Consider the following 72,089-nt stretch of genomic DNA (forward strand, 5'->3'; position numbering starts at 1 on the left):
TTACGCTTTCATTCTGACATTTTAAAGTATTTCTAATTTTTAGAGATTAAGCATCTTGCTGGTGGGATTCTCCCATCCACATTCATTGAATTTGTTGCTGTGTTGTGGCATCTGATGACTGAACTGTGTAACTGGGTAAAAAGTAATATTTATGTGTTTCATGATAAGATTTTCACATTTTGCTGCTGTTTACTTTGTGCGCAGTTCCTCACAAACTGACACAATATTTATTTTTGACATTTAAATACGAACAGTCATATTTTTACATGTTTTGACACAAAATTTGCTCTCTTTCTGAATTAGTCTGGAAATCTGAAAACATTCAAAGTCTTCCTTCAGAAACAGGATTGTTTTGATTAATCACATTTCACTCTTTTTTTTTTTTCACCAAAACCACCATCCGCAACCCAAATCCCCAACAAGCATTGTAAATATTCTGCATTTTTTTAGTGAAATCACAACTTTTCCATGAAATCCCAGTTAAATGCAAAGGGATTGTTGTGAACATCATAGGTTTACTTGAAAGAGATTGCCTTGAGTTTGCTAGAGGTAGATGTCTCTAGCAGAGCACTTAAGCAAAAATACTAATGAATAAAAGTAACATAAAATATTAACAAGCAGCAAGAGCTTGGTCTCTGGGACTTAGAAGACAGATTCTACTGTCAGTGTTTGTCACTGGCTCGCTGAGAACTTGGGCAGGTCACGTTGCCTCTGCAGATGAACTCTGATTGCTCTAACTAAAGTGGTTTGAGACATTAATATTCTGCATTGTCTGCCCTACCTGTCTGCAAGAGGTTATGTGCCTCGCGGCAGGGATGGCAGAACAGGACACGTGCCAGCACATTAGCCAGTCATGTTCACAGTATGGCATGCTAGCCCGCATTACCGATCAAGGTGGATTTGCACTGAGACACCGGGCAGTAACATGCAGGCACTGGGATATAAGCTTTGTATAACCATTGTGCACCTGTAAAGGTGAATACGGATTACCTACCACTCTCAGTAGGAAGCTTCTTCCACTCTGCACAGACGTAAATGACTTTACAAGCTGTAAGAATCAAGCCTGAAGGTTTTAGGTTGAAACAAATTTTAAAGCAAAATGAATCCAAAACCTCCATGTGAAGTTCTGAATAAAATCTGTATTTTCTTCTGTTGCAGACAAAAGACAGACCTTGCCCATGTAAATGCTTTTGCAGTTTAAAGGCCAGATGACTGAAAATCTCTGTTGCTTTCAGTGCAGAGGCTCTTCAATGTGAATTGAAACCGGACTGGCTAGTATGCATGGTTTCCCAAAGTGCAAACTTTGGAAGTGGAGTAGGCTGTTGTATGTTTAGTTCTCATTTTGAGTTTCTACATGATGACTGCTGTGTATTTACATTCTGGCTTACTTTGCACAGACTTTCTGTTGTAGACTTCTTACACTGACTGAGATTTGACTGAGACAAAAGAAAGGCTTGCAGTGTTACAACTATGGTGGTACAAGGTTTAATCTCTAGCTGACACTATTTATACAAAATCAATACAAACAGCTTGCCACTGGAACTGGAAAGAGAATTTCCATGATGGGCTCATGCTTTTTTTTAGTATTTCAGTTTATCTTGTGCCATTCTTTTGTATAGGTAATTCTTTCTGTTAGAGGGTCTGCTGAAATTTTCCCAGGCCTGGCTGGAGGATTGGTATTGCTTTAAAACCTGAATAAACAGTTACACGCCTTGGTAGCTTCAGACCCAGTAGCCAGAACAAATGACATTTTGCATTAATGTTTCCAAATGAATGGCTCTGTAACCACTGTAGAATCACGATAGTAGAATACTGTTAAGGCTTTTCTTGAAGAACTCTGAAATGCCCTTCTTTCACTACCCCTGATTTTTTCTAAGTTAATGCAGTTAGCTCAAAGCCCAGTATAATTTCACATACCCCTGTGAGTTATGTTTTGACTTGGGGTTTGGACTTTTTTGTGATTGAATGTTTTTACACAGCTCTTTCTGACCTCATGCTAGGGCAATCACTCTGTTGATTTGAAGGAATGTAGATGGGTCTGCAAAAATGTCAGGGTCTCCCATTAAGATGTTTCTTTCACCTCAGCAGGAGTACTCAGCATTACTGTGATGTTGTTACTGAGATGCCCTGTAGTAAGTAATACAGCACTAGAGCACAATTGCTCTGATGTATTCCAGCAACATGGTGTTAATGTGCCATTGCTTCTCTGTATTTCAGCACCAAGGCATCACTTCTTTGGATTACAATAACACAGGCAAGTGGACTTCTGTTTTAAGAAAACAGGGTAAATCAGTCTATGCTGTGGTGTTCTGCACTAGGACAGTGGGATACAGTCAGCACTTTTCACATTGTGCCTGAATGCAAGACATGCTCTCAAAAGGCTTCCGAGTCTTGCAAAGCCTTCTTCATATGCTTACCTTCACTCAATCCAAGGTTCAGTGGAAGTCAGTGGCACACTGTTTTGTTGCTTCTGGGTAGATTTGGATCAAGCTGGGTTGGTACTCTGTTTGAAAGGGGCCCCTCTTTCACCATGTCTAAATGTGTTTACAGTACCAGAGTACAGTGTACATGGTAACTCATATAATATGTTTTGACTAAATTTTTCTCTTTGTTATGCTGGTATTTGTCTGTACCATCTAATGAGTATTTGCTCTACAAAGGCATTCAGCACCTGAAAGCGCAATTATAGTTTTGAGAAAGCTCTTGTCTTAAGAGATTCTCTTTATGAGTAGGTATTTGTTATGCTGAGGATTGAACTCTTGCAAAGAAAGCAGAGTTTGAGCTTTCTTGATAAAGGAAGACAACACACCTTATTCATAGTTCTCCTGATTCTTTTGTGATTCTTATCATGCTTGGTGTTCTTCCTAAGCCTAGAGTCCCTGAAGCTAGATGATTAGAGAATCTTAGTTTGTGTGAAAATCAAAATAGGAATTTTTGAGCTTTCATTATTGTAGAGAAAAGCTTGGAAATAAATTCATATGGAAAGCAAATACCAGAACGCTAAAAACAGAAACCCAAAGTCATAAGCTAAATTGATGCAATATTGTGGCATAGGGAATAATTTAGTCCCATGTTCTCACTGGGAATTGCTGATTATTAAGCAAAATAAAAATAATTTTCATTTTATTGCCTTAAGGATACTTAATTGAAGATCAAAAGTTTTTGTTTATAAGATTCATTTCGATGTCACAAATATCACATTCTATATGAAAACAGAGTAAGTTTACCTCAGGAGTGAATTTGATACAAAATTAAACATTAGCCTTATTCAGAGGTACCTGTATATCCATGTGGGTGTATGAGTGTGAGTTTGTGTCTGTGTCTTCTTATTTTAGGTCAATATTGGTATTTTCACACCTGATTCATGATTTTTGAATGCCTGAGCTTGGCAGCACTGAACATCTGCCCTGGTTGTGGGTACTAATGTTCTTTGAAATTCTAACTTAAATTTAAAATTTCTGCCATTAAAACAAGAATAATCCTAGACCAGACAAGCCACTTGCCAAATGCTGGGCTATAAATTACAGCCATTTCTTTTTATTACACTGTTATACACTAAAAAAATAAACCCCAAACACTTAAACCCACAAATCTAATTACACCAAATGTGCTCTTCATCCAAAGCCGAGCTGCTGAGCTTAGCCTCAGCTCCAAGTAGACTGCATGGTTTAGCTGCAAACTAAACTTCTGGAAAAACAGAAGCTGAAATAGTAACACAACAGTAAGTCTGTATTAGCCCTTTAGGGAAACATCTAAATAAGCAATAAAATTAATGAAATACTATTTATAGACACTGTGTCATAAATGTATTATGTATAAATAAAAGCAAAGCAGGTTAGCCATGGTAAACTGACACAGCTCTACTCAAAGCTCTGCAAGGTCCTGCACCTGGCTTGGGACAACCCCCGGTATCAATGCGGGGTGGGTATGAAGGGATTGAGAGCAGCCCCGTGGAGAAGAACCTGTGGGTACCAGTGGATGAAAAGCTGGCCGTGAGCTGGCAATGTGCGCTCACAGCCCAACAAGCCAGCCGTGCCCTGGGCTGCATCACCAGCAGCGTGGCCAGCAGGGCAAGGGAGGGGACTGTGCCCCTCTGCTCCGCTCCGGTGAGACCCCACCTGTAGAACTGCGTCCAGCTCTGGGGTCCTCAGCACAGAAGGGACATGGACCTGTCGGAGTGGCTCCAGAGGAGGCCACAAAAATGATCAGAGGCTGGAACACCTCTCCTGTGAGGAAAGGCTGAGAGTTGGGGTTGTTCTGCCTGGAGAAGAGAAGGCTCCGGGGAGACCTTATGGTGGCCTGTCAGTACTGAAAGGGGGCTTATGAGAAAGATGGGGACAATTTTTTAGCAGGGTCTGTTGTGATAGTGCAAGGGGTAATGGTTTTGAACTAAAAGAGGGTAGATTTAGACTAGATATAAGGAATACATTTTTTACAATGAGGGTGCTGTAACACTGGCACAGGTTGCCCAGAGAGGTGGGAGATGCCCCATCCCTGGAAACATTCAAGGTTAGGTTGGACAGGGCTCTGAGCAGCCTGACCTGCTGGAGATGTCCCTGCTCATTGCAGGCGGGTTGGACTGGATGGCCTGTAAAGATCTCTTCCAACGCCAACCATTCTTTGATTCTCTGATTCTACTAATTGCAAAGGTGATTTTCACTAACAATGGATCTGGCCCAGCCTTTTCCAGTATTGCTGTCACTGCTGTGTAGGAAGGAACATGAGGAAAGACATGCCTGCGAAGTATTGCAGGGGTTCTCTCACCTTCAGACATCTGGAACATCCTGTCACCTCTGAGGCCTCAGGTTTTGTGTTGTGGTTTAACCCTGGCCAGCGCTTGCTCACACCCCCCACAGTGGGATGGGGGAGAAGATCAGAAGAGTAGAAGTGAGAAAACTCATGGATTGATTTAAATACAGTTTAATGGGTAAAGCAAAAGCATGCATGCAAGCAAAACAAACCAAGGAATTCATTCACCACCTCCCATCAGCAGGCAGGGGTTCAGCCATCCCCAGGAAAGCCGGGCTCCATCACATGTAACACTGACTTGGGAAGACAAATGCCATAATGCCAAAAGTCCCCCACCTCATTTTTCTTCCCCCAGCTTATATATGCACATCACGACATCATATGGTATGGAATATCCCCCTTGACTAGTTTGGGTCGGCTGTCCTGGCTGTGTCCCTGCCCTATTTCTTGTGCCCCTCCAGCCTTGTCACTGGCAGGGCCTGAGAAGCTGAGAAGTCCTTGGCTTAGTACAAACATTACCTAGCAACAACTGAAAACATCAGTGTGTTATCAACATTGTTCTCACACCAAATCTAAAACACAGCACTGCACCAGCTACTATGAACAAAACTAACTCTGTCCCAGGTGAAACCAGGACACTTGGTCAGCAATACCTGGGTGTGAGCATCATTACACCAAAGCAGAATCAGACTAGCTAATGTTTAGCAAACCCCTTCAAATTCCATATCTTCTCTGGACAACCTTCTGCTTGTTTATCTTTCCAGACAGAAATTCTTCCTAGTCCATAATTTACAATCTCCCATGTTGCAATTTGAGCCTATTACTTCTTATCTGTCATCAATAATCCCTATGGAATGAGAGATAACCATCTGTTCTGTACGTCAGAGCATTGTTGCAGAGTTTTCTCCCAATTTCTTTTGATTTTTTCTTGCTAGTTATGTTTCTAGACTAGCTCCCTTCAGGGACCTCACCCATTCCCAGTAGAACTGCAGATTGACTTCATAGCTAATAAAGACACTCTTCCCATTTATACCTTCTGAAATAGTCTTACACTGCTTGGGTATCATTGGTGCAAATAAGTGACATTGGCCAGGACCAGTGACTTGGATGTACATTTATGAACACAGAAAGGAAACGTCCCTATTCACACCAAGAGCTCCCACAAACCTCAGAGTAGGGTTGTTCTATCAGATCCGTGTCAGATTTTGAATAAAGCTGAACAGGGTTATTTCTACAGAACATTTCCTGATATCAAAACAACTTTTGACATTGTTGCTAATAGAGGCTTCTGAGAAGGCAGCTCATGATGTCAGCTGGTAGGTGGTCTCAGGGATCTTTACAGGTGATCTCCTGTATATGCTTAGCCTGGTTAAAGAGAAAAAACATTGTCAGAGCAGTGATCTGGAGCAGGTTTTCTAAAATGTTGAGTAGTTAGTCTGTGTAAATATTTGATGCCTTCTAAGCAATGTCGACCATTTCTGTTCAGAACCGCACCTGAAAACATGCTTTCACCAGAACACACACATGGGCCCTGCAAAAGCCACGGATCAGCCACAAGACTTATACCTCATGTAAGACAATGAGTTCTTTGCCTTTATCACTGCTTGAAGACAGAGAGAAGAGAATTTCACTTTTGTAGCACAGGAGGGTGAAGCTGTGCATATTCGCATGCATTTTTGCATTTTCCTGTTGTGTCCCTACATTTTGAAAAGCTTAGCCCAGGACGTTACCTAAGAAAATCAATTGCTATTGAATTTGTACTTAACGTGTGAATCCTATTACAGGAGGCTTTTTAGAGATGGTCATTTCAATGCATTTCCTTGTTTTGGTTCATGGCATTAGGCAGAAGTTGTGCCTTGTCTACTGACTATTGACCTGGTGTAGCCACAGGGTTAGTTTGCAAGACAAAAAAAAAGGTGGAGGCATTAATTGTTCATTACAAAGGGCAAAAAATTGTAACTGATTACAGCACAGTGCTGCTGCTAATGCATTTGAAACCTCCCTCTACCTCACCAAACCATATGGGGGTTTAAAATGTAAATACAATTTGTAATTGAGAGCAGCATTTTATTACTTGCTTTTAAGAGGCACAGGACGCCTGTAACCCTCAATATGAAATTTCCGTTGGCTAGAAATAAATTCAGCTCCATGTTTTGTTTTTATTCCCGCTGCGACACCCGCACAAGAAAGGTAATGGCTAGTCTGCAAGCTTTCACTCTCTCACTCAACACTGAGGGGAGAAGTGGCTGGGAGCTGTGGTTTTCAGTCACACTACTGGCTTCCTCACATTGCACACTGGAGGCAAAAGCAAACATGCTGTAGAATAAATCCTCAGAGATGCTGCGAGCTGCTGAGCTACCACAGCCTGGGCAGGAGTCAATGAGAACTGCAGGCTCTCAGCCCTTTCCTGAATTTTGCTCTCATTTTCAGTAGTATGCTGCCTAAAAGCAGCTTTTACTGTTGATTGTAGTTATTTATTTATCAGCCTTGCAATAGCACTTGGAAGGTGTGGTTGTGGGCTCAGATTCTGTTCTATTAGGTGCTGTACAACTACAGAAAAAGTAGCAGTTGCTGCCACAGCAAGCTGCAAATGTATGTGTAGGACAAGTGACAAGAAAAATATCCAGAAAAAGGAGTGTGGGACATTTTTGCTGCTTCTGTGATAAGGGAGATGTAGCAAGGATATATGATTTATAGTTTGATCCTTTAGGGAACCAAATACTCGGGCTGTATTTGACTTAAAGAGTAACTCCTGAATGTAACCGTAACAGGGTTCCACTTAAAACTTTCAAGATTCTAGCTGGTATGGGAATGCAAAGTTCCTATATGGAAATGGAGGCCTTAAGAGTGCCACCACCAAAGAAGTGACTCATGGGTACCTCTGTCAGCATGAAAATAATAACCCCACCCTTCCTGTCTTCTTTCTCTTCCTTTTCTGTCAGCTCTTGACGTGGGAAGCAGCGTTAGAAGAGATCCTCATAAACAGCACAATAATCCTGCCTTGCAGTCCTTGCAGGACATCAGTAGGGAAAGAAGGAAGTAACTCACATTTTGGCTGGAAGGACTAGTGATCTCCACCTGTGCCGAATAGAAAATGACAGAGAAAGACCTCCAGATTTTAAGGTAAACCACTACACCAACTCACTTGCTGGTCACTCACCAGCAAAACGGGACAGTTCAGGTCAAAGTGGACAGCTCCAGGAGAACTGTAGGGGAAGGGTTACAAAACTGTCCAACCATGGGTGTTCCTGGGCTGAACCTCTGCTAGAATTATCAGAGCTTATTTTTCAAGAAGATAAATCCTGTCCCACAATTCTAGTAAAAATAGAGAAATAATAAAAATAAAACTGAAAGTGAAATAAGTGCTCCTTTGAATGGACTAGACTGGGATATTTGCCTTCAGTGCAAGTTTGGAGACATTGTTAGGTGCCCAGCGCCTCACAGGTTTTAGCTTATCGTATACTTCTTCACTGAGGAATCAATAAAGTATTAACTGAAGACTTGAAATAAAGGCAACCATGCCAGTGCCTGCCACTTTAGTGAACAGAAACTCATTCTGCTACTTCAAGACTTCTCGGCTGAATTAACGTGTAGGACATAATAATAGCCATGCTGAGAAGTGAAATATTCCCTCTCTCATTAGAAACCACTTCTGTTCTTGTTGAGCTGTATCCTCCTACCTTCATCTGCTCTGGGTTCTATCCAACATTATTTACAATAATTGTATCCACCTTCGCTGTTGGATTTCTCAAAGAAATTGTGGCTAAGAGGGATGAAAGACGTCTACACACTCAGTGGCTTTTTCGACAAACAAATCAGGAAGTCAAGCATGGTTTACAATGAGAAAGAGCTACTTGAAGAGCTCTAGGGTGGGGTTTTTTGCCTCTTAACATTGCAGGACACCTAGGCGTCCTATCTTACACATAAGAAGCTTAAAATTGTACATTCTGTCAAGTAGATAGGTGAGTTGATTTAAAACCCCCCTGAATATCCAAGAGGTCCTACTGAAATCTGAGGATACATAACATGCTTCTTGACCTAAAGGCTGGAATAGGGTCAGGAGTAATCTACCCATAATTTGTCTTCAGGCAGTCCTTATCTTCCAAGGTCTGGCAGCTTACTGGTAAGAAGCAGGCAAACTGTCCAGGACAAAGCTGCAAGTGTGGAGTGATGACTGGATTTGTAAAGTTACTTCTCTCTGCACCTCTATTAGCCTTGAATTTTTGTGTTTCCTTATACAAAATAATTATAAATACTAAAAGTGAAATACAGAATGATGTGCAGCTGATGCCTCCTTGCACATTAACTGTTTTCATGTCGCACTGACAAATACCAAAATGCAAATGACCTTTCTTCACTAACTCACATTTATCTACATAAATTTCTGCACAGTGCACAACTACAATGGCTAAATGAGTGAAGAGGACTGGTCACATATAAACACATTAAACAACAGATGAAAATAGGGTCTAAACAGACTGTACATTTACCTGCCTCACTGAAGTATGCACTCAGTAGGCAGAAGAGTGATTCAATGAGCTTGATGAAAATTGGATTTTCTTCTGCCTGGTGTCTGTAAGAAAAAACTTAGGCTAGGAGTTCACAGCAGAATCTTTCCTGAGAGACTGTTTTCTTCTGTGCTTTCTATGACTGATACATACATGTGATCTCTGAACTCTGAATGGCATCCTCAGGTCTGAAAGTGAACACTGAGAATTTCCTGGGTTATTATGCATTTTCCCTTCTAATACAGCAGGAGTTCAATGTCTGCCAGTGGTGAGGGAGCATTACTCACTCCCTATAAAGCAATTAAAAATACAAAAGAGTGGCTATTCCTTAATTCCATCTTCTAAGGAGCTTTCTCAGTTTTTGGCTTGCTGTAGAAAGCCATGGTAGCCCTACCTCTGCAATCACTACTATTACCTATATGCCATTTTTTTGCCGAAGTTAGGCTGATGGTTGACTGGGAGCCACAGTGATTAATGATAAGCATCTTCCAGTTTATATTCCCAATACTTTTCCTTTCCCAATGGACTTTTTCCTCCCTGTATTGCTCTGTACTTTTTCAATGAGGTGGTACATGATGTCCACCCATAATTACGCTGGGCAGTGTCACAGAAGCGCCTGACCCAAGTTCATTTTGAGGATAGATTGTATGCTTAGTTTCACCCCTTTGTGGGAAGCTGGCTTGAGTGCACACTACAGCTGCCTGAGTTTCAGTGGAAAAGATGAGCCAAGAGCAGTTCTCTCCTGTGTTTGTTTTCTTCAACAGGGAGCAGCTTTCATGCTTGCAGAGGGTACAACCCCCAGCCTGTAGAGCAGTATCACCACATACACACTATGACCTGCAACTAACTAGCAAAGGAGGTACCATGAGCAGTTCGCTGGTTTTCCTTTCAGGAGAGATTTTGGCTTTTAGAAGCCTTTGTCTTGACTTCTGATTGAAAGGTGCAATGTAGGTCAAATTTGTTTCTTACACAAGTTCAACTCTCTGTGCATCCAGAGTGTTTCAGTTTTGTTTGTAGTCATGGTTTGATATCTGACTTTGTGCTTTAGGGAGTCTCTCTGTGTGGCCAGGATGTTGGGTTCATAGCCCAGTTCCCTTTCATATCTTTTTAAACCAAAAAGCTCAGGTTAAAGATATTTCCTTCACAGACAAGGGAGGAAGACTAGTATCTCACAGAGTGATTCAGCCCACCTGAGATGCAATTCTTACAATTTATTATTATTTTTCAAACCTTGTGTCCTCTAAGATGTTACTTTTAGGGTGCTGACTCATGATTTTGGGGTACTTGTATGGAGTATATTGGAATATGACAATATCTCTGAACGTGGCATTTGCATTTCCTGCTGTTTGAGTGACTGTACTGTCTGTTTTCAAACTACCATGGGATTTTGTGTTGCATTTCTGAGTACACTGAGGTTGGCTTGCATGCATACATAACTAATGTCTGTGTTTTGAAGTGCCAGTAATGTAAAATGGGTTAGCTAGCTAACTGTGTCGAACAGCAGGTCGAGACATGTCACAACAGCATAATTCATCCAACAGAATGAGGATAGCTTTGGGGGGTCCTAAATTAAAAGAACTTGGATTAATCTCAGCTGAAAGTAAAGATTACCACAGATGGCAACAACAGGAGCAAAGATATTCAGACATAGCTTAGGGTCCTGTAAGGTTCTATCCACAATCACCAAAATATTTAGGAACCAAGTCGCAAGTGCGTTGGTCTGAGGATTCAGTTTGCTTAATCATCCTTGTGAATGTGTCTGCTTGCTTTCAAAAGATTGATACGTGAGGTGCTCAGCTTGTCCCACAGATGCTCACTGTCTGGCCAGCCTGGGTCCCACCCTGACTCGCTGTGCTGGCAGGGTGCTCTGTCACCCACTGTCATACTGAGCCTCCCCTGTCAGTCCAGCCCACACTCCTGCACATTCCACGTACAGCTCCTGGACTTCCAGCATTATGGACTAAATGGTCTTCAAAGGTGCCTTCCAAGCCAAACCATTTTATGATTCTATGAATCTACAAAGTAAAATTATATTGGGCCAGATCCTGTCCTCAGCTACATGGTGGTCAATCCCAGATAATCCCACTCATTCTAAGAGGTGACAATGGATTTATGATATTGTTTGTGAGGACAGAATATGGCACCTTTCTTAGGTGCTGTGCTCCTTTTCATACTTTTAAGCCAAGTTTATGAATATGGGTTGTTTCTTCGGTACAAACAAGAGGGTTTGTTACTATGCCATGTGATGATTCTCTCATAATGATTTTTTAGGAAAGTGCCAAAGGATTTAATTAGGAACTTGTGACATTTACAAATTGTTGCTAAATGCCTTTGTGGTTCCCAGCTTTTACAGCTACTGTGCTGGTGGAATATGGCCCTATTACCATGTCCTACATTCAACATCTGCAAAGCAATGCCAAGCTACTATACTCATAATTTTCACAGTGACTATTTCAGCTGGTCTTTTCACTGCACTTAAATTCTGGAATTATCCCTCATTTAGCAGTCGTTTTGCTAGTGCTGTTATGAACAGTATAGCCTAAAATCTGTGCTGTACTCTGAAGTAGTATTCCTGCCTATCTTCTCTTGTGTGCATTGTAACCTGCAATGGAACTTTAGTGCCTCCAAACCTCAGTATGATGTGTTCCAACATACTCTGGGATTCATCTGCAATTAAACCACAAATACGTGGCATGAATTTAGCCACTGGGTCAATATTCAGATATTCTTTTCTGTAAAAAAATTGACTTCTTTCTATGCTGGGTTCTTGACAGAGGAGACAGAACCTTATATTTATCACATCCTGGTATAGCTAGATTTTAGGTGAAGAATTCCAGTTGTTTATCCTGAAATTTTAGGAGGCTCCATGCCATACATATTCCTAACATTTTCAGAAACTGTGCATGTATGTGTGTACAGACAGACATTAGAAATGCATCAGATTAATTTAGAACAGTAGATTTTATCCTAACAGAAAAAGGCATAAATAGGCCTCATCAAAAGCTAAATGAAAGACAGAAACATTCAGACAAAATTTCTGACAGTGAGAACCATTTCTCAAGTGGTGAGCTTGTCCCTCCATTCTTCAAAAGTTTTAAGTGAATATAGCCTGTCTTTCTGTGAAGATACTTGGCCAAAATGTTAGCAAATGTCTAAACCTCACCTGCTTTCCTAGAGCTCTCCAGCTTTGCTCTGGCCTCTCTCAGTTCCTGACTTCGGCTTTGTTAAACCCTAACTTCTCCGCAGGGTATCTTGCTGCCAGAAAAAACAGGCATTGTAGGTAGAAACTAATTACTTTCTCATCAAATCCTATCTTGCAGCAAAAAGCTTGTGGTCTGTCCCACTGCTTCCAGTGCCTTCAAATCATTCAAGGACAGATGACACCTCTTGTGCGTCCTGCAGTCCAAGGTGGCTGTGGAGGATATGCTAAACTGCAGATGTGACAAAGTGTGGAACAAGGGGAACAAGTCTATGAACCAGCCTGGCTCAAAGTCAATGGGGGCTGAATTTTGTCGCTGAGCTTGAATTGTCTTGGCCAGCAACTAGCAGCGTAAGATAACAACAACAATAAAAACATGTTCTAGCTCAGCCAGAAGACATGGGCTTGATACAGCAACTGATGTGTAAAATGCTATGGGCCTGTGTTAGACAGAAGTGACTAGAGATTTTTTTGTTTCATCGGTAAAACCAGTGGAAATTGCAGTAGTTTCATTGTAGTCCATCAGCTCAATTATTTTGGTTACTGTTGGGTCTTCTGTATTGGTTCTGCTGGATGGAGAGCAAGGCAGAGCTGTTGCATAGGGATTCATAACATCACCGGAACATTCCATCTTCATTTATTATTATTGTTTGAGGTGTTCACAAATAAGGCTCATGTCTACTTTTTCCACTGGGGAGCTGGGCAGTATAAAGTAGCCAGAGAAGAAAAAATAGAAGAATTAATGCAAAAGGCTGGGGTTTTGCTGCCTTGCATTCTAGTCCTGCCTATGATGGACTTCCCATTGGGTCTATAGTAAGATCCAGTTTTGTGCTTCTGCTCTCTGTCTATGGAACAAGGAAGGAATAACAGTGTGTTTCAACCTTGTGGGTATGCTGGGAAGACAGATTCAGCCTTGGTTTTGAAATACACATATACTGTGGTAATTAGAACAATACAAAAGCAAATCAAAACAGGAAGAAGAAAAGTACCTAACCCACAGAAGGATTTGGTTGATGTGCAGCAAATGAGATATGGGACCACAGACTACGTGATGAAGTTAAGAGAAATACTGAACAGCTGCTTTGCTACACAATTCTACAAAATGAAATGACATCCTGCAGGAAAAATAGTACAGGCTCATTTACTACCCAAGAGGGCAGAGCTAAGGTTACAGGGACTATAACAGTGTTGTTATTTCCTTACTCCCAGGAGCTGCATTTTCCAACTTGATGGCTTTCCTAACGTAATTGCATTTTATGTGATGATTTTTCAGAGCCTGATCCTTGCTAGAGTAAATCAGGAGGAACCCTGGCAAAGCCAATGAAGTGATCTCAGTGCAAAATGGTGGGAGCCACTGCAGAATCTGGCATGCTCAGTCCGTAACCTTCTTCAAATTCTGCGACAAATGCCCCATGCTGGAATAGTAAGTAGGTATCAGATGAAAACAGAAAACAATGACAACAGTGCATTTTTTAGTAGCCACATCATATTATGTCATTGATGTCAGGTTGAGTTATATTAGTCTGCTTTTCATTATGTTGTGTTATGCATTTCGACATTATGCAACACACTGTAAGTAACATAAAGTGACCTCCAAGTATAAAAGAGAGCAGAGTTTTTGTCAGATTAGATAGTGAATGTGAATTCTCAGGGAGGGAGGGGTAAGTCAGAGAAGGAGAGAAGGAGGTTTGGATTCGGTGGCCTGAACAACAAATGCACAGAACTTAATTAACAGTTACAGCAGCGCTGGCTGTTTCCAAGTAGGTGTATCTGTCTGTGCTCAGCAGAAAGAGAAGATTCTCAGTGGCATTTGCACTGTTTAATTTATTTAGAATTCTGCAGAGGTATCTGTAATAGGTCTTTCTTTTCTATACCTGAACTGTAGGAGCTCCATATACAGTGAATATATTTGGGAGACTTGCCTTGTTGCCAGGCTCCAAAATACGGTAGTCACCAAGCTTAGCGAATGGACTTTCTGAGCAGCACTGTGTAACCTGTCCTCTGTGTAAAGAATTCAACCAGCTGCTAAGAAAACTACTGTAGGGAGAAAGGAAAAGGGAATCATCATGGCTCTGGAGAGAAGGGGAGCTCCTAATCAATTTAAGGTCATTAAGGAAAAGTGGGTGGTTCAAGGGAAGTTGCTGATTTCTCTGTAGGACTTGAAATCCACCTCAGCGTGGTAGTTCTTGCTAGTGGCTTTGCTGGAATAAGCTGCTGTTCTCACTTTAGTGCCTACTTGAGAGGCGCTTGGTCTCTGCTCCTGATCCATGGTTTGCACACCTGCCAGGACCTGCAAGACAATTCCTCAGTCTGCTGCTTTGCTTTTAATTTCTATTTATATTTGGATAAATTACTGAGTATATCTGTTCCCCACCTGTAGAATAAACGAACATCTGTGACTTAGAGGGTGTTAGGAGCACATAGCAATGAAAGAACAGATGACATGGCCAGAGAACAGTAGTAGTTGTCAATTCCACAAGGTACATTTTACCAGAGTGGAGAGCGCCAGGATGGGGCTCATATGAATCCTATTTTTAGATAAGGACTGGCCTTGTCTTTACCCTCAGCACCAAATTAGATATCAGACAGAGAGATCAAGCCTGGTCAGTACATAGAAAGTGGAGTCCTTTGGTATGAAGGCTGGGATACATCTCTTCTAAAGGTTTGGGGATTGTCCCTAACTATTGGCAGGATATCGAAGGTTTCATTTCCCAAATATGATTCATTGTCACGTGGCTTCTTTGGAAGGCATGCCACTGAAAGACGTGAAGGAAAACTATCTGTGTGCAGAAGTATAATGTTGTGGTATGAAGTTGGTCTCAAAATTCAGTCTGCAATAGCTGGAATACTTACAGAGGTACTTATTATATATTTCCTATGTAACATATTCAGCATTAGTGGCTTTCTTTGTCCCCGCTGAACTAGGAGAGGAGGCCACATTCCACTTGGCATCCCATCTCACTATAAGAATTGTCACTGAGTCCATCACTTTTTAGGTAGTGAATGCTGTATGGGTCAAACATTTTCATGATCAGGAAGCTGCAAAGCCATCTGAATACATTTGATGTGGTCTTCCTGAGTAATAATAGATGTGGAATCTCACTTTAAAAGGTGTTTTAAGATTAAAATTTAATATTGCTAACAGGAATAGAGCGTAGCATTTTGTGTGAAAAAGGCACACAGGTGAGCAGTTAGAACAACGCCTGATACCAGAATCTAATGTGTATCACATACACTTCCTTTATAATTTCTCCATCTATAAATGTAGTATAAGTTAATAACTACTTAAATTCCAGGCATGCAGCATTCCTTTAAGATGTGTATGGGATGCTGTCCTTGTTAGTCAGGCTATTAAATATTAGAGAATTAGCAGTAACTACTTCTGAAGAGTGTGCAATAAACCAGCTCTGCTCTCTATCCTGCAAAGAGATCTGTGCAATCAGACCCCTGTGACACTGGTATCCACAGTGCCCTGCATGACTGCAGAGATCTACCTTTAAGTATCATTTTTTAGCAGCAGACAGGCCAGAATTAAGCATGAAACATTCTGGTAAGAATTGTTAAGTTCGTAAACAACATAAACATTGATAAGCTCGTAAAGAAAGCTGTTACCCTTGGTAGGATATCAAACCTTGCTTATGGCCAGACAGACACAGAGACTCAACACTGGAAAACCTCACTGAGATTTGCAGCCAGTCTGGATCTCAGGAGACTTCCTATTATTATTTTCTTTGCTAATAAATCATTATGTTGTCTCCTTCACAGCACAGAGTTCAAATAAACCTGTCCCTGTGACAATCTGATTCTCTGAAGGAGTGTCCTGTTCTGTTGAGTCATGTGAGAGGAAAACACAAAGGAGTAGAAAGACAGATCAAAAAGGGGTAGCAGAAAGGGCCCTAGAGGCAGACTTAAGTTTGGTATTTAATATTTCAGGTAAAATATTCACTTAGCATCAATTATCTTGTTGGGTTCTTTTTTTTTTTTTTTTTTTTTTTCCTCCAAATGAAATTGCTTTCTGAATCAGCCAGCTCTCTAATTACCAGATTGAATGATTGAAATTTTTAGGGCAATTAAATTCAAGCCTTTCTTTTTCAGTCCTTACGTTATTCCCCCCTTCTCTCCCTCCCCTCTCCAGTCTGGAGCCTTCCTATAATTTGGAGGCAGTTGCAGAAGCAAGCAGACCTTTAAAGCCAAGATGTATGTCTCCCTTAATTCCTCTGTGGATTTGTTTTATAGACTAAGCAGAGAGGGTTCTGGTCTCTCAGGACATGTGCATTGCAAACACACAGTATTGTGTGGGTTTTATCCTAACATGTCATGTCATTTAAAAAGAGCTTGGAAGAATTCATTTAATACAGCAATTGTGTGAAAAGACAAAGATCAATGTAGAAAATACATGCACTATTGGAAAATGCCTTCAGATCAAGCTAGAAAACTAAGGAGTAAATTGATGATAATAATGATGATTGATGACATACTAGATAAGAAAAAACAAAACTCCCAAAGAAACAGTACAAAGCAACTGTTAACACTGCTGTAAGGACAAACTCATGAAATGGCTGGATGAAAAGATAAGTATCCTTCCAAAAAAGGACACAAAATTCACAGCATGGAATCCTGGGCCCAGTGAATTCAGTGACAAATCTGCTGCTCATTTGACTGTCTTCTCAGGAGTAGAGCACTGATCCTGCAAAACGAGTAAGCACATTCTTAAATGTATGTTTGTGAGCTATTATGTTGATTTCAGTGGGACTATTCCTTCCCTAAAGTTAGCTTTGCTGAATCAGGATCTAACCCAGTGAACACGGTAAGTCTTTATCGCAATGAGCCTTTGAAATTCTGTAAAATTTTCCTAAAAAAGTTTGAGTTTTTCAGATTACAAACTCAATCCAGTGTACAGCCCTGGGTCTGCTATCCAGCAGGCGGTGGCAGGCAAATGGAGCGAGGGATTTATTTTTATGCTGCGTTACACTAGGTATTGGTATAATGTCACTGAAGTCAGAATGATGAACACTAGGCTAACTTCCAACTTGTATCCACGACAATTTTGCTAAAGCCAGATGAATTGTATTACGCTTATTTATTACTTAATTATCCCTGTAGGTGTTCGAGGTACTTCACAACAGCTAAAACAGTCCTTGCCCTGAAGAGCATGCAGTCAAATCTAAGATTAGAGATGACAGCACTGCAGAGGGCAGGACCTGGAGAAGGAGCAAGGTCCTTGTTCAGCTAGGTACTCAAATATATGTCTGTCTCAAAGTTCAGTTGATTCGTTGAGCACTTTCGTGACTCAGGGTTCGTGTGACTGATGTAGGCAAGTATTTCAGACGCTAGCGTATGTTCCTGAAAAACCTGTTGTTGCTGCTGTTTTTAATGTACTGGTGTTCCTGTATAGATGCTTTCACAGACATAGATTAGACCCTTGGGAAATATGATTTCATGTCCGTGGAGTTATGCCATTTTGTTCTGGTTAATATTTTGGCCCGTTGTGATAATGCCAAACATGATTTATGAATCGAATGGAATGTGTATGCATTAATGTCCATGAGCATTCCCTGGGAGACACAGCCCTCATGGTTCCTATGCTGCCTTCTGTTCCCTCCTGCTCTCAGCACCATATTCATTACTACACATCTCTTTTTTTCCTACACATCTCTTTTTTTTTCCTATTTTCTCAAGCAGTAGCTTGAGATCTGGCCCCTGGACTTCAGGCATGTGTGATAGATTCAGGGAAAACAGACCTGGTCGCAGTCATTTGCCACCTGCAGAGCAGCGCTTTTCCAGCATACCTCCCAGTTACAGATGCACCTGTGCAGAACCTCAGTCATTTTTCTGGAGCTCTGAATGCATGCACCAGACTCTAGAGCTACTAGGCATCTCAGTGGTGCAGATTTATTGCTGGTTTCCTCTGTATTTTCTCAAGGATTGTGTTTCTCTCTCTGCTTTTTCAGGATGCCATGTCCACTTAAAATCTTTTCAGTGCGTGCCCTGTATTCATTATTTAGAAGCGCATGGGAAAGCCCCTTCAGCTCTACCTTATTGTGAGCGCTGTACAATTGTGTCCCAACTGCCTACTCTACTTATCTACTGCATTATTTCTGTGAAAGCAAAAGCCGTGCATGGAACAGATGCTTGGAATGGTATTGGGATCCAATTACTGCACTTTTCCAACCTTACATCTATTGTCTAAACTTGGAGCAGGCATATTTTTATTCCTTGGTGACACTATATAAAGAGACAGTTGGCATTGTGTTTGCTGGCTGACTGGTTGGCAGAGAAGGGGTTGAAGGAGCAGCAGTATGGTAGGTTTTATTCTTTCCCGTGTCTGTCTGTTTATCTCTGTATTTCTTCCTAACTATAACAATTCAAACGGAGCAGTAATGATTACACTGGACCCCATGAAATCTCATACTTAGTATCACATCCAGAACGAAGATATATCCCATAGAGTGAGCTGTGAACTTCCAAGGACTTTTCTGCATGTGTTTAACAAATGAATAAAGCAGGGAACATAGATGCAGTTGCTGAAGGGAAGAGCTCGTGAATCTTCTTCCAAGACCAATACACTAGGGCAGCAATGACTGGCACGGCTGGTGTTAATTAGTGCTAAGGTCTGCTATGGTGTGATGGGGAGTGAGGGAAAGGGGTATCTGTATAATTGTAACTGTATTGCTCTTGAGACTGCCGGGAGAAGTAGGAAGTACTGCAGAAATTTCTGTATCTTGTGTTTGCCCTGCTCACCGTTAGCTTTTAGCTCTGGGACTCCAGCAGCCACCTCTGCACCAAAGGTGCACTTGATGTGATTCCATGGAGCACAGAAGAACTCCTGCCTAAGAAGCAGTGGGCAAATTAGGCTCTATCTTTGTCTTCTGCAAATTCAGAGGAATGACTACAACAATAATAATAATAAAAAAATCTGGTGATTTTCTCTTTCCTTATTTTTCTCCTTTTTGTAGGTCCTTTTCAGGCTGCCCAATGGCTCCCTGGGGCTACAGAATATTTGATTCTGGAGAACACCGGAGAGGCACTTGTATATGAAAAGCTTTCTCAAAGCTTAGTTCAAACCTGATCCCATTTAAGCACGTGATGAATATGATCCAAGTGCTGTTCTGAGCAGGATAAAACCACATTCAAAGTAATTTCTAAAATTCATGCACAAAATTAGGTTCCAGTTTCAGTCAGTGCAAGGCCAGTGTCAGTGGTTTCACACTGAGCACGCAAGCCACTAATCGTGTTCTTCACCACTGTTTTAGAAGTGAGCAGTGCCTTGTGCTGCTTCTGCCTCTTCAGTTGTGGACTTAGAGGTTTCCCTTTAATCTTTGCTAAAGTCTAAGCCAGCCCTTTTGTGGGATGGGGGATGAGTGCTGGGTCTTCGGTTCTCTTTTTCCCCTCTTAAAAAATTTCATTTACCAGTTTTCTTCCCTCCTATTTAGTTCAATGACACACCACACTGCTTGATGTTTGAAGATATTTCAGGACATTCTGTGATGAAATTGCTTAAGTTAAGAGACATGAAAATAGAGTGACAGACTAGTCTGTCTCCTCACTCCCAGTTCAACTGATGATTGTCTGTGGTGGTTCTTTTCGTTGTGCCTTTTGTTTTAGGAAAATAGCTTCTGAGATACCTTACTATACAGGGACACATGAAACAGATTTAAAATGGAAAGAAAAAAATAGCCTTAATGAAAGAAAGCTGAAGAATATCTTTACATAAGGAAGTGATCATTTTTTATTAATCAGAGGGAAATGTATATGTAATTATGCTAGATGAACTCTGTAGGGAGGTTTTTTTCTCTCTTTATGATGTCTTAAGGGATTTATAAATATTACAGAGGTTTTATAGCATCATAATATTTCAGATGTGCAGTAAAGCTACTTTCAAAGGATTAGTGCAGACAAAGCAGCATAGTAAAAAATAATTACAAGTCAGCCAGTGCTACTAGGCTCTGACATACAGGGCTGATGAGAGTGAGAGAGGCAGGGTTCAGGGAGATAATTTTTCTAACAAGAGCAGACCACACAAGTGCTGTGGAATGGAGTTCTGAGAGCTGTCTACGGCTCTCCGTTAATTCCAGGGAATTTCAGTGAAGTTGGGTCTGTGATGTGTCCCCGCATGCTCTGTGCTGATGGAGAGAAGGAAGGGAAGAGAGGCGGAAGGAAGGAGGGAGAAGCCTTTTTCTCATTCCCAAAACATTCCTGTTTATTCAGTTTGAGTGACACCTTGTAGCAAATGCTGTATGCTGAAGGGAACTGCGTACCCCAAAATAGATTGCATTCTGATCGACTGTGTTTTGCAGCCTGCTTAACTTTCTGGAATGTACCACCTGTACTGAAACAAGTACTGACCACGGTGGAGCAATGCCGATTTCACTAGCTGACAATGCAGCCAGTTGTTTAACTGTTGAAATGTGTGTGTGTGCATCTGCACATGCGTGTGTGCATGCATATGTGTCTGTCTGTAAGCCTGGAGGACTGCGTGTGTACAGAGGGACTGTTCATTTGTTTATGTGAGGGAGGAGGACATGTATGTATATGCCAGAGAAGAAAATTTGCTGGGTGGGGAAAGCAGCTGGCGGATTTGGGGTTGTAGAGAGAGGCTGAGCAGTCTGCGGTTGGAGAGGTTATCTGCTGTTCCCAGATAAGTTTGGGGAGATAATGCATTCTCTCTGTGTATCTGTGAGAGAGAAAAAAAGACGACTGTGATTGGGAAGGGATTTTATGTGGGGCAAAGGAGAATGCTTCAGTGTACAGGAGTGTGAAGCAGGGAGGATGCAGTCCAACAGATACTTGTACCTAGCAGGGATCAAAGGGGGGTGTGTGTCTGTGCAGGTGTGTGGGAGGCTGGGGCTCCGTATAAAATGGAGCGAGGATGAGAAGGGAGGGATCTGTTTGTGAGTGCAGAGTAGGTAATAAAAAGATCTTCTGTTTCTCAGTTCTGATAACATGGGTTTTTATTTGAATGATCTGAGGCTGTTGCCTGTTTGAAATGCAAATTGTGCCCTTAGAGCAGTTTATGTTGCTTACTCCTCTAGACTTCCCTCAAAGGCATGCACTTGGGTTGGCCTTATGCAGCTCACCTGCCATGAAAAGGACCTAAACCACACTAAAAAAAGGGTGGCTTGAGCATCGCTGAGCTCTTTGGTGCAGATGCAGCATAAATTATCTCAGCAGAGCAAACTTGTGAGACAATCATCAAAAAAAATCCTGTCCAGTGTGGCAAGAATCCCTTGGATGGGACTCAGATGTAACTTTTGATTCAGAAGCTGGATTCAATGATAACAAAAATTCAAAAGACGGGAAATGTCAGCACTGAGATCCCAGAGTGGATGAAAAACAAGGAGAGAGTGTGATGGATGAAAAAGTAATAGTAACTCAGAGTTAACATCGTACTGTGGATCACAGTAGGGGACAGAATTTGAGTGAGATGATGGATGATTCTGTCTTTTCTGTAGTCATGGACGTAGTTGCAGAGGAAGGAAGTATAAAATGTGAAATGGTGCAATTTAAAGCTGGTAGTATCTTATGTCTAGTTTGCCCTGGGCTGAATGAACACATAAGGGTACAAGACAACAGAATCAGGCTCTTAATAATGTACGGTGCTGTTTATCTCCGAAGGACTCGCTCCCAGGAGACCTGCTTATCCATTGGTGTCTTCTCCGATGAAAAAATTAAAAGAAGACACAACAAAATGCTGACTGGGGAAGTGTTCCTGCTTGTGTTTTAACTTTGGCTGTCAGGAATATCAAACTGTGTCATCTTTAGTTATTTAGAGTGTTTTCTGAGTGTTTTAGGGCATGGTGGATCGAACAGGGAACTGACCTCTGCAAACCAAAATTGTGGCTTCTGGCAGAGTGCTGCCCATTTTACCTGACAGCCAGTGGAGATGTTCAGGCTCTGCAGAAAATGCGAAGTAGGGGTTGGTTACTTCGTACTTACTGAAGGGTAGAAGTGTGCACCTGAGAGTCAGTGCAGAGTAGCGCCAGCTGTGGAGCTGTACCTTTGTTTATCTGGCAGCAATTTGTCTGTTTTACCATACTTTTCGGGGTTGTCTGCCAAATTCATTGAGGGGCCGAGATGATAAAGTTCTGCAATAATCCAGTGTCACTCCTTTGTATCTTTGGTGTTATGAACCTGCTCTAGCACCAGCCTTTTATGAGTTTATCAAGGTAAACAATGCCTCATGTTCTGAAGTAAGAACCAAGTGTTTTCAGCTCCTTCCTCCTTTGCATATAGAGATATAAACTGATTCCCTGCCCTCTTTTCCTTTAGGTCACCCTGAAATCAGACATTTCTTCAGTCCGATTCACTTGACATATAAGCAACATATAAGGAATCCCTATTCTTTCATCCAGAGAGGCAAAGGCAGTGCACACTCATTGTTTCTGCCAGTCTGTGTCACTGCACCGTCCTTTTTCTCTCCGGCCCCCTGACACTGCCAGGCAGAAATATAAAGACCCTCAGTGAGGGAAGCTCAGCTCAAAGCAAATGCCTGGTTCAGCACAGTTTTCTTGGGACCAGATTTTGGTATGGCTCCATTTTTTTCATTTAAAGGTTCTAAAGCAAACCGATCCCAAACCAACCAAACAGAAAAACAAAAACAAAAATAAAAACAAAAACAAAAAAAGACCCTTTAAAATCCAGACTAATTGAGAGAGTGCTAAGACTAGTAACACAAATGAGTGATATGCAACAAGCCTGTGGTTTCTTTTCTAAAGTGAAGTGTTGTTTTCTTCACAATGGGATGATTAATACACTCAGGCAGGAATATTAATAGGCTTTTTCAGTTGTTGCAACATTCTTCCCACTGCTGTGCTATTGAGGCCTCGGAATCCCAGCCCAGGGGACCCTCAGCTCTTCAGTTTCTCATCTGGCACGTTTTGTATGTCAGTCTCAAAGCACATGTTGCAAAGATAGAGCAGCTATCTTTGCAAAGTGCAGCTCGGCACACTTTACATTTTACAAATGGGGAAATCAAGGCAGACAGAAGTGGTGTGTCAGTCACCCACTGTAGGTCACCTACTAAATCCTTGACAGTTTAGAAACCACACGTTTTTTGAATGTATTGCTCTTTTTACTGTGCCGTTTTTTCCAGAGAGATACTCCAGAGTCAGAATCCTGATTCTATTAATTACAAAATTCTTGAGCATTTGGAGTTGTCAGACAGCAGCACAGACCTATTTCTACTGTAGAGCTGCCATTTCATTTGAATGACCCACCAGGAGCTCAGTGACGATGGTTCCTGCTCCATCTACTTATCTCTCAGCCTCCCCCTTCACAGCACCTGCCTACCCACCAGACATGCAAAATCAAGGTGCAGTTTCTTTCTGTGATTATTAATTTCCTAGCCTTTCAGAGCAGAAAAATTATGTTTCAAATACAGTATATACAAAACCCCAAGATACTCTCTAAGTTTGATACCAAAAGACTTGGCTTGAAACTGGCGATGGAAAGCCATTCCTATCCAACAGCTGTTCATTGGCCCCTGTGAAATGTATTGGTGGTCTTAGCCTCATTCCACAAGTGAGCAGATCATAAATAGGATCCACACCCAGAGCTTCAGCAGAAAAACTAAAGATAGATTGAGCGGCACGGGCACTGATCTCCTTTATCATCCCTGGGGATGACTAACCAGAGAGTAACATTGAATAAATACCATGCTATGATGAATTTCTCCTAGTACAGTGATTGTTCTCTGGATAACTAGTCTTCAGTCTTTTTTGCCTTGAATAGGACTTCACTGATGTAAAGAAACTTTTGGGGTTTTTTTGTGTTGCTGGTCTGTTTCTAATAGATAACCGAGCCACAGCTTTTGGGTTTATCTCATTCTTTCTTATAGCCACAATCCTTGCTTAAAGCCCAGTAAATTGAGGAATAATGAAGGTATTGCCAGTGTTTGACATTTAAAGTTAAGAAAACCTGGAGCTGGACCCCACTGCCCTTCATGTGGTGCTAGCTTAGAAAGCTGCAGATTGTTTGCTAGCATGGGGAATGTTTATCGTGTTGAATATGGATGCTGTATTTGATCACAGCAGAGCAGAGCATGAGAATGGTAAAAGCACTTTTTGTCTTCATAAAGACCAGCTACACAAGCACGGGAGAACCAATTCTACTACCTCATCCAAAAATGCTGAGGCCAACCTTGTGTCCTGTGGTCGGTTCCCCCAGCCAGCCTGCAACACATTCGGCTGGGTAACATCTGCTTTCTTTTTACCTCAGGGAACAAATACATGTAAATACGTAGGATTGTTCTTAATATTTCCATTCGATCTGGAAGTGTTGAAAGCCTCCACCAAGCACCTCACGTTACATGGAAGATTGCCCATTACTGCTCAAAATAACACTTATTTCATGTGTAGGAGGAGGAGGGAATCTTTTTATTCCAAAATCAATATTTCTACATTCATTAAATATTCCACTTATTCACTTCTCTGCCCCTCCCCCCCCCCCCAGCCCCATGCTTGTGGTGGCATTCTATCCTTATTTTTATCCTCGCTACAAATGCATTTTTCTTTCAATTTCCATTCCTATTTCCAGATTTTAGTGCTTTGTGGCAGCTGATTGGAGTTTGACAGGTCTGGAGTGTGGGTATGTGGGTGAGCATCTACCATAGCCCTAATTTTCGACCTGGGATCTAAACCAGGGTGGCTGAGTGCAGAAATCTGCCTGGCAAATTAAACTGATCACAGACAATGTATACTTCAAACAGAGTCAAGTGGGAATATTTCCTTGAGCTACTCTGCTCCTCAGGATATTTGAAATCAGTATTGAATTTGAACTTTCACAGGCTTTTTTCTTTTGATGAAAGGAGGCAGTAGAAGTTGCCTTCTGTTTCACGCAGAATAACCCAAACTAAGTAAGACTAATTTTCCATGACATGAAAACCAGGTGGGACTATGATGATGAAGTTTAAAAGTAAAAATGATAAAGAAAAAATAAAAGAAGAAAAATAAGCTGTCTGGAAGGGAACTCAGAAGGTGTTGTATCTCATTATCCTGCCCCAAGTCAGGATAATGCTGTGGTTAAAACATTTCTGTAATACTTAGGAATCACAGATTTTATTCTTTACTGCAGAACAAGGACTGTATTGTCTTAGGCAAGCTGGCTGGGCCCTTATTCAAGGATATTTAGTGAAGTCTAGTTCTGACTGATTGTTAGTGGGCATTAGATTCTTAAATATCATTGTAACTCTTGCCTCAATCTTTGTCTCAGTCTTTGAACTACAGAACAGTGATAAAAGCAGGCCCATTCTTTTAGTTAAGGTGGTTGTCTTGAATATTAAAATTATACGAGCTACTAAGGCAATGTAGTGCAGTGTCAGAGGTTGGTGCAAGAATATAGACTGCCCTGCAAACGTGGAAGGTATTCATACATAGGAAGAATCTATTCAGTCGGTGCTGGTCCAGACAGAGTAGACTTGAAGCGATAGAATTTCCCTTTCTGGTTCCTGAGCTGAGTCTTCGTGCAGGGCCTCATTCTGCAGCTGGCTGTGTCCCTGCGTGGGAGCTGGGAAGAAGGAGTACCTGTAGCCACTTACCTGAAGTGCTTGTATTTCCTGAGAACAGCAGGTTGGGAGTTGTAATTCCATCTGTGAGTAAGACTGTGATGTGATGAGCTTACAACACTCATCCTGCAGTACAGGGCTCTGAAAAGCCACTGCAGAAGGGGGGATATTGTCCTGTGTCAAAGGGTCTGGCATAGGTGACTCTACCCAAGGAATATGCAGGTCCTTGAGGAAACAAGCAGCAGACCAGCTGATACTCGGTGTCACTCTTCAGGTCCCTCACCTTTTTTAAGGCTGCACAGTGACAAGCTGTCCTTGTTCATCTGAGCTGTCAGGTTCTAGGCTGGAGCAAGGGAAAGGCAAAACCCCTCAGCGAGAGATTCATCTGTTACTAAAGAAGCATTTTTAAATCCCATTTTTATATATATATAATACATCTATTATAGTGGATTATTATATATATTATATAGAATTATGTATATTATAAATGTTTTAGATATTTATACAGTTGATTGAACTAAAAGCCTTGTCATAACAAAACACAATCCTCTTGTATTATTTGGCTGTATATGTTTTACCTTCTGTTAAAGATGGAATTTATTTTCATGGGTGCCTAACAGACAAAGTAATTTATATTTGATCTTCTTATTTGTCTTACAGGCTCCAAAAAAGGCCAAGAAGAAGATAGAAGGTGGTTCCAATGTATTCTCTATGTTTGAACAAACCCAGATCCAGGAGTTCAAAGAGGTTGGTCACTGTTCTGCTCTTCTCTATAGTCTCCTGTTATTGCTAATGGGTAACATAGGGGTTGGTTGGTTGTTTTTTTTCCTTACTCAATCCTCCATCTGCTTTAGTAGAACACACAGTTGTTTTCTGAATCATTTCTGTGGTTTTGGCTGGTATATCATTTTCCTTGTGTGTTTGTTTGTTCTTTCTTTCTTTCTTTCTTTCTTTCTTTCATTCTTTCTTTCATTCTTTTCTCCCTCTCGCACTGTCCTGTTTCAAGCTCTAGACTTTTTTGAAAAGCCCACAAGCCCACGCCCCAACAGAAAGGAAAATTATTATCTCATCCTTTTTAGCCCTGGTTCAGGAAAATGATTCAGCACATGTTTAAAGTTAAGTTTAAGTGGTATTTTAAATAAGAATTGTCTGTTATGCTCAAGTATTATCCTGAATAGAGATGCCTTAGTGAACCAGGGCTTTAATTAGTGGACTGTTCCACAATAGCAATAGTAAATATTCTTCTGTGTCCTTCTAATACTGCCCACAAACTAGAAAAGAAAATACCAAGAAGCTGTCAGCTGACTTGCTCAAAAAAATGCTGATAAAGCAAAACAACACGTTGAAATCAGCTATGTAAGCATCTTTTAGCTCCCAAAGAATTTGGTATTACCATGCATTGTAGATTCTTTGACCAATTACCTGTGAGGAAATAAATCTAATGGGATGACAGATAATCTGTTTGATGAGTTTATGATCTTTTGCTGAGCAGACATTCTAGAATGTGTGTGAGGCCATCACCCATTTTTTGCTAACTCACATCTCCAAAGACATTTCCAATGTGATATATAGCTAGTTTCATTCGGTGCCTGTGGCTTTCAACTTTACTTTTCATGAGGATTCCCACCAGTAAAGCTCAGTGGTGAACGAGACTAAAAACCCATGCAAAGGTTTATGAGTATGGCCCAGGCAAATGAATTGAAACTAGTAACCATTTCCCTACTGTTAAGGGGAACATGTTTAATGAACACCCTTCTCCCACTTCTCCGTATCCTAAGAACCTCCAGTATTATTTTCTCCAAAAACCACTGTTTGAAGATGTACCAACAAAATGAAGGACTAGTCAGAATGCTGTATTTGATGTATTCTAAGTAATATAGTACTAGGAGCATTTCTGGGAGGATGGTGGCAGAATAATGGCAAAAGCATGAGGCAGTGGAGTGGTCCAGTGAAAGCCAAGACCGTGTTGTGTCTGAAAATGGCATACATAGGACAAGTATTTCTGAAAAGTTTCAATCACAACATTTTTGTTTAGAGATTTCAACCAGCTCATCAGAAAATATTTCAACATTGCTGTTATTAGGTTATTTTAAGTTCATCTTTTACAATACATACCTAATGCTTTTCCTGTCTTCTGTGAGCTTGCTGGACTCTGCTTTGCTCTTCATATTTTCTTCTGGTTTGCTTCCAAATTGTAGGGATCACTATTTAAAGCAAGACCCCCAGAAGGAGGGAAAGCAATTCTAAAGAGTTGGGCTTAGTTTTCTATATGGTGATGGTTTGGCAGGTAAATGAAGGGTTATGATCATGCATGCTGCAAGTAATCACATGGGCAAACTGGAATGTGAGTAGTGGGGATTTGTAAGAAACTGGAGGTAAAACTACATGAAGAAGTGTTGATATAATATGATCATGGAAAGACGTGCTCCCTGTAGAGCAGTAGACTTTAAAACCCTGCAAGTTACTGTAGCTGCAATGGACTAGCTGTATTCTCAAGAGAACATTGTCTTTCATTATAATACTGAAGTAGGAATAATTTCTGGTCATTGTAAAGATAGACTCTCATATTGATGTGCATGTCAGACAGATAACCAGCTTCAGAGACATCCCTGGTTCTACTAATATTCCCCATAGTATGACCAAGGGAATTTCAGGTCATTAAAATCTTTCAAAATCAATAAAACATTAAAAGTGTGATGGCAGTGAATAGACAGACATGCAAATAGGTAAACAGATAGATAGGCAGTTAGCTGGCTTGGTAAATAATGGTTAGAGTACATAAATTCTGTGTTGGCTGAAAATAGAAAAATAAGTGGGTTTCTTCTATCAAAAGTTAAATTTTGCCTGACAAGAAGTATTTAAGGTCAACACATCAAGGTCACTTAGAGCACAGAACACAGTCTGAAGGATACAATTTATTTGAAAGGGAAACAAACTTTGAATAAATAATACAATGAAACCTACACTTCTCTGTACTTCTGAAAAGTCAGCTGTGATGGATCATTTTTTAAGACACAGCAGAAACTGACTTTAGCTTGATAACAGAGAGATATCTAGAGTAATTAAATGTTTTACAGAATATGATTGCTGCACAAAGGAACAAGGTACAGGAAAGGTACAAACCACACAGAGTAACCACTGACTAAATCCTCCCTAACTAAAGCCTCCCTAATTCAAACTTTTATGGGTTAAGGCCTGAACGGCTGGAGCTGCCAGCACTGGCTTCAGCCCAGCTACATGCTGCACTGAGCATTAATTTAGTAAAAGGAAGTTTGGGTGGGTTTAATTAAGCCCCTTGCCAAGATACAGTAATGTGTTGAAAGTGAGGAAAGTGCAATGATGTGGCATGATGTGGGTGAATCAAAGGAAGTTAAATATTCTTTTTTACAGTATGAATATAATACCCCCCTGAACTGGAATGTGAGATTGTAGCACTGTCCAGTGCAACAGGGCAATGGCAGTAAACTTTCCTTTTTCTTCCAACAGGCTTTTACCATCATGGATCAGAACAGGGATGGCTTTATTGACAAAGCAGACTTGAGAGACACATTTGCTGCACTAGGTAAACTGGTAGCAATAATTAAATACTTAAAAGAAATGCAGTTTAAATTTCAAGCACATAAAAGAAGTTTGTATTAGAATTACAGGGGGGGAAGTAATGAGATACACAGGAGGCAAAAGGAAACCTGTTTGGTTTGATCTTCCTCCTTTACGGTAGTTGCTGTCTTACTATATAGCTACAGCTGGAAAGTTTCCTGAGCAGCCTCTTTCAGAAGCAAAGTGAAGGTCTCTCTGGGACTCGCTGGCGGGTGCAACAGAGCTGTGCGGCTGGCAACTCTCCAAAGGCACTGATCCCTCCCCTGCAACTATTTCATAAAAAGCCCACCCAAGCAGGGGTCCATGCCAGGCATTTCTGATTTGCCTCTGAATCCAGGCTTCACAGGCTGCACCTTTTTCATCTAGGATCCATGCAATATCTACCAATTAACGTTGTTGTCATGGTCTAGCTGCCCCTCCACCCACATAAAAGTAGGAGGGCTTCATGTGAGGTTCTGTGCTGTTGTGCCCTTATGTGGGGTGGAATGTGCATGTCATGAGATTAGGTATTGTCCATTCCATGCACATCACAATCCTGATAATATCAAGCAGATTAAAGTAAATCTTCCCAAGGAAAGGAAAAATCAAGATGCTCATGATCCTAGACCTGGAGTTGTATCCTTGTTGCAACATTTGAGGCTTGAACAGTGATGTAGGCATTTGGGCTTTTGCCATCTGGATCTTGTTAAAAAGAGTTTGATAGGAATCTTTAGTGCTCCCTGGGGTGGAATCAGATGCCAGCAGAGTCAGTGCAAAGAGCAGAAGCTCCTGAACTCTTTATTGTGACAACGAGGTTTGCAAACTTTGGCCTGTAGCTACTGTTACCCTGGAATATTTATTTCTTAAGGCCAAGTTCTGGTATCTTTCCTGTTCAGTGAAGCCCCTCAATGCCTATGAAGCACAGTCACAAGAAATTACCATTCAGTCTGAGCGGGGTTGCCAGGGTCTTAATTCTCATCAATAGGATTGCGCAAGGATGGGGAAGGGATAGGACTGCACAAGGATGGGGGAGGGATAAGACTACTCAACTCATCCATCTGCCCTCTACTCAGAAAGGCATCTCAATATAAAGGAGGGCAAAGACTGAGACCTTGGATTCACTTCAGTCACTTTGAGCTCTGCTATATTAATATCAGTGGGGCCCGTATTTCACCTGAGGTAAAAAAAAACAAAAACCAAAACAGTTTATTTTGAAGTGCCCCTTCTTTCGTCCACTGCTGGCCACATCCGTGTTATTTATCCTTCTTACTCCTTCAGTCACCCTTTGATCTTAGAGCCAGCTCTGCCAATTTGTTTTACACTGGGGTATTCTGGAGTTGTGTTCTACCATGTTATTAGCAAAGTTGCACAGAGCCCTGAGCTCCCCAGTGGGAGGAGATGAATGGGAATAGTTTTTTGAAACACAATTTGTGATTTATTATGAAAAATGATCTCTGCTGCAGGTCGTCTGAATGTCAAGAATGAAGAGCTTGAAGACATGGTGAAGGAGGCGCCAGGTCCTATTAACTTCACTGTCTTCCTTACTATGTTTGGGGAAAAGCTGAAAGGTAAGTACCTTTGGGGGGTTGGAGAGGTATCTGTCAAAGATCCTCAGCACTGAAATATCTCAGCACCTTGCAAATTATAATAATGTATACACAGAACAATGCTTAAAGGCAAGGAGTGATCTCCATTTTTGCAGACAGAGCTGAAGTATGAAAAGGCTAAGGGACCGTCCAGAGGACAATTCAAAGGTGTGATTTCAGCTTACATAAGCGAACATAAAAGTGGTAAGTTGAGGTCCAGAAAGTAATGAAATCACAGCAGCCTGGAGCACAGTGCAGATGAGTTATTCACTGTCAGTAGGTTCCTAGGCGGAAAACTGTTGCTCATGCTGTAGTGGTATCACTCCCAGTGTTACCTGGTTTAAAGGTATTTTCAGTATTTCTACAAAAAATCTTTCTGCACTCCTTTGGCTCATTATGCAGACATGACCTCTGCATCATCCGTGCAGTTACAGGGCCTGAAGGAGCAACGTGGTCATCCCTCATTTGCTGTAGTAGTTGTAACGCGGTGGCCCAGCCTTGGTTTCACTTGAGGTCAATAGTGATTTTGCCACTGGATGAAGGTTTCACTGAATAACTCTTAACGGAATGGATAAATTGAAATAATTTAATCTCGGTAGCTTCACAATGATGAGGGAGAGGGATTTTGTCCATTGCCACAGAATACATAGGGATCACTGTAGATTTCAGAAAATGTGGGTACTATATTTGTTGTGGGGGCTAGTAATCTAGTTGTATCTCCTATACTGTCAATGCCTAGAAACTGTAAGAGAGGGAGTGTGAGGCCAGTAGAAACCTCTAGTCATCTTCCTATACACATTAAAAATAGGTGAAAGCCTTGGCCTTCAAAGCAAGGTTGCTCTTAGCCAAGCACATTCCAGAAGTTTGTTAAAGTAACTAATGAACAGGAAAATGGAAAAAGCTGATCCCATGTTCTTAAAAACATTTGTTGTACTGCTGCTGGACTCTGGCTTTATATAGCTGAGCACAATTTCAGTGAAGTGCTTTCTAGGGTTGGAATAGAAAACAGAAAGGTCTGAAAGAAAGAATTAATGTAGCTGGTCCTCAAAGAAATACACTATTGCTAAGGAGCACAGCATGTCTGGGAAACGTAAGAGCTGATGGAGAAGGCTGTAGACTAACACTGAGGAGGGGATTTTATTACCCAGACATCAATCTGTCTCGGTCACAGTGGTATCTGCACCTTTACATTCCAGATACTATCTTGCAGAGTAGGTAGTGCCCTCCTCCATCATCTTCCTTCTGGGAGATGTGACTATTTCCAGTGGGGTGCCCTGCTACCCATTCCTGTCTATTTGTGATGCTTATGATCACACAGAGCGTGGAAATGAGCTCTTCTCCCTTTCCCCTCTTCCTTCTTGTTTCTTACGATTGCTGAAGCTGGCAAAGAATCCGTGGCCCTGCCAATTGTGTGGCCTAAACCCAGAGCCAGCACAGGAAGGTGAATGGTAAAGCATAACCCTCTTGTCTGCAGGTTTCCTGTTGGCTACTAGCAGAGGAGGAGGTGGGTTTTTTTTTAATTTCCATTTGGTGAAGGGAAAATCACAGCTGTGCTTGTCATGCCCTTCTGGTTGGGTTTGTCATGCAAAGGAAGCAGAGCCAAAAGACTGCACATTCCCAATCAAAACTAATTGGGATGAAGAGCCTTTGTAGTGCAATTAGAAAGGGAGAAAGGGCTAGAGGAAGTGGATATGGCAATTTTGCAACACTCTTTATTAGCTAAGTACCACTCAGAGAATTTGGTGAAAGGTGCTTTCTAAGTAAAATTTGTTGTGCTATAATTGATTTCTGTCATAAAGGGGAAGCAGGGATTTTCAGGATGAGCTTTAGCTTTGTATATTGAGATTATGATGCCAGATGAACAGCTAACAAAACTCAGTTTATGTTAATGCCAACCACATGGAGCTGTTTCTACAGGGAGTCAGAATAATACAATTTGTACAGAAAACAGAGATGCCGCACATCAAAGAAACCACTTTATTTACCAGCTAATCAATAAAGAATGCCTGCTGCATTGCTTTTCTTCAAAGCCAAAGTCCAAGGATATGACAGAGTAGAAAATGTAAAACACAGTAAGGGAAAAAAAAAAATCCCCCACACAGTGGTGACTACTTAAAATGCAGTCCTTTCCTCAGAGCTGGAAGACATTTCTCTTCATGGGACAATCAAAACACTCATTAAATACCAATGCTTTTTGTATTGATCATATATTCATTGCAGTTCAAATATAGCGCCTACAGCTTGGCAAAATTATGTGGCCAGTGTGTGACAAGGAGGAGGCCATATTATAGCCTTAGGTTTATTCACTGTTATATCCACTAAGATCTTACTAATAATCCTTGTGAAACCTTTTAAAAAAAGAAAACTAAGAAGGTATCAGGAGTGTACATAGTCATTAGAGCAGGGAACCTTGACTGGGTTCTATTCTGGTTCTCTCTCTGCCAAACTTTGAAACTGCGGTTCTTTGTGTAACTACCTTTTTTGATGATGCTTTCAACATTTCAGCATCCTAAGTAGCTTAATTTTTCCATGGGTCAGTCTATCTGCTTGTAAATTTGGTTTCCTACAGTTATGAATAATGATTTATATTATATATACTACTGTAATATTTTGAAAAACTGGTGAATAGTCAGAAACACAGTATTTAGAGTATCCTTTGGTGTGGGTTAAAACTGACCATGAGTATACTCAGAATCTGCAGTATTAGAGAATACTCAGAAACCCCAGCCAAGTTTAAGGCACTGTGAAAGTTAGTCCTTGACCCAAATATTTTTTTTCTGTCTAAATAGATGGAACAGATAAAGGGTGGAAAAAGAGGAAGACTATTCCTATCATTTTACTGCTGGGAACAGAGGAGCAGGGAAATTAGAGTCATACCAAAAGTTTGTGGCCCAGCTAGGAGCAGAAGCAAAATGCTGGAGCCATAGTCTAGTGCTCTAAACCACCCTGTTTCTGTAGGTAACACCTAATGAGGAGGTACTTTAGTGGAAGTGCCCTACAGAATGTAAGTGCAGATCACCATTTAACCATTGATCATCCTGTTTCCACTGCGTTGACATTCTGATTTTATGATGAGCTCCATTTCCTTTGGTGAGGGAAATAACCTCTTTTCTATACAGTGACGAACGAGTAACATCAAAAAGTGTTTTTACAAGGAACGTACAGAACAAGATTAAAGGAAGCCAGTGAGGGAAACAGTTTGTTATATTTTCATTTCTGAAAGCCACTAATCCTCTGGGTACTGATATTGGAGACCAGTTCCTGGAAGTTTTCTCTCCTGCAGACATAGAATAGATATGAGTTATTATTTTTAAGCTTCTGAGCATTGAACTATTCACCTCTATTGTTTATCTGACATGACAAATGCTGCCGACTTAAGGAACCTTTGTCATCAGACCTACAACTGCAGAATTCTCCATTTTGCACTGTTTTCAAGTGAATGCAATTATTTAGCAAGTATTCGACTGCTATAGAAATACATCCAGGCTTCTAAATTATATTTCATTAATTTTAGGCACAGACCCAGAAGAAACCATTCTGAATGCTTTTAAGATTTTTGACCCAGAAGGAAAAGGCCACATAAAGGCAGACTAGTAAGTTTATTTCAAATCCTTTTAAAATAATAATAATAATAATAATAATAATAATAATAATAATTGCACACGTTTAAAGAACTGCTTAAAAGCTGTATTTTTCATGGTGTTTTAAGAGACAGAGGAACTATCAGGCGGAAAAACATTTAGCTTTGTAAGCCAGAGTTAAAAGACTGTACTATTGTATGAATGTGCTTATATACCAAAAGGAGATGTTATTGTCTTCAGACATTGCAAGAGGCAACGGAAATATAATCACATGTAGGCCATTAGATAGCCTTTTTTGAAGGTCTGGATATAAATCAACACATGACTCTTTGTAGATTAACTCCATATGTAAATTAAAATGAACGTCTGGTGCCTAATTCTCAGAGTGCTTGACTAAAATGGGAAATCTAGTCTCCTTTTTAAAAAAGTGATCAATTTAATTAACTCTGGGACATGGTTTTAGTGAGGGTATTTTCCTTGTTATGTGTTTACCATTTGAGCCTTCTGCTTCGAGACAATCATTTGCTGTAAAATTCCACTAGATATGGTGGGAGCCAAACCAAATAATACTGCTAATAATATGGCAATTATTGTCGGTATGGCTATTTTTTAAAGAAGGAGGCAAGTCCTAATTTGTATTCATAACCTGTAACATCAACAAAGCAAGGTAAAAGGACTTTAAGTGCTAATTGCACAAATTTAAACTCTCATTGCACTGCCAAAATGGTGCAAGAAGGGCATCAGTTAAATGAGATAAATGATATCAAATCAGGGCAGTGGATAAGGAGGTCTGACCTATGGCTCCAGTGGAATGCTACATGTGCCTAGGTTTATGCATATGCTTATATTCCTTGGTGAATTTGGGGGTCTATAATTTTACTGCAGCAGCTATTTCAGGTGGATTTTACAAAGCATAGTACGTATAGTAAATTTATTAAGGAACCATGAGTTACAAAATAGTATTTGCATCAATTAATTCTGCTAATGTTGTGATAAAGTAAATGAAAACTAAACATCTTACCAGAACCTCTGAGGTGGAGTTTTCTATGTTATTATCTTAAATTACCAATGAAAGTTAGTTGAAAATACAGAATTTGTACAAAAAAGTACAGTATTTCTTACCATTACCAGTATGCTTTTTTGCTGACAGTACCCCAGTGGGTATGGGAGTCATATTATGGTATGCAATAAGCAAAATAAAAGCAAAGAGACAGTCTTTTCACTAAAGAACTTCTGAACTAATTAAAACACAACAAGTGGATGTAGCAAACAATCCAAAGAAACAGAGGGTTAATAATCATCCTGATTGGTTTGGGGTTAGCATTATCCAAGCAGCTTGGGAAGAACAGTCTGAGAAACACATCAGAAGTGACTCAAACCATCAGAATAAAATGTAGCCTGTTGCCAAATAGGCCAGATCACATGGTAGTGAAATCACAACCATGAAAATACAACCTTCTGATAATACAAACCCCATGAAATGTTATATTTCCTACCACTCTCTGTAACAATATATTGCATACAAAATCTGCAGCTTGCCACCCTGTGCCCAGTTCTACAGTCCTTGAGTGCTGGAAGCCAATTGGAGTTTGGGGCAAATTAGGAATGCAGTATCACACTCCAAAATGAAGATGAGAGAGAAATACTTTTATTTTTCCTTGATGGAAAAGGTCAACTTTGTCCCCACCCCCACTGCACTGCTAACATTAGACAATTGTTTTAGTTCGTCACCACAACAGAGCATAATGTTTACTTATTAGACCCGAGGGTATTGTTGATCATTACAGAACAAACCATTAAATCAATTCCGTGAATGTCTTTGAGGTTTAACTTCTATTCATATGCTTCCAAAATTTAGACATTTGAAGGTTTTGAAATAATTTTTATGTTGGCTTATACAGCCATTTCAATATGACAGTTAATGTTAATAAATAATATTTCTCCATATTAAAAAATCCTGGAATGTTTCTTTCCAAAACGAGCCATGTTGACCTTTTAATCAGAACTTCTTTTTATGTTCATGGAGTTAACATCCTTCTGGGGATTTTTACGTTTCTTCCCTCTGCGTGTTTTCACCTCTAGTCTGGAAATGACTCACTTAGTCCATCTGATGGTAGCTGGGACGGAGTCTTCTAACCTTTCCAGAAGCTCCAGGAGTTTATAACTTACTTCCAACTTCAATGACAAACTTTGTTTGTCTGCATCATTATACCACACATAAAATCCTTCCTATAGCATGATGTCAAAAAGAGAAAATGCTTTAGGTCACATTCTCAGCTGGTGTAAACTGGCATAGTGTTTGGAAAGGTTAGATGATTCAGTCCTAAATGCCATTCATTGGACAAAGTGAGTCAGGCCAACAGCAACTGTGCCTCATGCTGATGCCAACAAAACTTTGCAGATTTGTACCAGATGAAAATGGACCCAGGGAGTTTACGTGCGCGCCGGACCTTCGGAGATTAGTTTGGCTGAGCCAGTGATGTTTCTAATCACATTTGTAGAGCGCTGCTTGTTTTGACTCACCTGTTTTTTTCCAAGACAGCACTGTAGAAAGGGCAAACCCTGTGGAAAACCAAAATGTCCCAGAGATTTCACAGATAATTTTAAAACAGCTTTTGAAATATAAGAATGCAATGGAGTATTTGTAACTGTAGAAGGAATTGATGTCATCTAGGACAAGAGATAAGTTAGACTCCCATGTCAAGGCAAACAGATACCTTTTTTTGCCCAAGACTTTGATTATTTTTTTTTGAGTAGCAAATAGTCTTTAAAAAAGAAATCAAGATGCACAAAGAAAAGAGTGCATAATATCTAGCTTTGGAAATTGTGAGTGTTTATTTCCCTATAAAATAAATAATGGAAAACGTGCATAGATGCTTAACTCAGTCTTTCTTCCTTATGAGTGTGCCAGAGCCTACTGGGCTGTGCATCAGAAGATCATAATTAGATATTTGATCTTTTCTTTTCCCCTAAATACTTTAAGCATGTGAGTGGAAGACACAGAGTGCCCGGATCTCTTTTTAATTCAGGCCTGTTTGTGATGAAGTTTATTTGTGACTTCTGACAAAATTGCTCTAAGTGCTTCCTTCTATTCACCAGGCTCCTTCCTGTATCACACTTCCTATTTACATTTGCTAATGCTGTTTGCCCCAGTGCACATATATCCAATAATCCATTTATGCTCATGAGAATGATCTCTCTACTTTTGCACCCACTCATCATTTGAGAATTCCACTTCAAAAAATGCAATCACATAACAAAAGGCCAGGATAACAAAACAGAAACAACAATATGAGAGAAAAAGCTGAAGAAAGACTTTGCTGAGTAAAGGGAATGGTAAAGTAATGCAAGAAAGATATGTACAATAGCTTAAGCTCTGTCTGTGACTTCAGAGTATTTCCTGAACTTGCATGGATATTTTCACCCTTGTTCTTGTGGGCAAGATCCTTAATCATTATCCAGAAACTTCTTTTTTCACTTTCCCTTTCTGTCCTTCCAAATGAGCACTTAACATCAACAAGAAAGAGATTCAGAAGTGTATATGCCTCTTACGCAAATTGGGATGTCTTTGTTGTAGCCTTTTCCTGGAAAAAAAATATGTGGGTAAGAGATATGAGGAAGTACAGTTGTAGCTTTGCCATCAAAACTACACTTTTATTTGCGTGACTTTTTTCACTTGAGATGCATAGTGCATGGGAACAGAAAGAGAAGCTTCACTATTTTGCCCAAACATCTGCATCCACAGCGGCTGAATTTTGCTCTCACATGGAAGTGTTGCTGTGCAGGCATAATTTCTGTTGTAAATAGTTAGTTTTAAATATTCACTTTAAAAAGCAGAAAGGGCTGCTTCCAGAAAAGCTATTGCTCTCACACACTGCCCCCCACCCCCCCGCCAATTCTTCCAAAAAAGCAGCCTTTTTTCAAACCTACAACCTAAACCCAGATTTCTATGCTTGTTTCAGCTTTTGTTTTTGTACAACAGGCTGCTAACCTGTTATCACAGGTTTATAGTCTGCTTTACCAATCTAGAAAAAATCTTGATAATGTATAAATACCTTTGGCAGTAGCAACAGGAGACAACTCTACCTCTTCAGCGTGAATGCAAGCTCTTTGAGATTAATATAGGCATACTCCTACAGGAAGGGGAAATTATTAACATAAGTGAAAGGGATGTTTATGTGATATAACTGACTTCATACTGGTGGATGTTCTAGCACATTGCGCATATACTGCCCTCAGTACATGAGTAACTGGGTGAAATAGAAAGAACTAAAAGAGGTTAGACTAGAAGCAGTAATCATTTTTCCTAGCTTTTCTATTCACCTATAAACTTAGGTAAAAAAATTACATGCCTGACTGACTTCCCACAATGGGTTTGAAAATAGAGAATAAATCAGCTGAGAGTCTGTCCCAAAAAATATTCTCTTTGATGTGGTTGCATAGGATGCAGATTGTGTGTGGGATAAGCTCCGTGTTACAGTGCTGTAACTCCAGATCAAGACATTGTACCGTGAAATACAACAGGTCTCATGCAGTTTCACAGTCTCCTCTGGGAATGACTGCATGCAAATAAAGGGATTCTCAGATGATGATTCGGAATAGCTGTTGGAGTTCTCTTTCAAGTCCTCTTTCTCATTTCATGCTCCGTTCCTTTCATCCTCAGATTTTACAGAAAATATTCTTTCTTTTGGTTTTGTTAAGTGATCCAAACTTTAAACAGCAAGTAAGAAAACCTACCATTTTAGGTTAAGATAAGCATACAAAATTGCTGTATTTCAATTAGAGTAATAACCTTAAACAATTTTAAACCTCTATAAAATGTGACAAAAGCAAAATAAGTTGGCAGAGCGAGGCATTGACACTGATGGCTGCCCACAGAAAATCTCTTACAATATCATGTAAGGATTAACAGCTCTAATTTATGCGGTCACACAGATTTTCTTTCATGCAACTTCAGGACGGATCTTGCCATCTGAATTGTCATGTGCCATTATCACCCTTTAATCAGGCTATTTCATTTTATTTGAACAGCATCAAAGAAATGCTTATGACACAGGCAGACCGGTTCAGTCAAGAAGAGGTAAGGACCACCTTCTTTATTCAAAATAGGAATCTATCTCCAGCTACTATTCAACCATAAGTATTTGCCCCTCTTTAAATGCATGAATTCAGCTGAAATCCAGACTGAAAGAAGGTCGATGCCAGTTCTAGCAATTAGGAACAATTCAAAGCATCTCTTCTGAATAGCTCCATGGCTAAATCAAAGTCAAACAGATTCTTTGGACTGCCATCCAAGTGTAAGCGTGGCCTATCTCTTGCTGTTCTTTCCTATGGCAAGCTGGGCAATGAATTTACTATAGTCCAAGTGGGTTTGGGTGGGGACTGTGATCTGGTTTCCATTTCTGTGAGAGTTATTTTGCTTGAAATCTGAAATGAGGTACTGACTTTGTGGTTTGTGTGAGACTGAGCATGGATTCTGCCGGCTGGGAGGAATTTAGTGAGACTTTATTTTCAGAGGAGGAGTTTGAGTGAAGTTGGTTTGTGGCAAGAACAGATTGGAGGGCAGACTATAGTACGATATTTGGCCAGGGTTTACCTGGATTTCAGGGAGAGCTCTTTGCAACAGGGAACCTCTTGGGATTCTGGCAGGACTGTATTAACTAGTTGTGTCCTAATCCCTATTGCAATTTTACTGAAGCTAAGGAAGAAGTTTCCACAGTGGTTAACAGATCAAGACAGAAGGGAGCTGAACTGGGTTGAAAATGAAAAGCAGTATATGTCGCTGTCCCACGGTCCTACGTTTGTAACACTTGTCTCCTCTTTGCTTGGCAGATCAAGCAGATGTTTGCTGCTTTCCCTCCAGATGTCTCTGGTAATCTTGACTATAAGAACCTCTGTTACGTTATCACCCATGGTGAGGAAAAAGACTAAAGAGGAAAGAGATGAGCTCCTCCTGTGATGGTGCACCAAGTTACTTCATAATGCTTTTGTGTGCAAGACGAAGGGCTAAACATTCAGTATGTGAAGCCATGTGGTCATCAGAAGAGAACCAATAAAACAATTGAAATTAGATTAAAGTTGTTTAATGCTCCTGTTTTTATAAAAGATGAAAATACCATTTTTTTCTGTCAGTGGTTTGAAATGGAATTTTCTTGATGAACTGGTGCTTTCATGATTTATTGACAATCCTAATGTTCACCAGATGGTCCACTGCGCACTGCAGTGTTGCTTAACCTCTTTATACATAAGCTCCGTGTATTAATTGAGAAATCCTCTAACTTATTGCACCAGGAAGAGTATTTGGTAAATAGAATTCTGTTCCGTTTGACAGCCCCTAGCAATGAAAGTGTAAATAAAACAGTCTTAAGCTCTTGTGAATATGCAATATGCCCTTTCTGTCTCAGTGGTGTGGCCAGTATCATAAGCCACTTGACTCATTTGCTTTGGTGCAAAAGAACAGAAATAGTGGAACAGTGGCTATTTTCCTCATAGTAAAATTCACCTAGGTGCACTTAGACCCCAGTAATAACGACTTTCCCCCTTCAAGGGTACCATTATTATGTGTAGGAAGTTGTCCATGAAATAACAATAACACCTAGTCTTTCGCCTGTTGATAATTAGCATTGTTTTACAGGTGAGGTGCACACTGGAAGGATGTTTGTCAAAAATCATCAAAGGTCTAGGGACAAAGACAAGAAAAAAACTCAGGATTGCACACGGGGTAACCAGGGTTACACATAAAAACAGGCTGCCTCTCACTTTTATAGTCCAAGATCAGCCTGGTTTCTAAAACAGGCTACAGTTTCTTGTATTTGGACTTCTAGGAACTGGACTTATTCTGCCTATGTGGAATATGGCATGAATACCTCCTGCGTGGGAGTCAGAAGGATCTTGCAGCCAAAGTAAAACAAGTTTCTGCTGTTTTAACAACTAATGAAAATGGTTTCCTTTTGCATCAGTGTTGTTGGCACTGAGAGGAAGTGACAAGTCGCTTATTTTCTGTTTCCATCTTGGTCTTTGTAGAAAGAGAACTTGAGGGCAAGGTGTCAAATTCTGCCCTCGTCAGGAGGGGCAGGAATCACATGAAAAAGCTTTAGCATCTGCATGACCTGGGGACATGACATTCATCCCCACCTGCATTTTTTGTTGTTCCAGCAAAACCCTGCACTGGGGGCACTTCAGTAATGTAGCACAATTGAAATGAGAAGGCTTTTAGCAGACACAAAATTGATATAATAAATCTCACCTCTTGTCCACATAGGTGGAACCACCTATGTCCAGAAACATTGTGCATATTCCTGTATCAGCAATGCTTTTTCTAGTGTAAGTAGGTGATTCCCAATTGTATCTACCCATAATTATCTCACTTAAAAATATTAGTGGACACAGCTAGAAGCAAAATTCAGCCCTTTCCTGCACAAATCTTGCTAAAGATACAGAAAGGCTTTAGCACTTCTTGCCATATGTTCCTGTAACGTTTGAAAAAATGGTATTGTCACCTCCACCCTCCCTCCCTACAAGGTATGCAGCTTGACTGGGCTTTGGGGACTAGTCATACTTCATGCAACGCAACAGTCTACATGACTCTTTTTTCCCACCTCATGGCTTTTTCACCAGAGGCTGAGCTTTCCCATTCAAGCACAGTTCTTACCTCTATTTCACACGATAGCTCTTTTCTCCCCAGAATGTTGTCATCTTCATAGGTGTATGACCACTGCTTATGGGATGGAGTTGTAGATAGGCAATGGGAGGTCACAGAGGCAGAGGATTTTTGGTGGCACAGTGGAAAAGATGATTTATGAACTTCTGCTTTAGGCTCTTATGCAGACCCAAACAAGCAACAGCACTTCCCAGCAAAGGAAGGAGCTGCTTATGGGAGCAGGCTGCAAAATGGATGTTTCTTTACAGATTTCATTTTGAATTGCTCAAGTGGTGGGTCCAGAAAATGATCTTGTATGATGGCAAACACACATGCAAAGTCTAACACTACCTTGTATGAACTCCACAAAAGCACATACCCAACCAAACGAGTACTGACTCTTCCACTAGCATGAGATGAAGTCATTCACGCATCAGATGTTGTTTACAGCTTTTGCACCATTTAAAGATTTCAGAATGAGACTGAAGACTACATAAAATGACATACATGCTTACTTTTGGCCTTCAGTCTAGAGAAGTTTATTTTTCCTCATGCAAGCTAGTAAGCAAAAACTTTGAGGATAATGCTTTTGAAAGATGAGGTCACATTTTTCCATCAAAGCTTGCACACTTTCTGGTGGGGCCTTTTTCAACAGTTACTGCCTGGTCACAATTGCAGCTCTATGGCATCTTATGCTGATGAAGGCCTGGTCTGAGCCATTCCACATTCTCCTTTCACCTGGCTCCCTAAATTTCCTTGTCTGTCTGCAGCTGCTAGGGCCCTGAGTGTACTAATAAGCCTTAATGATGTTGACAAGCATCACCTGGAAACTCCACTCACACCTGCTCTCTGTGGGTCCAAGGGCCCCATTCAAGCTCAGCCCATGGCCTTCAAATGTTTCTTGAGCTACACTCTTGGACCTGCGCTACTTCTTGGGTCTTCCATATCACTGAGAACCTGCCTAGCGATCACTGACAGTGTACGGCTCCAGTAACTGTCCTTGGCTGTAACCCTGACCTGCAGCTTGATTTTTCAGCTTGATCTTGAACCTGCCTCATCATTATAGACTTGCCTGGTGATCTGGACTCTTGAACCTGACTACCATCTTTGTGCTTTCCTTGTTGGGACATTGGTGAGGCTGTTTTCCTGCTGGACATGTTACCACACACTGCTGCAGGCTCCCTGTTCTTTAGGGAGCAGCTGCTCCCTAGCAGCTGCAGATGGGGTAGAAGCATGGAGCTGTGGGGAGGATGGAAAACAGGATCACTTTGGTGCAGTCTAGGTTGAGCTAAGTTTTGTCTAGATGAGCAATTTGTTTTGGAGCAGTGCAGTTTTGAAGCAAATCACTTGATTGCCCCTACTTACCTTGAGCAACCGAGGTAGGTTTTCTTGGAGGAAGCTGAACCAGAGGCTCTGCTTGAAATTCAGCCGAAATTCCCACCAGATCCTGATGGGAACCAAACGGGCGCAGGCTGTGAGGTCCTCCCGTAGCTACAAAACATTTGTGCACTACTAGAGTGCTCTCAACCACCCAGAGCTCTCATGACACTCTGAAATGGCTCATGGGCTACATAAGGCCCCAGTTCCTATGTGCCCCTACCTACTGCTTTTCAGGTTTTTTGCAGTTCTGCTGCACTTTCCTCATTGGTCAAAATAAATTTCTCCCTTTTTTCCCTGTCTGTTTCCCCAGAATTACTGCATTTCAAGGGTAGCACAGCAGGTGTACCTGTTACGGACTACTTGAAGAGATCTTCCGGTTGGGCTGCGCTACCAAGCTTGTTGCTCATTTGGACCTCCGCACCTTGGGTTCTTGGACCATCAAGCAAGAGAATTTGGAGCTGTAATCCTCCCCTTCTAAAAGGAGAAAGGATAGATGTTCAGATAAATATAATGAAAATATTAAAGATTCTTAGAATGAGCCTGTATCAATCCCAATTTTGCGTCAATCTCCATTTTCACTTGTGGATGTAGGGCTGTTCTTGCAGGTTTTGGATGCATATTCAAATAACTAAAGGGGACAAAGAGCTGAGATTAATTCCACAAAAAGAGATTCTTACCAAGCATCATTAAAATGATCAGATGGGAACTGAACTTGCATGAACCCTGGCAGTTGCTCTTTAGCATCAGCCCTTTCACAAACAATTACTATTTGGATGGGAAAAAACAAAGAAACAGTGTAGAATTGATAATGTCTTTTATTAACTCTCAAACATTTAATCCTGTAAACCTTTCTGAAACCTTGTGAATGGGTAGAGCAGCTTTTGAAATATACTGTTATAAAAGTCAGAGAAAGGTTCTTATGAGTTTTCCCTGGCTTGTTGTTCTGCTTGGAGGCAGGATTGTTGTTAGAAATGTTTGTCTGACCTGCCTAAACTTTCTAGGTAGCCTCAAGTCCAAAGCTAGCCTTATATTTATGCATTTTTTCTTTTCTCTACCATCTAAGCTAAATCTTTCTGTCTGCAGATTAAGCCAATTTCATCCCTTGCATCCTCTTTGTAATGAACATTAGCACACTGGAAGACTGTTTAGTTTTCTTTTTTTCCAACATTCTTTTGCCAACTTTTTCTCTCAGTGATCTTTTCTACGCTTCTAATTCTTCTTGCTCTCTTTAGGATTACCTTAAATTTGTGCGTATTTTTCTTAAAAAATGGTATGCCAGCTTGGACACAAAATTCTAGCACCAGCCAGAATGGAATAATTATTTCAGGGGTTGGTTGTCTGTAAAAAACCAAATAACCTCCCCCCTCCTCAGCCCCCAGCCCCACCTTCCCTGTGATTCAGCAGCAGGCAAGTTTATGTATGTTTCTAGGCAATGTGGGTAAAAGTTTATTCCAGAACTCTCTTTATTAGTAAGTGCTTGCTTCTGATCCCCCTGTAGCCTGTTCTATCCCAGAAAGTTTCTTAGATCTGATTCCCCTCTGCCTCTGTTACATTGGTAACGTGCCAGCATGGGTTAGCTGAGGACATACCTTGTATTTTTACTAATGTTAAAATGCTGTAGATTATCTGAAAATACAATGTCAGTACTGTTTAACATTTTCATTGATGACCTGGATGATGGGTCTGAGTACAACAAATCCATAATCTTCCTTGTGGTGTCCATTGACAGGATGAGAGGCAATGGGCACAAATTGAAATGAAGGAAATTCCGTTTAAACTTTTTCATTGTGATGGTGGTCAAATATTGGAACAGGTTGCCCAGACAGGTTGTGGAGTCTCTATCACTGCAGATATCCCAAACCCAACTGGATACGGTCCTGGAAAATTTGCTTTAGCTACTGCTGCTGTGAGCAGGAGGTTCGGTCTAGACTATCTCCAGAGGTTCCTTCCAACTTCAATAAATCTGTGACTCTGTGATGTTACATATGTCAGCCTTGTTAAAACAGCTCCAATGATACTTGCCTTTTACTGGGTTGGCATATGATCAATCTGTGCTGCACTCTGAACCTCAGATCCTTTCCTGAGCAGCCTAACCAGTTATTCTCCAAATTTTACTGGTGCCGTTGTTCTAACATGTAATGGTCTGTACTGATCTTTAATTCCTTCTTGTTGATTTTCTACCTTAAATTTAAGGCTGTTCTGAATTCTATCCCTGTCCTCCAAACTCCACATAATTTGCCTTAGCTTACTGTCCATCATCCACAAGTTCTGTATAAGTGTTCTCTGTTTTGCCCTCCAAATAGTCAATATTGAACAATATCTGACCCTAGGACAGTCTCCTCCTCTTCCTCCTCCCTTGTCATCCTTGAAATGCCTTCTGATTTTAGCAGTGGTAAGTCATGTTGGACATGTTTTTTAACTGTACGCTAGGTCACTGGTCTTTAACCTGCCTGTAGGCAACAATACAGCAAAAGTTTCTCACCTGTGGGCCTTGCCCCATCAGTCTGTTTACATTCCTGTGGTTATCAGCAAGCTGTTATCTATGAACCACAGCCAGCCATATCTCTTTAAGTCATCCTATGGTAATGCTTATATCCAATGAGAATGGACTTCCCACTGTGAACAGGGGAAAACCAACTTCAACAAAGCTGGTTTATATGCAAGAACAAATCCACTTGGATTCCTGAAGGTGAGCCCATGGTTTGTACCAAAAAAAGACTCCAACTCCCACAGTTCTGATTATATGGCTGGGGTTCACAGCTTGCAGAGGAACACTTCTGGGCATGTCGATGCTGTCCGTACAGCTGCACTATCCAAGGTCACTTGTCTTTCAATGGGTTGTTATGCCCTTTTCCAGATTTGAGACTTCAAAAGGCCTAAGAAGGGTTTCACGTTGAAGTAGCCAGACTTTGGATCCTTGAAGCACATGTGGGCACAGTATTTGAAATATTAGTTTTCTAACATGCAAACCTGGAACCTTTTGTTAGAGTTAGATAACTTGGGGGATTCTTGTGTATTGACTTAACTTTGGCCACTTAAATCTAGTGTATATTCAAGGAGGCTTATCTCTGCAGGACTCCTCTTCAGTGATTGAAGGGAGAGAGGTCTTTGAATAGGCATTTCAGGGCACTTAAGTTCATTTCTCCTCTGATTCAGCCTCTGCAAACATCTGTCTGACTCTGCTTAATTTTAAAGCAGGGGCCTAGGAATGTTAGCTCAGGTATTTAAGGTCAAGCGTGGCAATACCTCCTTGAGTCCTTATCTGGGGAAATGTTGCCATTTGTTACTGTCCCTTTTAGTTTAAATGGTTGTTTAATGTGCCTTTTGACCTGAGGAAGGTAATTTTTTTGAATTTTTTTTTTTTTTCAAAATATACTAGCAAGCTTGGTGTTTGGTCAGCTGCTTCAGCAGGAATACAGAGCTCAGATGCTAGGCCAGGCAGGAATTTTTTGTTACAACGATTACAGCAGCTGCCCTTTCATGGGTTAAGAGATCTTATGTATGCAAATAAAGGGAGATCCAAACACCTACAAGACTGGTGGAAAAAAGTAAGGTATGAACCATCTTGGCTGAGGTCACATAGCAAGTGGGTAGTCACGATCAGCCGTGTCTTTGCTGACCAGTATCCACAAGCTACGTTGCATTTCCAGATGCTGATCCTGCAAAACTGTATGTGCAAGCTTACTCCCAACAAATCTCCTGATGGGGTTGGTCAGGTATTTGCTGCAGGTGTTACAGATTTTCTCTTTTTCATTACCAGAGAGCAGCACAAAAAGCTGTCCCTGGAGAAGAAATGTGGTTATTTGGATAGCAGTGAGTGCTACTCAGCAAGCTCAAGCAGCTGGTTTGTACGTACCTGTACAGCACAGATAAACCGCGTCCCGCTGCTCGCTCGGGAAGGGGGGAAGCTGGTTCTCCTTCAGCTGGCTTGCACAGTGCTGCTGAAACCCTTTTGGTCGCTGCTTTGCATGGCTTGTGCCCTCCTGCATGAACTGCACTGCACTGAACACTGGTGTTGCTCATGTCACGGGCTGGCAGGGCTCCAAAAGGAGCTGCTTTAAAGAAAATGGAAGAGGACGGCAGGTAACTTCACTTATCCTACCTCATCCCTCCAAGTTTTGCAAGCAGCAAGGACCCCCACAGTGGTGGTGAGTAGAAAGTTAATTACCAGAGAGAGCGGGGCCGGGGCGGGGGGCTTCCTCTAACAGGCCAGAAAGATAAATCTCCACAAGTTACTAGTAAGCTAGTGCCTTTAAGCTATCGCATGTAAAAAGGATGCAGTTTAAATAGCAGCCAGAAAGTTATTTGTAGAACAGGAATTAGCTGGTTCCAGTAAGGATCTCTGCCCTCCCAACCTGGGCCAGGAGTATAAAGGCCGTGACAGAATTTAATGCTTGGAAAAATAATACTGGTGTGAATCAAGTGCTGAAGCAGTACAAGTATCCATATTTTGTCTGGAATTGTGAAATTCCTTTAGGAAATATTGGTGATTTCTTTTTAAATTGCTGTTACAGTTCACCCAAGTTTGTACAAACAGCAGCACACAGGTAACACTGAAATACTGTGCTCTGCCCTGTTTCTCCTGGAAAAGATAGAAAAGTTTAGGTTTTTGCTGGGTTAAACGCAGATGGGCAAGCGAGCCAGCTGGAGTGGAGCAAACCCCCAGGCACCGGGAGCCAAGCTGTCCCCCGGCCATGGCCCTGCCATCCCACATCAGGCCGAGCTTGGCCCTTCCCCAAGATGGCGGCACCTGGGCCCTTCCCACACCTGTGTGGGGCCGGCAGGGCAGCCGGGTGCTCCAGCCACACAGGTGTGGGCAGTAACACTAACGGGTTCCCCCTGCCCCCCCAGGAACCACAGATGAAGGACGTGAGGGGAGGCTGTTGGGCTCAGTCACTGAGGCTGCTCCATGTCCACAGGCAGCCCTCGTTCTCCTGCCCAGCCAACATGGAGGCAAGGCCTTGCTGTGCCAAGGTAAGCGCGTGGTTTTTTCCAAGCGGTGTGTTAATTAGGGTGTTTGGGGCCTCGGATCAGCCCCAGGTCTGTCCTTGGGGAGCTGGTTCTGTGGGAGAGGTGGGTTGGGAAGGTTGTGGGGGTTTTGTTGTTGTGTCTTACCTTGGCTGTGACTGACTTTTCAGTGCCCTGTTTAGTCAGCTGTGTCTGATTATATAAAGTAACCCCCTGGCTTTTCATATAACATATAAAGCTTATCACCTTTTTCCAGCCACTACAACGCAGTGTGCTCATTAAAGCACCCCTCAGTCACTGGAAAAACAACTGCCTGCTTTTAGTATTAAAGATCTCCTGTGTTTTGTGCCTGTGTGTGTCAGGCTGGTGTCGGTTAAGCCCTGGGGACTGAGGTGCTGGGCAGCATTCTGTCCGGGTCTGGCTGATGGAGCAAAAAAATTCCTTTTTTTTCTTACCTCCCTCACCCCCTGATGGCTTTCTCTTTTAAAAGTTGTGTTTTAATGGCAAGGTAAACATAGCGGAGAAAAACGGAGCAGAGTGCCTTGAAGCCCCTCTATCATTGTTTCTCTGTGTTAGAACTGGGAGAAAAATAAGAGGCCTTGGCCAGTTTAACTGCTGTGGGTATCGGTGGAGTCTTGTTGAAGTGCTGAAGTGAGGAACAAGGGGGTTGGTGCTTTCTTGAGGGTCAGTCTGGTGAGGGATGGCCCAGAGGACACTTCAGGCCTGTGAAGTGAGGGACTGGGTCTGAACTGGCTCCTGAAGAAGGCAACCCTCCCCTCGTGAGTGTTGTGTTAGTTGGTGGCTAGATTCACCAGCAGATGTGGGTAACTTGAATGCATACACTCATTCAAAACTCTTCTGATCTACCTCATTGCTCTTTGCAATTGCTGAGGTGTGTTTCTTTTGCTTTGGATTAAAAAAAAAAAACAACTCCGGTGCTGTGGGGCAGCATGGGGCTCTCTGTGAGTGAGTGCCAGTCGGTCCCCCATCCCCCTGCCTATCCCCCCCCAGTGTTGGGTGGCCCCTTGACCGCCCTGGTGGGCTCCTCTTGGGCCGGAGAGGTGCACATAGGGGTTTGAGAACAGCTAATGGAGAAGCGGTTGAGGCTGAAGCAGAGCCTCAGCTGCGTCTTGCAAAGACAAGAGCAGATGTTCCCAGTAAAACTTTGACTCCTTAGATGTGGGTGCTTGGCTGATAAGAAACAGCATGAGTGGGCCCTGTGCTATTAAATGAGTAATGAAGACTGGTGTGGATTCTCTTATGTCTAATAAGCACTTCAGTGGGGCTCTTAAGTGCATCTTCATCCTCTACCCAGCTGCCTATACTGTGAAACCCACAGGAACTTCGTATCTTTGAAACCTCTCCCACTGTCAGGCTTGGCTGAAGTTTGCATGTGGTTATTAGAGCAGAGGACAGGCAAGCGCATGTTTTATTATTCTGTATCCCCCCCAGTGTGCTTTTTAATGTGTGTGCATATATACTGCCACTCCTGAATCAATTTCATGTTGAATCCTCAGTTTAGTTTAATTTAACTGGCAGAGCTGGGAACTTGGGAGGCTTTCTTTTCTCTTTCTTCTGAGTTGTTTCTGTCTACTGTTTTATGAATATTCCATTGCTCAATAACGGGAGGTGGAAAATGAAATCCCAAGATCATCTTTTAAAGGATGTTAATGACCATGAATGTAACCAATATAGTTAGTAACAGTCCAGGCAGAGATGGAAGACCGTTCTCTTCTTTTGAATAAAGGCCAACATAGCTTTCTGATTATCCCTTCTAGAGAGGGATCTGGATATTAAGGGGTAAGTCATGCTAAGTATTTCCTTCTTAGACTCCTTATTAATTTATGCCTACTGTTTTTTGTCATCTTTAAAGGTGTTGTTTAGCCTGGTTTGAATTACTTTAAAACAAATGAGTCTTTTAAAAAACAGCTCTTGAAGCCATGGAGATGTTTACTAAATCCTTTTGATTAAAGGGATGAGGTTTTTCTTCTTTAAGAAACATTCAGTAACAAAAGTAAGAATTATTCTTAATTTGAAGTGTGAAAGGGAGGAATGAATACTCCAGACTTCAGAAGGCTCCACTTGGTGGAAGGAGTCGCGTGTATTCAGCTGTACTTTTCTGAGTTAAACTTGGAAATTTGGAGGCTCAACAATGAAGTACTATGTCACAGATCCCAGCATGGAATTCCTAGGGGGGGGAAAAAAAGTATTGTTTCCTTTCCATAAACCAAAAAGCATTTTTTTTTTAAAAAAAAAAAAGCATTTTAAGCCTGCAGCAATGAGAAGATAAGGAAGTATTAGGCAGAGAGAGAAACAAAGCCCTTCAGGGTAATCAGCCTGTTGCCTCTAGGTTTATCTCAGCTCCACCTCTCTCCTTTGCAACTGTATTCTTCAGTCTCCTCCTCCAGTCTAGCTGCCTCTTAACCTCATTAATACTTTGCTTTGATGGTCTTAAATTCTTGACAATTTATTCCAGATGTTTGCTACTTTGAGTGAAATAGATTTCCCGAATTTCCTGTTTACTCTTAATGTCTTTTGTCTTTTTCTTCTTCTTTGAAAGTGTGACAATTTTTTTAACCTCTTCCCAGTCCAAACATGTTAGTTCACTGTTCCACCCGCTCTTTCTGCTAGCATCTCCTAAAGTTTGGGGTGTTTTTGTTAGAATGGATGCTCCTTTTTGTTGTCCTCTTGTGAGGCAATCTTGACCTCTTTCAGCTTCCTTAATCTGCAAATGTGAAATTCTAAGCTCCAAAATTTTTTTAGGTACATGGTGGTATCATGTTTTTTGGGTTAGTTTGGGGTTTTTTTTTTCCTCCTGTGGGATAGGAAGAAAATTATTGGGAGGGGAGGAAAAATCCTGCTTTTTGATTGAACTCCAGACCAAATGTTTTTCAGCTTGGGTTTACCCATGTTGCTTGTTCCATCAGGTGTTTTCTGTGGATGAGTTACCTGGAGAGCTTTGAGTAGACATGGTGGGCTGGCATCTCCTTGTTGAGCTGCTCAAAGTTCAAAACTTGGGGCTGCTCTTAACAGCATGGATGCAACTCCCTACAAAGTGAGTACAGTTGGAGCAGGGTAACTGACCTGGGAATGGCTGTGCTGTTGGAAGTTCCCGTTATAGTAATAAAAATGCGTCCATTCTAAAGTGGTTGTATGGCTTTAATTATTCTGTTGTTTTCTTTAAAAATAAAACCAAAAACAAAACAAACAAAGTGAACCAGTTTTTCAAGTACAAAAGCTGTGCCTAGACCAGGCCTTAGGCCTCAGTCTTGCAAACACTTTCACAGGTGCTTAACTTTACCACTATGAGTAATCCTATTGATTTTAAACAGCACTACTCAGGCAATAAAGAGTGGATTTGTATGATCTGGGGCTTACCGCGAGGTATATCAGAAGTCACTCTTCTGAAATTAATGATTATATGGGTGTAAGAGGAGTGTCCAGCCCAGGATTTAGCTAAAATTAATAGTACTTTTGCTTGTAGGCTTCCTTTGAAGTATTTGGCTGTCTTGTCAGCTCTTGAGTGCTGTATCTTGAAGGCCATTAATTTTTTGACTGGTGAATTTTGTTACAATGTCCTTCTAAATATTCAGGTAATACTTGGCATACTGCTGCTTTCTATCTCTTTGGCCAGTTGTAACCTTCCATTGAGGCTATTCCACACGTCAGTGCCTTGACAATGTCATTTTCTGGTGCCTGACACTTAAGTGAACTCATGCTACAGCTTTCCAGCCTCTGGATCTCTCTTTTCTATGCAGTTGCCTGTTTTCATGAAACTTGTAGCAACGTGACAGCTCTGAAACTCCTGTGTCTCTATCAAATTGAGCTGAAAGCAACCAACTCATTCAAAACATATTAGAGATGCATGCTCATGCACACCATGATCATATATGCATTATTTTTGAGGGAAGTCAGGCAGAAAAAATAAAAAGTGATTTGATTAGAGATAGATGCATTTTAATGCTTCATGAGCTTGAAAAAATGACTTTGCTGTATGGCTGGTCTTACAAATATGCTTTTCCCCAACTTATCTCCCCTCCCTTGAAAAAAACGGGCATAGGGCTGCTATTTGTGCAAAATATAGATGGACAAACCTTTTTGGAAGTCACAGAAGGAAAATTCCCCTCTCAGTATTTAAACAATATAAGTAGGCTTGGCACTACGGCTGAGAGATCTGTGCCAGTTGCCGACACAGTGGGTGAGTCATTTCTGCTCAGGTGTTTGCTGGAGAAGGAAATCTTTGAGTTCTGCTTAGTTAGAGAAATAGTTAGGGAAAACGGCCCTGTTGTGTTAAAGCACCAGGAATCTGACATCATAGCCAACTTTGTCCCAGCCGGCTGTGCAGCAGATCATTAAAGGGAACGGGTATTTTGCTCATTCCAGCCTGTATTCCCTTTTAAAAGGGCAAACACTTGCATTTTAATTCCAAGAATTTCAGAATAGAAAAAGAAAAAGGAAAAAAACCCAAACCAAACCCTGGTCCTGAGATCAAGAAGAGAACATCCAACTTCAGCTAAAGCATGTAGAGAAGGTCTGTTCAATGTGAACGGGTTTATTCCAGGCGGCTGGAGTACCTGTGTGTTGCACAGCGTTATGTGTTACAACTCCAACTCTCAGACTGAGTGCTATTGATGCAGCAGTTGTGCTATGACACTTGTGTAGGAAATGTGACGGCTTTGGCTGGCAAGAACCTAAATTGGAAGTTTGGCAGAAACTGTGACGGAATTTCCATCGAGCTTTGCAGGAGCTGGTCAGTACTGACTCTCAGCTGAATCGTGCTGTCTGGCATTGTGCCACAGGACGCACTGAGGAATCAAATGTGGGGAGGCAGGACACCCAGTGAAGATTAAGAAAGCCAAATTTGGTCACTGGCTTAAAGAATTCTTGAACAAGTTGCTTTGCACTTGCCCATCTCCATTTGCTTTGGATTAGTCCTGGCACTTTGTTAGGATGCTTGGCACTGTATGGGTGGGTACTTTGCAGAAGGAGTCTTCAAGACCCACAGGAATTACAAGGTAGATGATGATAACTTGAGTATCCATTATTGTTTCTTGGGCTGTGTGCAGTCATCTCCTTCAAACCCAGTTGGCATAAGTTTACAAGACAAATATCAAAAATCCAAGCTTTGGGAATGAGTGTAGGAAAGCAGCATTTACATTGATGCTTGTTTCCTGCTGTTAAATGGCATGTACTGCCAGTCTCATTTTCCTGCCTCTGTTTTCAGGACATTTGTGATGCTTTGGAAGGGGATCAAGGTTATGGCTGGTTTTCTTCCCCGCTTCACTTTGTAAGGCCAGATTTCTGCGTCCACCCAGAAATCCAAAAAAACATTTTTTGGATCACAGTCTTAGATTAGGACTGAGTTGTGTGTCCACACGAAGCCAAACCAATGAATTTTGGTTTGAAAGCACCAACATCCTATGAAGAGAGCTAGTGAAACTGGAGCGCAGGATAGAGAAAAGAAACAACTTTGTCAGGTTGTCGGAGCTATGCAGCTGTTCTAGATTTTTGCTGTTAGCCTGCAAATAGTCCATCCCTTTTCCATCTCCAGGATGCCCCTCAGGTTCTGCCTGCAAGGAATAGCATTAGCCAAAATCTTCCATGCAGGACTCTATTCTTTGTCGTCTGGCAAAACAACACAGTAGAATCTTTAATGAAGAAATGCTGGTTACAAAATACCCATAATGGGCATTTAAACACATTGAATGTGCTAATATTTTTCTTTATAACTCTTGTGTCTAGAAGCCCCAGCTGTGATCAGGGCCTTGTTGTACGAGATGTTATGCAAATGCATATTTTGTGCAAACAGGATGATGCAATCACTTTGAAAACTTTATAATCAAAGCAGAAAAAGGGCAAGAGGGGAAAGAAAAACACATGGAGTGGCTTCTTCAGTGTCATGTGGTAGGTCACTGGCAAAGGCAGGAGTAGCAGTGGGTCTTCTGGTCCTTACCTGCCATGGAATCCTGTCTCTTCTAGAACACCCATGTGCTTTCCCAGTGCTCCCTAGCCTCTCTTAAACTCTGTTGCAGAGCTGGAGGACTGAGTGGGTTTGAACTTTTGTTTGTCAAGCTGATTTCATATCCAGAGCTGGGAACCGAGCTGGATTTGTTTAGTTTCCGGAGACTAAATGGAGCACAGCAGAACTACCCTTAGAGCAGAGCTGGGGTGCTGTGCTGAACCATGATGATATGCCATCCCAAGAACAACTTGTGGTTACAAACCAGGCTACCCAGTTTTAAATAGTGTCCAACTTTGAGTCAGGCAACTAAATATTTCTGAAGCTTATTAAGTTAACCAGTTAGAACAAGGCAATATACAAGGTATAGAGGCCAAAGAAAGCATTATGGGTGTAACTTTCTGAAAGAGAATTATAGTTGCTGCTGATCATGCTGTTATAGTAAATGTGTCAGTGTTTCCATCATATTGGTCTCTCCTCCCCCTGCCCCCCCACCAGTGAGTTTGTGAAAAGGTTTGTACCTCATGGGGAGGTTTTCATGTGCTGAGAAATGTAACATGAAATCACTGAATCTGTTGCCCAAAGAAGGAGCAACCTTCAAAATTTGGATCTGAACCTGATGCTGAACGCCCAAAATTTTGTGGGAATTCAGCTCACACTCGAGTCTCCGTATTGTGAAAACTATTCACTTTGGTTCTTCTTTATAGCACTGAATAGTTGACAAATCTTCAAGTCAGGTATGCTTCTGTGATTCAACTCTGTCGATACAAACAGCTTTGCTGTATTTGTGATTTGTCTTGGTTTACAATTTGTGTTATGTTGCAGTGTAGGGCCGCTGTGATTGAGGGTAAGATGCTACACAAGGTGCCAGCCTTGCTGCAAAGACCTTCTGTTACTGAGTAAGCTCTGTGTTTCAGCCCATGCAAACATGCTGTACTTGATTAATCATGTTCATTATGGTCATATTTTCAAGCAACCAAACCCAGGGCTCCCATGTGCTGGGCACTGTGCAGCTCCAGCGACCCAGCCTTGCCTTGTTTCCTGTTTAATGTGCCAACCTGTTTCTCCAGGCCAAACCTGCTTTCTAATTCAAGTGACAAAATTAGTGAAAAACTGGTTTGTGCCTTGCTCTTCCATCTGCCTGGACATGTTTGGGAATCCCTTAGAATGACTGAAATCAGTGGTTTAAGCTTTTTTTTTTATTATTGCACACCTCCTACGATAACTGAAGTAACTTCATAATGGAAATGCTGACACAACACTATTGTCTCAGCCCCAGGAGTGCGTTCCACCTTCAATTGTTTACCTTGGCCTCTGTATGTTGTATACTGCCTCAGTTTAATTGGTTAATTTAATAAACTTCTGAAGTGCTGTATCAGTTGCCTAGCTTAGCTTTTATCCACTAGTCTGATGAAGAAAGTATAAGTTTCAAAAGCTTTCCTGTATGAAGTTAATCAAATAAGAGGTATCTCCTACTGTACTTTGCATGTATGTCTTGGAAAGGCTGCTTGAACTGACACATTTTTACAATTAAAGCATTTAAAAAAAGACCCTCTAAAAATCTTTGCGTAGCTAATGTTCCAGGCCTGACCTGCCTAACTTCAGTTTTTTTTTTTTTTTTAAAAAAAGGAAATTTTAAACTTTTTAAACTTAAGTTGTGCAGTGTTTCAGTAGCCACATCTGAATTGTGTGTTAGGCCAAACTGTACTTTAGATGGACTCATGGGGTTGGAGAGGGGGAGGAGAAAAGTGGGGAGAACGTAACAGGAATGATTTGAAGGTATTATGGAAGGGAAGTCTTGCAATTCAGCCATGTGTGAGACTTGGGTGATCTCCACGAAATTTCTGGTTCTCGCTGAAGCCCCACATGACCGTGAGCATATCCTTTAATGTGCCTCTGTTCCATTCCCCATTTGGAGGTCTTTTTCACATTTGGTGTGTCTCATTAATTCCAATTTTGGGAGTTGGGGATTGTATGCTACAATGGGGCTTTTTATTGCGTGAGCTGTAATAATGACGAGTTGGAAAGATCTGTAGATCTGGCAGTGCGCTTTCACTGCGGGTACAGTAAAGCCTCTTTCAGGCCAGCGCAGAGAGCATTTGAGAGGCCCCATGTGCCACACGTTGAGGGAGCGCTTATCTGCATTCAGCAGAGCCAAGGAGTGCAACGCACATGTAATATGAGTCCATCTTTATCTATTTTAATCCTCAGCTTGAGCATCCCAAGATTTAGGGGTATTCATCTATCAAGAGTGATTTAGATATACTTGATCATGCCTCAGGGCAGGGGAACAGCCCAGGTTACTTCTTGATATCCCTTCCAGCCCTGTTTTTTTATGACTCTATTAGATCTGACAACAACAGAATCATATACTTTGTTCCAAAGGATTTGTCCATTAATTAGTACTTTGTGGTGCATCGCTCCTCTTCCCTTGAGGAGCTCTAAGAGGTTGACAAGTGCTAATTAAGTCCTACAAGAACTGGTGTGTTGGGTAATTATTATTTTACAGGTAGAGAAACTGAGGTGCAAACGTAACCCACAGGAAGTTTTGGGACAGAATCTCACTTCAGTGTTTAGCATTTCAGCTACTTAAAATTCTCACCGAGCTGTGCCTCTGGGCTGTTGTTGCCAATGGAGAATAATGCTGGTGTTTCCCTCCTCCTGCCCACATCTGAGCTAGTCAAGGCTCTAACAGGCTCATCAGCTGCATTTGGGCTGCATCAGCATCAGAGGGGGACTGCTAGCAAAATGAATCTGGCCTGTGTGCCAAAAATAAGTTTATTTTTTCTCTATTACCATGCTTCCTGGACTTGCAAAATTATATTGACTTTAAAGGGGAGCTGCCCCAGAGTCCTGAATCAGGCTTTTTGTATTGGGAGGAAGGTAACCTCTTGCAGTCTCCGTTGTTTGAGTGTAATTTTCAACCAAACATTTGCCAGTGTAAGTAGTCTGCTTCAGAGTTCTCTGGGGTGGAGTGACATGGCCAAGTGGCATTTGAGAACACTTTAAAAGGAAATGGGCTAATTAGTTTAGCTCTGGGTCAACAGTACATCAGGAGCCATTGAGCCAGACTGGCCCCTGTCTGGATCGAAGGTGTTTAAACTTCTCTGTTTAGTTAGCAATACCTCGCTGGAGGAGGCTTGGTGTAGTGTAAATGATGACGTATGGCCGGAATAGTTTCTTTTGCCCTGTAGTAGGGTTATTATCCACCTGTCTATGTCTGGGCATGGTGTTGTATCTCTATGAGGAGATCACATGCTAGTTTTTCCATGCTGCTTTTCCAGTGTCTTCTGTGTCCCGCAACACCCGTTTGCAAGGTCAGACCTTGTGTAGAATTCCAGGAAAACTGCTGCTTCCAGAAGTAATAATATTTATCATCCTCAATCAAATTCTGTCCCAAATACTCAGCGATTCCACTGGCTGACTTGGGCCCATGCAGCCTGTGCGCAGGGATCTGAATTTGATCAGCTGTGGATGCTGATAGAGTGAATATCGTTCCACCATGCCAGTCCTCAAACCTCCCATTTGCAAATTACCCAGGTGAATTACCACCTTAGGTATATGCCTGCAAGCCAAGATCAATAATATGAGAGCTTTTCCCGGCTCCACCAGAGACACACATTAAATGCTGGCAACCCAGGAACGCAGGCCTGAGAGCACAAATTCTAGGGTGGGAGCAGATTTGTCCTTGATGTGATGTAGAGGGGCTGGTTAGACAAGTTAAGCTCTGATTTGCAGCTTTCGTGCAATGGAAATTGTAGCCTTGTTGCCGCTCTGGCTCTGTCACGCTGCTGCACATCAAATCCCTTCACTCCTCCAGGGTGTGGTCTCGATTAATGTTTGCTCACTGTAATTTGCGATGTCGCTCAGTTTAACAGGACAAAATTTGCCAGTCCAAACCATGTCTTGGTGAGAGGGTGAGGTGCTTATTAAGATTGGGAGGGTGTTTTTTTTCATGTTCACATGTGATCTCTGGTAATCCCACAAGCCAGGGTGTAATGCAGCTTTGTGTGGCAGCAGTGCCTGTGAGATAATGGGTTGGTTATAAGGAGGGCTGGAGGAAGTGGTAAAAATAAGCCCCAGAGATACTTCTTGTATAAGAATTTCTCTCTGTCTCTTTTTTTTTTTTCTCCCTGGTGAAGAGGCTTTCTTGAGCAGGGCTACACAGGTGAGATTTGCAAGTAATCTTGTCCCAAACTCTGCTGGATATAAGAGCATTCCTCTGTGCTCTGTTATGCTCCTGCCAGGGTGATCACCCCATGGCTGGTCTGATCGTAAGTGCTGTGCTGCAAGGTGTCCGTCGGTGGTGTCTGTTTCTGGGGGGGAAATACTCCCACAGGGTTGCAAACCTTAAAGAAACCATTCTTCTAGTTCTGGAGATCTTTACGTCTGTCCCTGTATTTAATGTTTCAGAAATGGGGCTTGTTTTCTTTCAAATGTGGTCACTGTAGTATTGCAGGAAGGGGACATGCATCTTCCAGGTCTTTCCAAGAAAGCAATCCCAACCTGTTCTGCTGGAGAGGCAGTAGCCGGGTGGAGAGGTGTGGAGAAGCATTGGAAGCGAATAACGTTCTGTGTTTTTCTCATGGGTTACAAGCTGAAAAGGCTCGTGAATGGACATTAGCAGTCTGTCCTCCCCCCCTCGGCTCACTGTGGGCCAGACCTCCTCAAACACACATCCTGCTCTGCTGTGTGTCCAAGTCTGGAGTCTGTGCCAACCAGGAAAGGCTGTGCAGGAGAAATGGGGCTGCTAAGGGAAGGTGCAGTACCCAAGGGCTGCAGTTGAGAGAGGGCCCCGATTAAGCCAGAAAGCCCAGCTGAGAGGGCTGGCCTGTCCCTTGCTGCTAAGAGAGCAAATCACTGAGCAGAAATGCCCCCAAGCTTTGCTGAAATGGCCAATGGATCCATATCACATCCTAGCTGAGAGCTGGGCATCTTCAGCCTGAGCATTCATGTGAAATCAAAGGTGAAGTACTGGCAGGGGACAGCAACTACTTGGTGCAGGGTACCTGGGGAGGGTGTGTTAAACACCCCCTCTCAAGACAAGAAGTCCCTCTGAACATGTTAGCATCCATCTGGCAGGTAATGAGCTAGACCTCTAGTTGAAGAATGGGTGAAGGGATCCCTCTGCCCACATCTTGTGAAGTGCCTACTCTTAATTTTTGTGACTTCCAGCTGGAGGGTTGCTCTATCTGTCATTACAGACCATTAAACTCCTTCAGATCCATCGATGTATTTTAAGTAGTTTCTGATCCTTGGGTGAGAGTGGCTGAGGGGGATCTGATGTTATTTTTTTTAAGTTAAGGATCATTTATTTGCTTGGGTGGAATGAGTCAAAAAGTTCTTGGCTAAGGAGGGTGCGTGTTCACAGGCTCCTGTCCTGGCAGGCTGGACATGGGCAAACCCCACCTTCCACAGCAGTGTTGTATTATCCAGATTTATAACCTGTTGGATTGTCCCTGAACTTACCAGAAAATGAGAGTTTTCTTTCCAGCAAGAATCCTTCTGGTTTTTAAATAACAGTAGTCTTGATATCGGTAGGCACAAATTGTCCTGGAAGAGGCAGGAAAGAGTTGAAATGCTGCAGGGAACAAACCAAGCTGAAGTCTGCTTCAAAAAGCTGCAAGGAAAATGTTTCTTAAAAAACAAAAAGCCCCCTAGGTTCAGGAGAGGATGGTGGTATTAGCAAAAGGACCAAATGAGAGAATTGGTTCAGGTTGAATAAAATATGTTGTTTGATTCAATGCATAATGCCTCCTTTCATTAAAGTGCCTGAAATCTTTTCTTGTTAATTGAAACTAATTTTATAATTTCAGTTTGAAAATGTGTAAGCACTTTCAGGCTGATGACTCTTATTTTTTCAGCTGAAGTGACAAATCCAACATAAATTTGCAATGTTTTTGTTGACCCAAATATGCCTGTTGTCTTTGGGCAGGGATAAAAGTTTCAGCTGAGAAACTGTGCCTGCTTCGAACAGGACACCACCTTCTGCCTAAGGATACTTTCATTCATAAATAAAAAGACAAATAACTGGATAGAAACAAACCCCAGGAAGTCAGTAGGTGCACTGTAAGGGTTGAGGATTTCACACAAACCAACAAAAAGTGAAACTGAAAGAAACTGGGCAGTATGGTGTTGCTTAAAACCCTTTGGCGAGCCAAATGTAGGGGTTATTTTCATAGAAAGCGTTAGTGATTGCCTGTGTTGAATGATGTTAGCTGTTTTTGTAGCCCGTCGCTATGTAAGGTGTTATCATGACTTCTGTGTTGGTAGTGCATCTCTGAGGTGTCCATAAGAGTGGTGAACTTCTCATAAGTTACCTGAACCAGAGATTTGCATAAATCATGCCTATTTAGAAATGCACTCAGAAGTAGTAGGAGACCTGACATCTCAGAGCCACCATTTCCAGGCTGTCTTTGTCCTTCATCTTCTGAGCAGCGGTGGGAATGATGTCTCAGTTGCCCTGTAACCAGTCTTCAAACTCAAAAAAGGAGCGTTTTGAGCCTACTTTTTTTATTTTTCCTGAAATAAAGGGTCCTTTGAATAACCAGGGATGAAAAGGTGGTTTTTTTTCTTTAGTTGTCAATAACAACAATACCTTGTTCTTGCAGAAGGACAATAGGAAAAGTTTAAAACACTGTCAGTAGAGGCAATTTTCTAAAACCAGGACCTGGTCTCAGCTGTTTAAATGTTGACTTGCTGGTGCTTGATTAATAGCTAATTAGAGAAATATGATTTTACGTAGTATCTATATCTGTGAAATCTCATTCAAGGATTGAGCCTGTGATTATTTACTGTCTTGGGAAAAGTCCTATTGACAGTCCCCAGCGATGTCCAAAGAAATAGCTGGCATGAGTGTAAACACGGGACTCCTTGGAAAGGGATAACTTACTGGGAGACTATAGATTTTTTTTTTTCTCTACTATACTAATTTTATAAATTTTAAGATATTAATATACAATATTTGAATGTAACTATAAATAATATATATTGGTTTCATTTCATAAAGGAAACCAATGAACTAAATCTTGTGTTTCTGTTTCTTGAACTACTTTTTCTTAGAAAGCTGGAGGGTTGGGGTCTCTTCTGAGAGGGGTAGCGTTTTTATTTTTTTTTTTTTTGGAAGGTGTTCAGAACTCAATTTAGATGGCTAAACAAAAGCGGGATTATCAAAAGCGTGCATCATGCTCAGCAGCATTTAATGATGTTGAGACTTTTTTTGAAAGCTGCAGTAGGGAGGTATCTGACTGCAAACTAAACTCCTGAGCCATCAGCTCTGGTGCCATCATGAGTATGTGAAGGGCAGCGGCTCTCCCAAGGGCTCTTGGTGGAAGCCATATTTTTGAGCTTCTCTCCGATGGATCAAATAAAGCTTTGGTAATGAGTAATTGTGCGTTTCTGTTACCCTTTAAGACACTTTCTCATGTTTGGAAATCTTCCATTAAGCCTCTTAAGGCACAGAATAAAAAAAGGTAAAAATCAGTTTACACGGGAGGCAAAGGGAAGGGCTGAGGAAGTATTCTGTAGGGAATCAAAGTACACCACCTTCTACAAATTCAGAGCAGGTAAACTGTTTACCAGTGACTACCTAGTTTAGGAGAGTGATGGTATTATCACTGAAAACATTTTGAAATACATTTCTAAATAAAAAAGCATTTTGTGCAGTTGCAGTAATTAATGGTTGCTCTCTTGCAATAGCCTGCAGAAAACTAACTCATGCGTTTGACAGCGAACATGAATATGCTTGTAAAACTGAAGGGAATCGTTAGGCTTGTGTGAGCTTGATCACTTAAAAACAAACCAAGAAGCTGAAAGTGGAAGCATGTTACGACTTAGGGGCTTGATTGAAGACAAGGGGAGTATGTCAGTATTAAATCCTATGGCAAGCAGGAAGGCCCAGCTCATTTGCAACTGCACCAGCTGTCGCGTGGGGGTTATGTAGACGTTAAAGCGGTACACCTGAGGCTTCATACTGCCCAAGCAACATAGAATGGTTTGGGTTGGAGGGGTCATATAGTTTGAACCCCTCTGCCGTAGGCTGGCACGCATTCCCCTAGAGCAGGTTGCTCAAATATGGATGTTTTGAAAGAGGGCAATCGTAACACCATTATGCATGTGGTTGCTTTGGAAAACAGGACCTCGCTGTAGGCAGATGGGAGAAGACAGTGCTGTTCTGAGATTGTTGTGCGTGCTTCTGTTTCCTATTTGCCTCTGACTTGCAGGAGGGCAACTTCTGTCACATCCATGGAGTTCCTGTAGGAGGAAACATGATTTATTTATGAGGGTAAAGAACGGGAGGATTGTGACAAATTGTGCAAATACTAAACATTTTTTAAAAAGCAAACAATTTTTTTTTTTTTTTTTTTTTTTGAGTTTGCTCCTCAGTTTGCATCTGCTTACCCTGATTATTCCATCCAGTGAATTTGCAGGCATGAATTTTCAGGCGCATTCACTGGAAAAGCTTAAAAGAAAACATGGTGAAGCTTGCAAGGAGGGTGAATTTCAAAAATCCGTGCTGTGTTGCTGCACTGGTTTGATGGTATACGTCTGAGCAAGGGACAGAGGCACCTCGCGAGACCACTCAAAGTTTCTTCTTAGGCCACTTGAATACTTTAGATTTGGTGTGTATGTTTGGAAGTTACAAATGGCAAGCATCAGTTTACAAATCATTCTGAACTGAAAAAAATCATGAAATGAAAAATGAGGGAAAAGCCCTACTTATTTGCTGTAAGTCCATTCACCCAAGCGTAAGATGATGTAGCGACTTGTTGAAGATGAGTTGCGTAAAGTCTACTGAAAATTATAATTCATACTAGAGATTAGACATTTCATTTCTATATCTGTTCCTTGGTTGTGTCATGGAGTGCAAAATGTGGGAATCTTTACAGCTCAGATACGTCCAAGTATCCAAACCTTAGTAATTACCAGTAAGTATCAAATTTTCTGTTCGAAGGGATGAGTGTTTCACCCCAGTTCTGAAGGATCAAGCAAGTTTTGCTCTTTTGCTTACAGAGAGGTTAATCAGGAAGACCTCTGCTGTCTGTCAGATCTGCCCATTTGGATAGAGAAGAGACCGCATAAGCTGTAAATGAATGCCTTTCTCCATAGGGCTTAACAAAAGCCGTTTGGAAGAGGAGTCATCTTCATTGTCTTTATGCTCTCTAACGTTATTTTGAGTTGCCTCTTGGATCGTGTAGGATTGCTTAGTCCCTGGCATTACCTCAGTTATGAATTTGACAGTTTCCTGATAGTTTATCAAAGAAAATATATGTCAATAATGTCTAAAAGCTGTAGCAATACTGCTCCCAGCCCAGAGATGTAAATACTGTGTTATCTCATGGCACAGCCTTAAATGACGCCACACATCTTGAAATAACATGTCCAAATGTGTCAGAGGAAGAGATTGTTAAAGCGTTTGCCTTACATTACCTGCCTGCTAGCAAATGGGTGGTGAGAGACCTAGAGTTTAATTTTTTTTTCTTTTTTTCTTTTTCTTTTTTTTTTTTTTTTTTGATGTCTATTAGGCAGATCATGCAACTATCTAAACACAGTTCTGGAAAACCTGTTTGCTAGCTTACTCACAGCTCCAAATGGCTCTGAGTTGCAATAGTGTGGTGCCTAACCCTTCAGGGGGAAAAGAAAAACATAGCAAACCCAACCCATTGCACCTTCTAGAACAACATCTTCCGAATTTGTGAAGATGGGGGGAGGAGGGGAAAAAAGGCCTGTGTGTGAAACCACGAATTATATTATGTCTGCCAAACTCCTTTGAGAATTGGACCAACTGTCGGTTCAAATGATTTGTGCTTATCCAAACTTTACTCATCAAAGGTTTTTATGAGTTCACTTTGGCAATAGCTGTGTTTTTCCATGTGGTGAAATCATACACCTGGAAAACATGCAGCCAAAATGGTGTGGAGCTTGAATAACTCTCCTTGTTCTCCAAATGCTCTTGAGTTTTTTAAGCATCATGGTAGTTAAAGTGTTTGTGGTGCTATAAAATTTGTACAACTTTACTGTAAACCTGACTCTTGCATAACCCTCTTGGCCAGATGATTGGCAGCTTGGTTGTGATCTTGTAACACAAAAAGGTACAAATATTGGCCTTAAGTTTTTACTGTACAGAGGGAAGAAAGCTGAAAATCTTTACCTTTGCAAAAGCTGTGCATGGTGGTATGGAAAACATCCTGCAAAGCAGCAGCCTATGAATAATCCTTTTTTTATGGTTTGCCTCACAAACAGTGTACAGAGCCCTGTCCCAAATGAGCCAGTTCTGGGATGGACAACAACAATCAAGATGACTGTACTCCACAGAAGTGATGGGGAGAGGCTGACAGAAGATACTGGCAGAAAACTCAGGAGAAAAGGGTATGTCCACAGCAGTACTTGATGTTGACCTTGAAGTTACCTTAACCAGTCGGTGTTGTTTCTGGCAGCCTGCAGCAAAGCCAGTTATATTGCCCTCCTAATTTGCAAGTTGGGCCCTCCTAGGACTTGTTTTGAGGCCAGCTTGCTTTTCCCTGTGGGCAGCAGAGAGAAGCAGAACTGGGGAGGAGTGGTGAGAAGTGGGAATGGTGGGTTTGTTGTGGGTTGGCTTCTGTGCCCTGAGCCTGTGCTGGCTCCAGACATGGTTCAGAGAACACAGGGTTGGAGAACTGGCAGTAGTGGGAAGATCTCTGATCTCTAATTGAGCAAAGGTCCCAGGATAGTGGTGGGACCACTGGTAAACTGTGGCTTTGGCAACCGCAAGGTTAATTCCATTGGTATTCTGGGTATTGGGTGGATATTTGAGCGTGGCTGAAGAAGTGCAGCTTTAACTGCAGAGTGTCTTTCCCCTGCATGGTGTATTGTTTTATTTTCCAACTGCAATTAAAGTGGAGTTGCCTAGAAAAAAGGGCACAGCATAATTCTCAAAATGGCATCATGAAAGGAAAGATGCATAAAACTAGTGTAACAAAACTGGTGAAATTATAAAGAGTTTAGGCCATGTGAACATCAATTTCTTGCCTGCAGTGCCTAGTCACTTGTCTTTCTGTTTACACAACAAAATAGCCTGAAGAGAGTTAATATATTTAGAAAACGGCAGTTGCATGTATTTCTACTGGGAGAGGAAACTCAACAAATTGATGTGACTCAACAAATTGAGTATACAGAGCAGATCACGGCTCTGATTAGGCCATTTGCAGATGGGTTTGAAGAGCACTGGCCTCTGGCCAGTGAGCTACTTCTTACTTGCAAGGAACACAGACAAACAACGAGGACACTGAGCTAATGCCACACTGTGCTTTGTCTGAAGCGATGATGATCTTGTACTTGGAGCAATGCGCTCATGGCTGGCTGCTTAACATAATGGAGCAGTCCTGCACCACACATGTCTGTGGCCATGCTACAGAGGCTTCACCACAACATAACTGCAGACCTCTTCCACTGAAGCCTCATAAATGGCATGGATTAAAAATAATATGGTTAATATAAAATGGAATTTAAAAGAATATGGATGGCTTATTGTGAAAGTCATGAATAATGCTGCATAAAATGCCCAAGCTATTAGTTCGCTTATAATCAGTGTACCTGTGCGCAGATCTGTGTGCTGGTTTTGTGTACTGTAATATAAATGGTCTTTGGTTTTGCCTTTATGTAATAATACCCCACCTGATATCTAGACACCCTTGTGTATATTTTACACATACATCTAATTTAGTTGTTAAATATTACTCCAAAACCCACATGTACACCAAAGAACCATATATTGTCAAACTGGTTTGAAATCTATAAAGACTCAGTGCTTGAGAAGGGAAGGGTTGAAAGCTAAAGAATTAAAGAACATTCCTTTTAATTTGGTGGCCTTGTAATATGCTACTGAGTAGGAGGAGAAAAGAATGAGTCTGGTGGCTGAACTGGGTCTGCTTTTCCTGTGTTGACATGGGATGGGTGGAGCAGGATGGTAATGGTGTCCCTAGCCCTGGAAGGATGAACCAGCTGTTTTTTCTTGATGTGGAGTGACTCTTGGGGTTTAATGCTGGGGCAAAGTTGTTAGGTTTGCTACCCAGGCTGGTTTTCTCCCTTTCAAATAAATGTTAGTGCTCCTTCCCTTCAAGTTTTAATCTCTTATTTCTGAGGAAACTACTTGGAGAGCCTGGCTGCTGTGAGGCACGGGACTTCTCCTGGGTCTGTTATGTCCTGAAGCTGTGGTGAGGCTGCAAATTCCTGGGATCCTGGGGGCAACCCACGGAGAGGGTAGAAGCATCTGTGACTTACCGAGGAACCTCAGCAAAGCCAAAACACTTGAGTAGTTAGAAACCCAAGCGATGTTGGTGAATTTCAGTGTTGGACTGTTTTATTTTTTATCGTTGTTATTCTTTTTTTCTCTGGGTCTGCTATTGTACGAGGGCAAGAATCTGCAAAAAACCAAAGGCCCAACCCCAAGGAGCCTGTAAACAAAGCTAAACAGTTAACACATGAGCCTGCCCCGAATGAGAAGGGAAGGAGAAGATGTTTTTCATTTTGTGATGAGTTGCTAACTGGGAGTCAGTTTGCCATCTGCTTGTGGGAAAGCCCTAGGAGGAGGCTTGGACGTACGGCCCATGGAGTTCCCCACGGCTCCCCCTCCAAACCATTCTTCAGCATGGAAAGCTGATCCTGCTGTGAAAGTACTACATGCTGGAAGTCTGCCACGCTCCTACTGGAGGAGTCTGAGGCAAGATCCTTAGTCTGTGCACCCTACGGCCCTCTGCGCAGTCTGGATGGATGGCGCTTCCCCACTGCGCAGGCGTTTCGCAGGGGCAATACTCTCTATTATTTCCTAGGTGTTTGGGATGCTGGAGGGGTGGAAGACCATGACCAAATCTTGAATGATGGGTAAAGAACGTATAGGGGAGTTCTTCCCCGGCAGGAAGAGGTTTTTCCTGCATGCTGTGGGGATGTTCAAAATGATAAACTCAGTGGTTGTGTGTGGTTGTGACTACTCATAGGCAGGTTTCTCTACCAGCTGCAGTTGTGCTCTGTTCCTCTCCTCTGCACCCCCCTCTCTGTCCAGCCAATTCCCCAAAGAGGTTTTCCCAGAGGCTGCAGAAAAGTTACTCTGCAGCTTCAGTTCTCAGGTGCCCATTACAGATATGTTAAATACATAAATTAAAAACATCCTACTTGTTTCTGTCCTCCCCCACGCTGTCTGGAGCACCTATCACATGACCCTCTGCTTGGTAGAGCTGATGATGCAAGGATAGAGATTACTTCTGTTTGCAAGAATTGCATGGCAGTTCCAGCCACGCATTATAATTTTGTGCTGGTTGGCGCCAACTAAGTCATCTCTGTGATAGCCTTAGGAGCAGCTTTGCCCTGAGATCTTAGAAATGATATGGGAAAGTGCTGAATTAAACAAGTATCTGCAAATTTTCATGACCGTGAAATTCCATTCCCTGAACAAAATTGGGGAATTTTCTTGAATCTGTGGAAATTACAGATCTAGGGGAATTCTGTATTTAAACACTGACTCTGTCTTTTTAAAATACCCCGCCCTCCATTACTCTTCTGTCTTTGGGCGTAGGAATTGTTCTAAAAATTCCAGCGTTATGGTTCAATATGTTCTGTATCACAGAGGGGAAAGAATCTGTAAATCTCTCATTATCAACCCAGGATTTACTCTGTAGCTTTCCAAGGGTGAGCACCTGCCCCTTGTTTTATTGAGTGAAGCAGGTGAAGTTTATTAAGCCTGTCTTGTTCTTGACTTCATCACTTTGTCCTCCAGATTATCAAATTCTCTTTGTATTAACATATGATAATCTTTGCCTTTATTGATAGACAATTATATATGCAACTGCGCTATATCACATGATACTAAGTGATTCATCCTTTGTTCCTTGCCTTCCCATACTGTCTCTAATTTAGAGAATACAAGCTTAGGGCATCAAAATCTGCTCTGCTGTATCTATGGTATGTTACAAGGAAAATGATTCTTCACTCAGTTACGCCAGTGAGGGGGAGAGAGCCTTTCTCTAAACCTGTAGGTACACTGGGGAGGAGCAGAGGCTGAGTCCTCCTGTACCTTTGGCTCTTCTGAGGCTAAGTGGGTATGTTCTCCCATTTAATGTATATTTAGAGCAGTGCTGCTTTAAGATCAAAAGAATTACTCTGGATTTATACCAGGGTAGCTAAACATGGAATCATACATAATTCCCAAGCACATTTGTCTTGCAAGAACCACACCTGATCTGCCTCCCAGCTCTTATTTACATAAGACATCCTCACTGCGTTGAGAACATCTGGGGTGGGGTTGCTTGCTGCCAGGGTGGGCAGCCGTCATTGCTGCGCAAGCCTGAGTCCTACCTGCTCTGTAACTGTAGATCCTGACCGCTTGCAACCCTTCCTCAGACAGCAGGAACATCTCTCTCTGCTGGGTTTGTGCATTTCTGTGGTCTTAACACTAACCTATTTTATCCCTGAACACAATGGGATGAAATCCTGCAGAAGAAAGACATATCTTAAATGTTTCCAGGATGCGTACATCAGTGATGCATGTGTAGTTTCTAGGATAGAGAGGATTAGAATAAATGCATTCTTTGTAGATGCTGTTTTAATCTTTCAAGCTAAACTTAGATCTCGGACACCTGTCTCTGCAGCAGTCTGTCTCTTGAGCTCATGAATTTTGTGCACAGCTGTCAGTGCTGTATGTGGGGTTCTCTCTTTTCAGCTGGCTCTATTCCCAGTTGGCTGAAAAGTAGGAGCCTGTCTTAGAAAGAGAATTTCCACTCCTGCACACTTTGATGGAAACAAGAAGATATAAAACGAGATTTAATGACCCAGGTTTTTTTGAACCATTTATTAGCTGTTCTGTACATACTCAGTCTCTGGGGAACTAAGTTACATATTACGAGAAGTATAGAGTGCCTGTTCCCCATGGACCTTGTTTCATGATTTACGTGGATAAAATAAAGCATATAAACTAAATAAATTACCTTGGGTAGCTTACTTTGATATAGGACTCTGGGAAGAGCCACGAGGTGGCCAGCTGAAATGCTGACCTGAATTGGTGGTGCTAAAATGAATACACCATCTCCTGCCCCTGCCAAGCCCTTCCTTTAACTCTGAGATTGAAGATTACAAAAGGAGGAAAAGGGTTGTTAGGAAAAGCATCCACCTATATCATCTTCATTCCTGTGGGACTGATTAGATGGGGGGATATGTCACAAACTGAATGGCTTCACAGTGAGCTTATTGACAAGTGGTGTCTGCAGAGGTTTGCGGTGTGGTTGACTGCCCCCCGTTTTTCTCTGAGAAATGGCCAATTTGGACCCCACCATGCTCTACTTGCCCTCTTCCAGTGGGAGCAGAAGCATAGCTGCTCAAAAGGAAGGGTCACCTTCTGGGATCTGCAGTCCGTGGGGGGGCCTTGCTGTCGTCTAACTTGGGTATCTTCAGTCTCCTAGTCTTGATCAGTTTAGCTGCAGTTGTTCAGCTCCAGACAAAGGTCCAGTTCAGCCTCCTCCAAAAATGGTAGCAATTGGGTGTTCCTGCTTGGAGGGAAACTTGTTCCCAGATTGTCTGCGAAGAGTTTAATGCTGTATGAGGGAAGTGTGAATGTGAGGTGGTGTCCTTTGTGAGCAGCAACAGGGATGTATTTCCAGGGAAAGGCATGTCCTTCTGCCTAGGTTGGGGCAGAGGGTGCATGTGGAGATCAGTTTTGTGGAGGTGCAATAACTGAGATTTTTACCGACATGTCACCCCATGAGTAGTAGCAAGGAGGTGGAAAGGGAGCCCCACAGTTCCAGCGCCACTTTCTGTACAACGTGACTTCAGCTCAGAGGATGTGGCAAAACCGGGAGGGTCAGCAGTTTTAGCAGTGCCTGTCTGTCTCTGGAAATGTGGATTGCTGTGTCACTGAAGAGCTTAACTGCTTTTCTTCCTTGTTTTTGCAAGTTTTCTATGATGATGCTATGGGCAAAGTAACTTCTATGTTCAGGAAGCAAAAAGCACAGCCTCCCTTGGGTGAACGTGAGCCACTCTGCATTTTGTAAAAGATACTGCTGAAGCCATCAGTCCTGTACCACAGGGGAAGGAGCCTGCTGGAGCCTTGTATCCTCTCTAGAAAAGAGAAGCAGCAACTGAAGGAATTTGGCTCGTGTTAGACGATACACCTACACTACCAGATAATGATTTGATCAATCGGCAAGCTTGTCAGATCAGACCCCAGATAGGATGGCGGCTTGCCAGGTGCTGGATCAGAGAGACTTTGTTTGATGTTATCGGAGTACAATTAGGTTACATGCATTGCTCCACAGCGGAGGCCAAGCGCGGGTGACCGGGAGGTGCATTTGCCTGCCGTGGGCAGCCCTGGGCACGCCTAGCACCTCTGGTCACCCACTGCGGCAGCTGGCGGGGAGTGGGAGAGCACCTCGCTCTCTCTGCCCGGGTTCTGGTTCCCCTCAAACTCCTGTCAGCCAATGGATGAGAGAACAAGTAGATTCAGTTTCAGGAGACCTCGGGGCTTAGTAAAAAAGAAAGCTCAAAGGAATTACTCTGTAGAAGAGTAAAATACCAGGTGTAACATGCAGCTAATTATGCCACTGGTTTACAGGAGGGATTTTAAATGTTTCTTTCTGAAAAGCCTGAAAGGAAAAAAAAATCAAAGGGGAAAGATTGAAAAACAAGTATGAGAAGATATAAAACAAGATTTATATCTAAATAATTTCCTCTAATTGCTGTTAGAAGACATTAATTTTCCTTTTGATGCTCCACTTTACCTTAGGCTTTGCTGTACCTGCCAGGATGGCAGGGAGTCAAAGAGGATTAGCTCAGCAGCTCTCTGCCTTAGTAGCCTCTGTAAAAGATTTAGCAATGGGAAGAATATACAGGTTTTAAAAAAAATAATCCTAATTTAAACAGGCCAACTTCAACCTTCGTTTATCCTGTGCAATCATGATGACTTCACCAGCATCCCATGGGTACAAATGAGGTAGAATGCGGGTTTAGAGTGCCAGGTGTGTGTGTGTTGCTTTTTAAAGATACAGAAGTACTTGATGGATCTGTGGCTGTATAGGTGTCGGTGGTGGTTTCAAAACCATTTCAAGTGGAAAACATTTTGTCCACACAGCCAGCCAGCCTAAAGCCCATGCACCAGTTAAGGTTTTCCTAAATCTTGGTCTGGAAAGGACTTAAATAATGCTCAGGGGTGAGCTATCCCTTTGCCAAGGGAGGACTTTGCCTGGGGAGGATCTAGACAGAAGCAATATGATATTTTTTTATTATTATTTGCCTGGACTTCTATAAGCTTCCATTATGGCTTGCACATATGTGGGACACCTCTCTGTCTGTGATGGCATTTGGGTTGTGATTCTACTGTTGTCCATTTTTCTGTCTCCTCCACCTGAAGATTTTTCTGGACTGAGATTGGGAGCACAAAGATTGCAACTCACCCGAGAGCCTGCTTCCTGAAACCAAGTTTGGT

At 41.7% G+C, this 72,089-nt stretch overlaps 1 protein-coding gene across 2 annotated transcripts; it reads left to right on the plus strand.

Annotated features, from left to right (window-relative positions):
* Window positions 1-7,694: 7,694 nt before the first annotated feature.
* MYL10 (myosin light chain 10) lies at window positions 7,695-40,777 on the plus strand. Of its 2 annotated transcripts, none has more exons than XM_037375051.1 (7): window positions 7,695-7,872; window positions 26,618-26,704; window positions 29,444-29,519; window positions 30,997-31,101; window positions 34,634-34,712; window positions 39,732-39,780; window positions 40,533-40,777. In XM_037375051.1, the coding sequence occupies exons 2-7, from the start codon at window positions 26,669-26,671 to the stop codon at window positions 40,629-40,631; spliced, it is 444 nt and encodes a 147-aa protein (XP_037230948.1). In that variant the 5' UTR covers window positions 7,695-7,872; window positions 26,618-26,668; the 3' UTR covers window positions 40,632-40,777. The 2 variants fall into 2 exon arrangements, with proteins under 2 accessions (XP_037230948.1, XP_037230947.1); XM_037375050.1 differs by lacking the exon at window positions 7,695-7,872 and adding an exon at window positions 18,578-18,758.
* The last annotated feature ends 31,312 nt before the right edge of the window (window positions 40,778-72,089 follow it).

Source organism: Falco rusticolus, chromosome 1 (assembly GCF_015220075.1).
Source record: "Falco rusticolus isolate bFalRus1 chromosome 1, bFalRus1.pri, whole genome shotgun sequence".
NCBI classification, from domain to species: domain Eukaryota; kingdom Metazoa; phylum Chordata; class Aves; order Falconiformes; family Falconidae; genus Falco; species Falco rusticolus.

Coding starts and splice junctions, on each gene's coding strand:
- MYL10 (XM_037375050.1), top strand. Junction 26,705..29,443: donor AGATCCAGGAGTTCAAAGAG/GTTGGTCACTGT, acceptor TTCTTCCAACAG/GCTTTTACCATCATGGATCA. Junction 29,520..30,996: donor AGACACATTTGCTGCACTAG/GTAAACTGGTAG, acceptor TCTCTGCTGCAG/GTCGTCTGAATGTCAAGAAT.